General features: G+C 40.9%; 1 protein-coding gene across 2 annotated transcripts; it reads left to right on the top strand.

Annotated features, from left to right (window-relative positions):
- The first annotated feature begins 35,477 nt into the window (after positions 1-35,477).
- On the top strand, positions 35,478-57,570 carry C1H21orf91 (chromosome 1 C21orf91 homolog). Of its 2 annotated transcripts, none has more exons than XM_086764083.1 (5): positions 35,478-35,501; positions 35,985-36,114; positions 52,034-52,567; positions 55,987-56,049; positions 56,518-57,570. In XM_086764083.1, exons 2-5 carry the CDS (start codon positions 35,991-35,993, stop codon positions 56,676-56,678), a joined length of 882 nt encoding a protein of 293 aa, XP_086620209.1. In that variant the 5' UTR covers positions 35,478-35,501; positions 35,985-35,990; the 3' UTR covers positions 56,679-57,570. The 2 variants fall into 2 exon arrangements, with proteins under 2 accessions (XP_086620209.1, XP_086620200.1); XM_086764074.1 differs by having other exon boundaries at positions 35,488-35,572.
- Positions 57,571-72,089: the final 14,519 nt, after the last annotated feature.

Below are 72,089 nucleotides of genomic sequence, written 5' to 3'. Positions count from 1 at the left end.
CCAGTTTGTTCCAAGCTTATCTTGATTTTAAACTTAATTAAAATAAACCACTGTAGTACTATTGCTGAACCAAATACAAGAGCTCCACATCTTTTTGACAAACCCCCCTGGCATTTTACAGCTGGGATGCCTTCAGGAAGCGAACCAATTGATAAAAGAGGAAGGACTAGAGTCAGTTAGTGCTTTCTTTATCATGGTTTTTAAACAATATAGACGTGCATACCCAATTTTCTTCCTCTTCGTTACTTGTCAAGGAGCCATTGCTGATTTAAGATCCCAATGATGCAAACAGAGTGATTTGAACTGTCCATACTGGACTAAAAGTAAAGCTGTGGAGTGGTTAGTGGATTGGCCTGTGGTCTACTCTTAGTAGGCACACATCTGACACATCTCTCTGTGTGTGAAAGAATAGTTCACAGGGATATTGCAATATAAAGGATACTAAAGACTGTGAAATTGTCAGCATAATTAAGGTCACTTACATAGATAGTGATGGTGTGAGTTTGCAACAAATGCATTCCTTCTGTGTAAACTGTTAAAGCTGGGAGCGGGAATATGTGCTGCTTAGCACACGATGCTACTGAGTACTACCAAGGAAGAAATAATAAGTAGCATTGATTTTAACTGGTCATTAAAATATGTTAAGATTAAGGTCAAATTATTCTGTTGTCTGAGTAAATTTAATCCCTTTACATTAGCTTAAATATCTAGAAGTGTGTTGCTTTACGGTGCCAAATAACTACTTAAATAAAATCTGTTCTTTTACTGCTGTGAAATAAGTATCTAGTCTTCTTACCCGTATGATCAGCAGAGGGCAGAGCACGTCTTGCAAAGTACAGAAGAGGACTAATAGAGTCAACAAAATTGCTTGAATATTGCAGGAATCAGGAGTCATTATTATGGATTTTAAGTTCTATTTTTTTCTTTCACCTTTCAACATTGTCCTTTTATTAATAAAGCCACAGTCTTATTATGATGAAATATTGAATGAATACACCCTGTGTGTTCTTAAAAGGATCAAAATTCATAAAACGAAGGATGAAACTCTTTCTGTTGATAGTACCAATGATTTGATTGAAGAAGTATTGATCAGATTAGATGCTAAACAATGAACGAATTAAGCTCAAGTGACTGCATTTAATTACTGAGTGAATTTCGACTGGTTTTTTTCCTGATCAACTGGAACTAATTTATGGTTGTGTTGAATTATAGTATTCAGGAAATATTTAAACAGAAATCCATACAAATAAATGTGCATCAAATATTTTTTAAAGAAAAATAAATAAATATATAACTGAAAAGAAATAATCCTCCCAAAAGGTATAGGAAGACTGAAACAATTATTTCAGACTAACAGACTGCATATATTGGGTTTGTGTGGCAATGTTTTGGTAGCAGAGGGACTGCAGAGGTGGCTTCTGTGAGAAGATGCCGGAAGGTTCCCCCATCTCTGACAGAGCCAATGCTAGCCAATTCCGAGAAGACTCGCCGCTGGCCAAAGCTGAGCCAATCAGTGAAAACTGTAGCTCCTCTATGATAACATGTTTAAGAAGGGGAAAAAGTGCTGTGCAACAGCAGCTGGAGGAGTGAGAATATAAGACAACGGGTAAGGGTTTTAAAATAGAAGGAAGCAGATTCAGACTGGATACTGAAGGAAAAAAAAATTTTCAATGAGGGTGGTGAAACACTGGCACAGGTTGCCCAGAGAGGTGGTAGATGACCCATCCCTGGAAACATCCAGGGTCAGGTTGGATGGGGCTCTAAGCAACCTGATCCAGTTGAAGATGTCCCTGCTCGTTGCAGGGGAATTGGACTAGATGACCTTTAAAGCTCCCTTCCAACCCAAACTATTCTATGATAATCTGTGAGAAGAACAGCCGTGCAGACACCAAGGTGAATGAAGAAGGAGGGGAAGGATGTGCTCCAGGCACCAGAACAGAGATTCCCCTGCAGCCCGTGGTGCAGCCCATGGTGAGGGAGGCTGTCCCCCTGCAGCCCATGGAGGCCCACGGAGGAGCAGAGATCCACCTGCAGCCCATGGAGGACCTCACGCCAGGGCAGGCAGATGCCCAAAGGAAGCTGTGGCCCATGGAGGGCCTGCACTGGGGCAGCCAGTTCCAGAGGAATTGCACCCCATGGAAAGAACGACCCACGCCGGAGCAGTTTATGAAGGACTGTAGTCCGTGGGAGGGACTCCATGATGGAGCAGGGGAGGAATGTGAGGAGTTTTTATCCTGAGGAGGAAGGAGAGGCAGAAACAACGTGTGATGAATTGACCATAACCCCCATTCCCTCTTCCCCTCTGTGCTACTTGAGGGCAGAGGGAAGGAGGTAGAGATAATTTGAAATGAAGTTAAGCCCATGAAGAGGGGAGGGGTGGGTGGAAGTTGTTGGTTGTCTTTTTTTCTCTCATGATCCTGCTTTGGTTTTATTAATAATAATAAATAAATAGTTTTCCCCAAGTCGAGTCTGTTTTGCCCATAATGGTAACTTTAATGATCTCTCCCTGTCCTTATCTCAAACCTTGAGCTTTTTTGTTACATTATCTCTCCCCAATTTTCTTGGAGGGTGGGGAGAGTGAGTGAGAGACTGTGTAGCTTGGTCCCGAGGAGGGCTAAACTACAACACAGGTATAACTTCTTGTGTCATTTCTCTTAATCTTCTTGTAAAAAAAAAAAAAGCAATTTGCTAGGAGCTCTAAATCCAGCAATCCCCTGAATCTAAGGTTCAAAATCGCTTTCTAATCAACTCATCCGCTCTCTGCTATGGTGACAGAAAAGGAGAACTGAAAGTTATTGAACATCCTGTACGGTAGCCCAACCCTGTATGACAGCAGTTTTAGGGGCTGTTTACATTAAGTCTCGTGTTTTCTGTCATCTTAGAACTTATTGGTTGATCACAAGCTTGGCCTAGCATCAGTGTAATCCACAAAAATGTTTTACACTTCTGTCTGGCTTTCTTCTAAGGATTTTAATACACTTTATTAATTTTATCTTCACAGTCAGCCCTTCAGTTGCTAAACTGTTGTCTACATTGTACAGAAAAGCATGACAGAGATTAAATCTGATTTACTCGATTTCAACAGTTTTCTTGAAAAGTGGAATCAGCATTCATGTCACAAGACAATACTGACATGAATTTACCTTCTACTAAGGCTGTTATTTCCCCGTTTTGTTTTTTTTTTCCCCCCATTGTTACTGAAGTAATCATTCATTTCATCCACAGGAGGGCGGCAAGAAGTTTAAAATCCCATATGATACATATTTGTGATGTTCCAGGGAGCTATTCAAACTTCTACTTTACATTGCAAAGAAAATCCCATTTAAAATCTTTTCATCCCAAATCAGCATAAGGAGTCAAAACGTCATTCTTTTTTTCCTGAAATGAAAATTTCTGAGAAAGTTTAATTTTAAAATGTTGAAATGTTTCATTCTGTCTTGTTCTGATAGTTTGTCCTCTCGAGCACATCACAGTTGAGTGCTTGGAGTCATAGTCTGCCATCCAGAATAGATATTCTGAGTTTTTCTTCCATGTTGTTTTAACAAGAAAAGAGATGCAACCAAGGCAGTTCAGACTATACCACACCCAGACCATAAAGGCCAACAGAAGCACAGGAACCCAGGCCTGCCTTTCACAAGGCATTTCATCAGGTCGCACAAAATGGATCATTGGAAACTGTTTAAGAATCCAAAATGCCTTAGCTCAGTCTGTTCCAATCTAGCATTAAATATTTTCTGCAGAGACAATTTAAAAATGGAAGAAAAATTAAAATGTTCCTTAAATAAAGCCTCAATCGGTGAAAAGGTCTCTGCCCACTGGAAAATACAATTATATGAAATTCCTAAAGATGTCCATTATAGAAGATGATTTGCACCAATATTCAGTTAACTTTGCAAAGGCTGTAAGATCCTGTGACCACTAATGCCTAGGTTTATTTTAATAAATGTGCATTAATAATTACTATTCATGCTGTTGTACTAACATAAAGGAAGAAATTGACACATTATGGCATGCTGAGATAAAAGGTTTAATCCATTTGGGATTATAAAATATCCTCAGTTCTACATATATGCTTTTTAAGGAAAATTAGATAGGCAGGGGATTGTTCAAATGGCTTAGACTACAATTTTTATTTGCATCTAATTACTCTGGAGTTATATAGTATTTTTAATGAAAGAATATTTACTTTACTGATTCTGGTAAGTCAGAAAAGATATATCATGCTATGGCTTAGTCAAGCCATAGCTAAGTCTAGCTCAGCTGCTTACCATTCATGCCTCTCATTTTTGTCAGTAAGTTGAGGCAAAGTAACTTATGATATACTTAAAGGAACACTGATGGCTTTTCAGAACAAAAATCAACACTATAAATATGTCAGAGTGCTATCAAATATCTTATTCAATCAGCAAGTGCACAAGTGAGAAAGGGCTAAGGCTTGTATTTCCTTCCATATTATCCAAACAAATATTACGTGAATTGCAACGGAAGTAAGACTACCCCACAAAGAAGAAGTAAGGGAAAGAAGCTGCATTTGTTATACTGCTGTAAAAATCTGAGTTTCTCTTTGGTTGTTAACCTTCAGAAAAGTCACAAGCTGTATTGATTCATCTGCTTGAACAGGAGGGACTTTTTTTGTTTCTTACAGGTCTGTCTTTCATACATCATGTTTTAAAGCTCTCGCTAGATCTGTTCTGAAGTGTGGTCAGCACAGTAGAGACCTCAGCATGTATTCCAAAATACTGTGCATCCAAATGTGTTCATGTGAGTCTAATCCCTTAATATTTCAGCTACACTTTGAACCGCCTCCTCGTTGCCTGCACTTTGACATGTGGAAAACACTTCTATCTCTTCATGAGCTTCTCTGTTCACAATAGAAAACTGTGATTTGGCCTTTAGCTTGGGCTGACAGTGCAGCCTTGGTAGAAGAGTTCTGAAACAAAATCACATTTTTCAGTAGTTAGTTTCTCACTGCAAATTGCTTAACATGTGGTGCCTGGAGCCATCCTACAGGACGATACAGTGGCTGTATGCTTTGTTTTCATTTAAGTAATGTGCCAGTCCCTCGCTCTGCCTCATTGCACATCTCCTTTTGATGGTAAAACATTTCCTTATCCTTTTAGTATTTGGGATCAATTTTGTTAAATAACCCAATGATAGGATTTGGTTTTGGGAACTTATGAGGAAAAAAAAGCTGCAGTATGCAGAGTCATCATCTCAGTTTCCCTTGCTGTTTACACTAAGTGGACATAGAGCTACTGAAGTGACACAAGTTATTTCTTAGGAGCATGAACATTGCTCATAATTAATTTTGTAGATGCTGACACGTAAATTTCACTCTGGCAATCATTATTGGACATTTTACATCCAAACATCCACCTTAGTCATCTATGGGTTCAGTCACCTTGTAGTATTAGATTTATTTTTTCTAGTATGCTACACCCAAGCAAATATGTAACATGATATTTACGAAGCTTGCTTGTGCACTGGGGAAAAAAAAGGCAGCAAAAGATATGTTAAACTGTTTTGGTTTTTTTCCTGACTGGTAATGATTGAGTCTGGATCCCCAAATGACTGCCAGACAATGAGAGAGCACATATTTGCTGTGCTTGGATTGATGTTTCTCAGTTTAGACAGCAATATCTGAAGCTACATTGTCAGTGGAAAATACAAAAAGCTTAACTTGAAAGGTACTGAGCCCTTTTAATGAGCCCTCAAGGATGTCAAACATTGTTTGTCCAGTTCTCAAGTGCACACTCTGACATATCTGAAAGCTAGTACTTTTGTCAAAACAGCCAACTAAAGTCCCCATGGGCCTTTCATATCACACTGTCAGTGCTCTGCTCCAAGTACGCAGGAGCTGCCATAACACATCAAACACAGGGTCTGCCTTGTCCAACAGCCTGTCCCTGGCACTACCTGGCGCTAGAGGCCTCAGAGGAGTCTCTGTAGTGGACAGCTATCAGTAACCTCTCCAGCAAGGGCTTCTTCTCACCTTCAGGCCTTTAGGGACTTTTTGTGCATGAGTGACTATTTGTGTATGAGTCTGCAGGTCCCACACAGAGAAGGAGTTTGAGGTTTGCTTGTTCTTTTAATTTCCTTTGATGTAACTTGTGGATCTCTTCAATTGTTCTTATAACAGAAATCTTGTGTTTTGTCCTCTTGTTTTTTAATAAGTTGTGTAAGTGACTGAACATTACTGTATCTCTTGGGAAAGAGTTCCACAGAACAACTCTGTGTGTGCGTGTTTGTGTGTGTATATTAAGTTTGCTAGTTTCAAACTATTATGTTTTATTTTAGGGCAGGCGAAATATCTATTTCCTCTATATATCCTATATGTCATCCTTTATTAAACAGTATGCCTTTGTTCAGCCTTCTCATGTTTGCTTTATAGTGTAAAGCATTCTGACCTACTCTGATGTGTCTTCATCAAGCGTGCTGCATTTCTGAATATTGTTTTATTTTGAATATTTTATTTGCTTTTTTCTTTTTTTATTATTTTGACAATGTGAGTGGAAGTCAGCAGAATACTTGGGATGGCTTAAGCAGAAATTATGAAGCCCATGAGTCTATACATAGAGCTAACTTGCAGAGGGAGATAAATTGCATAATTTAGCTGATCTGAAAGAAGAAAAGAAACAGCTTAGTCTGTCTTCACTGATGCTTTTATTCTTGTTCCTCAGATTGATAGTAATTCTTTCTTACTCTTTAGTCCTCATTCTTTCTACTTCAGAGGTAAATCCTCATCCCTGTTAAAACCAAGGAAATTTTGCAATTCAGCAGAGCCACAATGTCATACTTCAGGTGAAGATGCTGAAGAAAGTAGATCATCAACTGTGGTTCAAGAGATGATGCAAATAGGTATATTGTCACCTAAGTGAAATATTACATATAGATAAAATTTACATTCTCTACTCAATAGCCTTATGAAGCACCAGGATACCTAGTTCCAAAGGTGCCTAAACCATCCCTATGCCTGCAGCTGCCTGAGATTTGACAGTACTGTGCAAATAAGCATCCCAGACTAAATGTGAGACAGTGACCTGATTTTTCACTCCTTCTCTCAGCTGCACAGCCAAATGTAAAGTGACAACTTCACAGCATACCTACCATATCAGTTTCAGGCACTGTTTCAATTACAGTTTATATAGTTTATATTAAACAGGTATCACATAGGATACTGAAGGACAGAAATCCCTTCCATGCAGGGAAGTGTTCTGATACCAAACCGTCTCCTTCTATTGGGACAAATACATTTGTTATAATTTCCTGCAAATTGAAGCCTTTTGAAGGAGAGGTAGCAAGGGTCCTCCCTTCTGAATTGATCTGTTTTTTAGACTGTTTGTGAGAGGTGAGAGACACAGATTTACAACCTCTCAGGCAGAGGAAGAAAATGATCTTAGTTTTTTGTTATCTTGGTGAGAATTTTAAATACTGAGCTACTGGGTAAAAGCAAGTAACAGTATCTGTCTCCTTACATGCACTTCATGTAATAGTCTCTTCTTCATAAAACACAGACTTGGAGAGAACTTGAAGAAGAAGAAGAATCAGACTTGTGAAAGAGAATAAATTGTTTAAGGCTAAGACAAGAGCAGACTCACTTGTTTTTCAGTGTTTCTTGTGGCTGTTTTCTGCTCTGCACACATCAGTGTCATCTTGGGTATCTAATTTTTCCCATGCATCACAGAGGAAGCCTAGGCTTTCAGGTCAGAACTGTGATTTCTCTGGGACAGACCAGGTGCCCTCAAGGCTACATGTTGCACTACTAAGTATTGTACAGTCAGATGCACTTTTATGTTTCTAGCTTTTAACTTGTTTGAAGTAGCAATAGTAATAATAATAACAATAACACTAATACAAAGAAGAAGTCAAGTTTTATTAGATGTATTCATATGGGTAGGGAAAAAAAAGGCCAAAATCCCAGACCCATGAACTCTTCCAGTGTAAGGTATTCTTTCTTACAAACCTTGCTGTCTATATTCAGAAGAGTTATCATTCTTTTTTAAGTAAATTGGGCACTGACAGGTTCTCCGTTAGCATCTAGGTTTGTCACAGCTTTCGGTCATTCATGGAGGCTGTAAGATATCCCCTCTTATAAGATCTGGTATTGGAGATAAAGCATTTTGCTTTTACTGTTAGGTATATAATATTTAATTCTTTTTACAGAGGTCTTGCATTTATCTCCAGACTAATTACCATTAGCTGCAGTATATTACTGCACGCTAACTTACAGTGCAGAAGTCATGTACCTGGATGGCTGAAATGTAATTTAGTTATGTCAACAGCAAGTCAATAATGTTCAAACCCAAGAACAGTAATGCTACAAATGTACTGTACAGTAGAACATAATTCTATGGAAAGTTTGGATCAAGTTCTGTTGGCTTTTGCATCATTTTTGTGATGGTGACATCCTTGCATCAGAACAAGTAAAAACATTCACTTATCTGCTGCTAGATGATTTAGTAATAAGCAAACTAATGAAGTCCATGTATGCGCCATTGTGTTTTCATGCGTTGAATGCTTATGAAGGAACATTTGCATTCAAGACAAGATCTTTGCTTGAATTAAAAGTTATCCCCACTGGAATCAAATGAGGATATTTGATATAAGTATAGAAATCAATTTAATATCTCTCTCTGCTGAGGGACTCTGGGCCTAGGCCTGCTGCTGTTGAACTCATTGGGTAGATAGCGCTCATTATCCTGTCCTTGTAGGAGATTATGGGCTACTTGTACGGCCACGCAGAAGACTTCTCATCGGCACTAAGACCTAAATGCTCTGATAAGTGACTTTCCTTCTGCACACGCATAATATTACAAACACATCTAATGCTATTTCCAATGCCAGAGCAAAATCTTGCCCTCAGACTTTTGGGCTGTGGGATCATGCTGTGGCTGTGTGAAGAGAGTTCATCCTTAATACAAATTTTTTCTCTTCCCACTGTTTCAGTGGGAGGAAATTGCAATTAATCTACTTCAATTTCAAGAGAAAAAAAGTAATTACAAAAATTATAGTAATTGGGGCATTCGGCTGCACTTCAAAGTCTATTCTTTTCTTTAGCATCCTTGCTGAAATGTAATTTCAGATTTCCTAATGAAATGCTTCCCTCTATCATTAGTCTTCTCAAAAAATGAATTTTAAAAAATTATTATGGCATGAGTATGAAGTCACTGAAATCAAAGGATACAAATCAATGACTCTGTTATATTCAATGGTCCTTGAGCTTTAAAAAACACCAAAACAAAACAGCAGGGGGTTACATAAAATTCAATCCATAGAGTTGCTATTGTAAATGAAAGTATCTTTGAGTTTCCTGCAAACTCAGGGCCTGACCTGAAATTTCACTGAAATTACAGGAAATTTTTCCTTAAGTTAAATGACTTAATGTAATGTAATGTCCAAAACTGTCAAGAGAATAGTGCTTCTGTGAGCAACAGAACTATTAAGCCAGGCTTCCTACTGAAATACATCCTTTTCCTTTAAATTCTCATTATTATAATAACCCAAACATCTCCCCCATTTCTCTCCACTTCCCTGTGCCAGTCCACTGGGCAGAGGATAATGTCTGCTGCAGCAGTGCACCGATTGCTGCTAAAGAAAACAGATAACAACAGTGTTCTCTTGTGTTTTCCTCAGTGGGAGAATTAAGGTCTCTCTTCTGTTTGAGCACTGGTTTTCACCAAGCTAGTAGGGGCATGGTATACTTGAGACTTTGAGACTTTTCTTCAATTTAGTTTCAGCTAGTATGTTCAGAAGTTCCTTGATTGTGATGATGATGTTATACAGTTTAAAATACTATACACACACTTTTAGTATGTACTTTTTTTTTTTTTTCTAGTGTTGTGGTACCCTGTCACTGCCCTTCAGTCTGGGCAGAGGGGTATAGTGAGACATCAGCATCCTGACTACTTCACCAGGATTTTGATGTTGATGGTGTCTTCTTCCTCCCCTTAGGTTCTGCTTAGGGTCATTCTATATGTTTTGTAACCCACTTTTAAACCTTGCTTCTTCTTCATTGGTCTGCAGTTCATATTACATCTCCATTTACTACACATGGTGCAGTTTATATAGCTTAGACACTTGTTCTTTGTGCTTTTTACTACCATAAAAACAGTTTTGTTTAGCTCTAGATCTGCATTTCTGTAATGGACCATGGATGAGCTGTGTATAGCCATGGGGCGTCCAGGGCCACCCTGCTTCCTACCTCTGACCACCCCATGCCTGTGCAACTCTAAATAGCCTCCTGTGCTCCACTTGTCAAGGCCTCTGCTGTCGTATCAGGGCTGTGTTTCCCTATACTACATCTTCATCATAGTCATATATATCTTCTTCTGTGCAGTGTAACTGCTTGTGACTACTATCTATGTAAAATTACAGTCATACCATACAAAGATAACCAAAGACAAAAAACATGCTCATAGCCACCTGGTGATTAGAAAGATTGCTGTTGCATCTAAAACATGCAAAGACAAAGCTCCAGGTAGGCCAAGACAAGTTTAAACAAAACAAACCTGACAAGCCTTTGACCCGAGGTCTTGCAAAATCAGTACAAATCCCATGGCCAGTTACTAGCAACAGTGTTTTCACCAAGCTACTAGGCTGCGGTAGTTGCTGAAACCTTTTTTCTTTAGAAAGATTTTTTCTTTAGAAAGCTTTTTTCTTTAGAAAACCAAGGTAAGGTGGAGAAAGTGAACTAGTTCATTTCCTTTGTGAATTGTCCGTTTCTTTACCATAGTTCTATATATATTTAATTTGTAATTGACTTTCAGTGGAAAAAAAAAGCATTTAAAAGGCTGGCATGAGTAGGAAGCTAGCTTGACTACAAAACAGAAGGCAATGTCCAATGGAGGTCTCAGAGGCATGGCAATGAGATGTAGAACAGCATGAAAAATCATTGCAACTCTTTTCATTGCTCTTACTTTTCCTTACATCTTTGCAGGTTCAACGACGGCCAGTCAGCTACCTTCCCTGGGTTTTATCTGCAGGTGCCCCTCCTTGGTTTCATGTAACTGCCACACAACATCAGAGATGACTTCTGGGAACTGCAGATCTCACCAGACCAACCACCTTAGCTCACCTCCTCAGGCTAACTTCCTAGGTCTGATTTTTTCACATGTTCAGGTATAGCCCAGATCACATGGGTCACGTCTGAGTCTGGCAAAGGGTCCACAGTACATCAGGATGCAGGGTGTCTAGGGAAGAGACAGAGGGAAAAGCCATGAGCTGTCCCTGGCTTGCTTTAGGAATGTGGGCAGGCTACTGCAGCCCAAAATAGGCTGCAGGGGCCCAGGTGTGCCTAGAGGTGTTTTGAAACACAGGGAAATACTCCAGTATGTAAAAGCTTGCGTAGCAGATGGTCATGATGCAAACATGTCTTGGGTGCATGGAGTCAGCTGAAACAGCAACCGACCTTCTCTTCACCTGCACTGGTATCCATAAACTCCCTTGCCATCAGACTCAGTGAGTCTGTTTTATTTTCACACCAAGACATCTAAGGCATAACTGGCTGCCAGCTAGAGCTGCCATTGCCTGAGCTGCTTTTAGCTCTTCTGCCACAGACTTGCTGCACTCACTGGATGATTGCTGCTCCACATCAGGCAACAGGATCTTTCCTTCGACACAGGTCACAGTACTGCACCTCTGGTGCTGCCAGGTGGGTACAAAAAAAAAGGAGGCACTGCCAAGCATCGATCCCCTGAGTAAGAGCCATGGCCAAAAAGCTCCCCAGTGGCTCAGCCCTTGAGGAGACCTTTCGATCGGAAGGGTATTGCAATTACATGCCATTAATTTCCCACTGATCTCATCTCCATAAATGGAAGACAGATCTGTTGGCCCTTAATAAGGATTTTTATGCTAAACCTTCACAGAGACTAAGGCAGCTGTATAAACACTTTAGGTAGATGAGGGCAAAGGAACTGGTCTGAGAGAGATCCATGGCAGAAAGAAGCTGCATATTTCCTTGGCAGGTATTTAATTTCCTACCTGGAATGTACTTAAGAACGAATAGGAAATAAACACACCTATGGGAAGGAGCAGTTGACTGTGAAACTATTTAAAATTAATAGTGACTGCTTTTCATGGCCTTTTGTGAGATGTGAGTAACATTGCTGAGGCTTCCTGTATCCTCAGAAGGTCCATTTAGCCTGAGAGCTAACTCCCTGCGGTTTTATGGGCCTTAAAACCTCATCTCCAAAACTAGTGAATTACCAATTAAAAGCAGTAATGGCAACTGCAGCAAAGAAACCATGACAGGTAGTAATAAGATCTTTTTTGTTTAAAGAAGAAAATGAAAAGTGCATTTGCTTTCAAGAAATGGTGATCCTCATAAGACATTAAGAATAGATTACCTCAAGCTCCATGTGGAGCAGATGGAAAGAAAAATAATACTTAAGCTTTGGGAATGAGTCCCCTGTGGAGCTGGTCTGCTGGCAAGATCTAGTTCATTATCTGTGGAAATGTAAATGTTATGTCACCACTATAGGGAAAAAACAGAGTGAGCCTTTGTTTTAAAAGACAGAGCCTCAAGTTTTCTCTAATTCAGCTGCAGTAAAATTACCTGCAGTCTTTATTCCCTCTTATAAAGTTGTGCTCCAAAATCTAAGCTTTTATCTAAAACAACAGATTATATTTCTAATGCCTCTGCTGTGAAGAAAGTCTTCAAAATGTCACCTGAGTCTAAACCAATAGAATATCATTCTCCTTAAGCAGCAAATAGGATTTGAAAAAACAGACTTGATTTTCAGTTTTATTAAACTTGTTTCCACACTGCTGAGGTGTTGTAAAGGTTCCTCAGAGGGCAAGGATGTACACAGAAGATTTCCTGTTTTGAGCTCAACTAACTATTTTCTGCAGGCTTTCCTTCAGCCGTCTGTGTCTGATACATAACTGAAGTACAGTGTATGATGACCACAACTGCTTCCAAAGGTCCACAAGCTTTTATTTGCAAATGGGTATCATGAGACACATCATTGTTAAAGTATCTTGTACACAAAACATGAATTAAAATAAGATTTGGGGTTTCTTGTCTCTTGCTCCAGTTCTTTCCTTCTGAACCATTTACCAAAGTCTGGGCTTCACCAGCTTCAAAAAAAAAAAAAAAGTAGGCCTACCTACTCTTGTACCTTACCCTACCAATAGCCGATAATTAACTCTAAGTTAATGACCAATTTTGAAATGCAATAATCACTTTTCCTGTGCTCTTATTTTTATTCACTATATTATGCAGAACATCTGTCTTGCTGAATTTGTACATCATTTTCATAGGCAATTTGATGTAAATTTATAACTTTAAAATAAAAATTAATAAATGAAATATATTCTTATATTAAAATTCAGCTCAGAATTTTCTCATGTTGCAAGCATTAAATTTAAACTCCCTTCATAATAAGGGTTTTTTTTGTTTAATTACATGTGATGTTGTTTAGGCAATTAATTTTATTTCTCCAAGAAGGCCATTTTCATAAAAGAATGTTTATTATGTCCCCAGCCCGCTGCCACACAGAACTGGAAGAAGACAGTGTGAATGACAATTGCAGTGTTACACTTACAGGAAAACACTCTATTTAGAGCAGCTAAACTCAGGGACACACCTGCCGCTGTGCTTTTAGAATGTAATCCTCATACAAGGTGCTGAGTACCATGAAGTAGAAAGCTCATAGAAATGAGTAGGCGTTAAGATGATCTGTGCTTATATTGCAGAGCGAGGCACGAGGGAGGGTAATGCCAATCTTGCTGCAAACCCCCTGGAATTTGTTATTTTGAAGCATACTGAAACATTGTGTGTCGAACTTCACGGCATGGCTCACAGTGCTTCCTCCTCTGTGCTAAAAATAGAAGACCAGAAGACAGTGAACCATGCCACTGTCTCCAGTGTAATGTAGGCAGTGCATGTATGTGAATTTCTCACATAGTGCTTCCAGAACCACCAGCTCTTCCCAACACTAAGCTCCCTTGGTAACTACCAGAGCGGAAATGCCCTGAAAACCAATATTTAAAGCCACTATGTAGATCTTCATAGAAAAATCCCCATCTAGGTACCTTCAGAAGTTCAACATTTTATTTTCTTACCTGCCAGTTTTTCAACCAGTACAGTATACTTATGCTCTTCGTTAGGATTTGTGTGCCTGCCCTTTAGCTTAAAGAAAAAACAATATCACACACATTCCAGGAACTGGGAATTAAATAAAAATGTTAAATGATGTGAGAAACCCTAACTATTCTATGATTCTATGAAAAGGCAGGCTGAAATGTGAAAAAGAAAAATTTGTGAAAGGGAAACATACATTGCCTGCACTACAGCTTCACCTCCTTTTGTGTGTTAGTGTATGTGTATGACATGATGATGTTAAGGACAAAGGACCTCAGAAATAAGAGAAGAATGGAAAACTTCAGTCACTGAATCCAAAACCCTGCTCTCACAGATATTTATATCATTTCTTCCATAAACTTGTGAAACTCCCATCTGAAAACTGTCTAGGTTTCTCATGACACTGCCTTAAGTAACTTATTTTTTCTAATTATTAGAAACATTCTGCTAGGTTTCAAGTCAAAATGTACTGTGCCAATTTATATATATTTGGTTTTGTATAACCGCTCATCGTGATTTAACTGCAGTTGGCAACTAAAGTACCACACAGCCACTCCCTTACCCTCCCCTGCCCCCAGAGGGATGGGGGAGAGAATCAGAAGAGCAGCAATAAGAAAATCTGTGGATTGAGATAAGGACAGTTTAATGACTGAAAATAAGTAAAACATAATAAGAACAACAACAACAACTTGTAATGAAAAGGAAAACAACAAAAAGAGAGAGAAACAAAACCCAAGAAAAACAAGTAATGCAATTGCTCACAACCCACTGACCAATGCCCAGCTAGTCCCCAAGAAGTATTCGCCACTCCCCAGCCAATTCCCCCCCAGTTTATATGCTGAGCATGACCTCATATGGTATGGAACATCGTTTTGGCCAGTTTGGGTCAGCTGTCCTGTCTGTGACCACCTTCAGCTTCTTGTGTACTTCCAGCCTTCTCGCTGGCAGGGCATGAGAAGCTGAAAAGTCCTTGACTCAGCATAAGCACTGCTTAGCAACAACAAAAACATCAGTGTCTTATCAACATTATTCTCATACTAAATCCAAAGCACAGCACTGTAGCAGCTACTAGGAAGAAAATTATCCCAGCTGAAACCAGGACACCACCGTTCTTTGGTGCATGAGCCTTTTCCATCACACACATCTGTTCACTGCACTAAAAAGGACCAGACATATCCCTTCAGGCCTTCCTATTGCAAGCTGAACAGAACAAAAGCTTACCTTCATCGTTTTGAAGAAAGGACGGTATAATTGATAGGAAGAGAAACATATAGAGCAAAATCCTAGTTCTGCCCGAAATAATGGCAAAACTATTCTTTTACTAGGATCAGAATATTATCCATCACAGCCAGACGAATGGTCTATAAAATGCTCATAGTTCACATAATCAAAGAGGGAAAATCAGAGAGACTGTTGACTGCAGAGTAATATATTAATCTCATTCTGAGGTTGTGTTTAGTAATTCCTGGACATATAAAAGGGGAAGTGTAACCAGGACTTCTCTGCTAAGTCAGAGGCTAAAACCTTTATGAACCATACGAGATGAGGGAGCTGTGAATGCTTTGTTGGTTTTTTCCTCTGGATGGATACAAGGTTGGAGCCTTTAATTCTCAAAAGAAGAGGAGGGATGGGTACAGATGGCTCTGTATGGAGACTATGGGCTGCTGTGCATATGTAGGGCACACAACCACCAGGGTCAGTCTTAGGTTCTGCTCACACTTGAACTAGAGGCAATGTAAATGCACTGCGTTCACCCGTGTGTGAGTATTTCACTCATTTCCAAAGACTTGTTGCACTTTCTGTTAGTTGCATTGGGTTATTTTTTAGAAAAATGAAAAATGTTCAATACCTTAAACTTTTTGCTTTGTAAAAAAGAGCAGCTGGAAAGCATGTCTTGCATCTCTCATAAAGACAGGGCAGCATGTTCCACATAAAGAGCTGATAAATTATAGCATGCATATTCCATAAATAATAATGGCAGCTCTCCAAATCTAGGGTTTTTTCCTTATAGTTACTCTAGCCTTTATTGCAGTAACAGAGATTGTCACTAGGAACTGTAAATTCACTTGGCAGCTAAGGAGTGTCTGAGAGTTTTATGGTATTGATTGGAGGGATGTTTTGTGGTGATCACCACAAAATCAAGCCCAACAGCTATTATGCCTTCTATTGCTCGACAGGGTCCCATGAAACCTACCTGGAAGTTTATGGAGTTCTCATTTCCCAAGATGGAAGAAATTGCATTTAGAAGAAACCCACAAGGGACTTCCAAGCTTGAGAAAACAGCACAGGTCCAGCAGTTAAGAAACAAAGCAAGAAAAGGCAGACATAAATAAAAAGCGGCTGACAGAGCTGCGCGCTATCGTGCTTCATTATCAGTTTCCCAGGGAGAAATATTTTTGTTTGGCAGGCCAGAGTTGAAGGAGGAAAAGAAGGCAGGTTGCTCTGCCTGTCATCCCACGAGTATGCATGTGTCATCTTGATTTAAAATTAACATCATTTGGGCAGATTAACTTGTAAGTTGCTCAGTGCTTTATACTAATCAAAATATGTGAAGAAAATTAACACAAAGTCTTTAGTTCTCCTCAAGGGAGACACTTTTTAGTGTTGTTTCCAGTTGATTTAGCATTTAAATGAGTAAGGTTATAATTGGTAATTAAGCCAGATGCATTTTGGGCATACAAATGAAGATGAAAAGTGAAGCTGCAGCTTCTGAGGGAAAAATGAGAATAAGCATATGGGAGGAAAAGGAGACTAATATGACACAATTCACAGCTTCATTAACATCAGCGTGCAAGTCAGGCAGGCTCCCCTTGACGTTAACATTACACTTGCTGAACTTCATCATCAGCTGACAAGTTCTGTAACAAACCTAAAGAAAATAAAGAGGTAAAGTATAGTTACTAGATGAGAAAAAGCCTAAAAATAAGAGCCTCACAAGCCTCACTCATACTCTGAAATGTAAAGATGAGCCAGAGTAACACTATCAAGATATGGAAGAAGATCGGGAGCTCTCTAAAGCTTAGGTGACAGTTATAAAACGGTCTTGGATATCACTATTCCTTCTGTTTTGTACAGTAAAACATTGTCATTTTCCATCTTGAGTCAAATTTTCTGTGTTAACACACTGATGGAGGACCCAGGTGATTTGCAGCAAGAAACAGGAAGTTCCCATACATCCAAGTGACAGAGCATATAGAAAACTCAGAAAGATAAGAACTGAATAGATTGCTATCCTTTGGGGCAAAATCCACTGAAACAAAACTCTTTCCATTGGCTTCATGAGCTTTTACGTCAGTGGGCTGTATGAGTATCTGGCAGCACCAAAATTTGGGATATTTGTGACAGGAGAAGTCACTTCCCAATAGCTGACTGTGATTTTCACTTTTCTCCAGCTAGATCTTATTAGTCCTTCCAACTACATTCTAATACTTTTGGTTCCTCCTACGTCTATACAGTCAGGTGGTTCTCTCCAGATTTTGGCATTAATGTCTCTTGAGTGCTTTTCACATGTAAGCAGTCAGGAATAGCTGCATTCTGTATCTCACTATGTGCAGAAGCTGTAGCAATTCAGAAAAAAAAACCACAGTACCTTGGCCTCTCCTATACTTAGTAATAATTTGATTCTACTTATGTTAAATATCCAGAAAATCTCCAGGTCAACAATTTTTTTTCTGCTAGGTTTTTTATAGCTTGTACAAAATTTGCCCTAGATAAATAAATCAGGAAGGATAGTGAATGAGTGAACTATTTTTTTAAAAAAAAAAAGCTGTAACCAGAAATATTAAAACCTGTCAGAGTATTTGGCAGACTTGTGAAATGTTAGGTCTGAATCCTGCATAGCTTGTGAATAGAAACAGCATCTAAGTAAACCTACACTGAAAAGTAAGAGAATTTTCATTCAGATTTTGTTCACAGTCCTCAAGATTTCATCAAGCCAGTTGTTACCTTTCCTTTAAAAAAAAAAGAGTAGCAGTGCTATTTGACACATCTGTTCACTAGTTTACTTTGCCAAGAAACATCCTAAGAAATAAATTTCAAATATTTTCTCATAGTAAGAACACTCCATATGGCCAGTATATATCCTTCCACTTTTTTTTTTTTCTCCTCCAGATAAAGCTATGCTTTAAGGTTGTTTTCAGTATAGGCAGGTGGGAGAGAGAGAGAGAGTAGCAAAGAGAGATGGCAGGTAGAGTAAGGGAGCCAGAGGAAGAAATAACAAAAATAACTCCCCCTTCCCACACAATTGTGTCTGGGTTTTTTGCAGCCAGCATTCTTGGCTGGCACAAAATTCCCTTTCAACTAGTAGACGTTGCATCACTGTGATGTAAGAGGTGGCCTTGCACATTGCTGATAAAGTTAACAAGTTAACAACTGTGCTGCCAAAAGATATATCTGGTCATTTTATATTTCAAATTCCAAGTCAGTTCGGGAGGTTGCATACTGTTTTACTGAAAAAGAACCAGAGCTGCATGCTAGTTACCGTGCAGCTTGCTCAAGTAGGTCAGCACCATTGTGCTGTGCCTGTGGTGTGTCTGTCCTTTTGGTTGCTCTAATACACAGAGAATAGCTTTTGTTTACCAAAATATAACTTTATACATTACATATATTTACAGCTAGAAATCTCCCATAGCTCCATCTACCTTTAAGTCTTCTGATAATCATGACAACCCAGAATTTGAAAACTTTTTTTGTTTTCTGAATGTTATAATGTATATAGCAATGTATAATGTATAGTGGTTTTAAAATAGAGGGAGATAGATTTAGATTAGATATTAGGAAATTTTTTTTTCACAATGAGAGTGGTAGAACACTGGCACAGGTTGCCCAGAGAGGTGGTAGATATCTCATCCCTGGAAACATTCAAGACCAGGCTGGATGGGGCTCTGAGCAACCTGATCTAGTCGAAGATGTCCCTGCTCCTTGCAGTGGGGTTGGACTAGATGACCTTTGAAGGTCCCTTCCAACCCAAACCATTCTGTGATTCTATGATTCTATGATATTATAGCAACATGGAGAATTGCTGTGCTTCTGATTCATCCATCCAAAATGGTCTGCCTTTTAAGCTGTTGCACAGAAGAAGGAAGAATCATTCAAACTATATGGAAAATTAGCAATGATTTGGGATTATGATAAATATCTTTATTGGATCAGCCACATGTGTGAGTCACTGATCACAATGTGCAAAGTCTGAAATGCATGAAAAATAAAAAAAAAAAATTGGTCTGCTGTTAATTATGTGATGAAGTGACTTGAGTACACTAGCCTTATTTAACTGATCTTTAATGGAGAAGTCACAAGTTTCCTATTCATGACATCAGGTGTTATTAGGACATCATGTATTTTGCAAATACGCTACTGCAAATATTCTGCTGTTGAGCAAATTCTTTTGGCTGCTTGTATACATGAACAGGCTGCCCTGGCTTGAAGATTAAACAAATAAAGCAACAGACAATGATGAGGATGTCTAGCCTGAAGAGGGTGTTGAACAAATTGTTACTGCAGGCATTCCCTCACATAGACAGCTGTATATTTAGGTAACAAAATTTTAATTAAGTCTCTACCCATTTCAACATGTTCTATATTATTTTGATGTATTTCTAGATGACATCTAAGATAAAGACATTTTGGAGGATGAGGTTACTTTTTTTTACCGGGAATTCTGAAACAGACAGAAAATTAATGACAATATAGTGGATACTGAGAGAATAAGCAGTATTATGATGATAGCTGATGTCTGAAAAAAATTCAAACTACTGTCTTAAAATGCAGAGACAAGGAGATTCGTGGTGTGGTAGTTTCATGAAGGAACTTGGTGCTTATTCTACTCCTTCCTTGACAATCGGTGAGATGGCCCTTGGAGAAACACGTCTCTCAGCTGGCTGCTCCCTGGCCAGGAAGAACAAAGCACAAAATTCCACCCTAGCACAGACATAGTCACGCTTGCTTTATTTGAGGAGCTTTGATGCCGATGGAATTGGAGCTGCATGGCAAACATTAAAAAGTCAGCTTGGAGAAGCCATGTCACAGCAGCAGTTTGATCAGTTTAAGAAAAGGCTTTAGATCAAAGTTTTCCTCAGCATAAAAATGCTTGCAACTTTAACAACAAATGCTCCTATTCTTCAAAATATCATTTTGCAACAGGTACATCTATAGTGACACAGTTCAGTTCTAGAAAACTGATCTTTGGTGATTGCCAATACGTAAATACAACGTTTTTACATACATATTAGTATTACATGCTTTACACATCACACGATAAACTACATTAAATAATACCATTTACAAAAATATATTTCTGTTTCCCCTAATATCAATATATAGCTATCAGACTAATACCAAGCTAATATCAATAATCAATAGAACAGGATCATGTAAACCTAATTCTTCATTATCCTGGACTCTCTGTGAGCATTGATATCAAGGGATGTATACATTCCCAAATTAAAATAGTACGTTAGGCACTCACTCATTCTGCTGCCATGGCCTTTGGCACAGGCTAATGAAAAATGCCTCTCCAGTACTGCTGATGTTCATTTTTGTAGGTTGCTTACTACTTATTCTCTTCCACTAATGTTTATAAGACAGCAAGTATGTTATGATGACTAGGCAAGCAACATTTGAACATTGTTAAAGTCACGGGGATTTTGTAGTTCAAGTCCTTTGCTGGGGTTCCATGTACAAGTGAATGAAGTTATCATCATTTTTGATACACTCAATCCACCCAACAATATTCAGAAGGTACAAATAGGAGGTTTAGACCAGAAATAATTTGCATGTTGTTAACAATGATGGTGATTAACCACTGGTCTGTTTACTAAGTGATACTTCTCTATAATAATGGGAAAATAGCCATCTTAAAAATTCATGGTCTTTCTAAACCCTACAGCTCTAGCAACTAAATAATGCATATGCTCAAGAAAAGAACTTCTGGGTTTCATTCCTCAGCCTGGGCTATGCATGATGTCAGGCTGGACTACATCCTTCTCAGCACTGAGGATGCTACAGAGAACTGATCTGTCACAAACAATGAGAATGACCTGTAGCTGATACTTCTCCAGTGACCTGAGTATTGTTCTCCATATTCTAGGTAGTTTCTAATGCATTACCTTCCAAAATCAATTAGTACACAAGAGTATTAATCTTGTTAAGTGATTAAGTAGACATACAATACTAGTTTGGGTTTGTTTTTTTTTTTCAGATTTTCTCTGGAAATCTATCAGTCTTAATGGTTTTAGTAGACCTAAGTATAGTATTTAATGTAGTATTGGAAACAGGGTATGGTAACCACCAGTGATAGTATGTGAATAGTGCTACAGTTTACAAGAGTGACTAAGACAACTGAGCATTAGTTAAGATATGTAAAAATTATAGTATCAGAAAATATGCAACGTATAAGACAGATGTGAGGCTGTCCCACAGGCACAAGATAGATTAGAAGCAACAGTCTGAAGGACAAGTAGCAAATAAACTTCCAGCCAGTTAGGCACAAGTAAATTTACCTTATTTATATTTAGATAGTATAATAATATCTGCTCATTTTATATAAATTACGGTATTTTTATATTATTAAGACAATATAAGGACAAGTCGAGTACCCCAAGTTTTTCTCTGACCTTAAACTTATAGTTCATGCTGAGGTCCCCAACTACAGATGCCAAATTCTTCCTGATGTGTGGTTACTGAACTAAGATAAATTAGATCAGATTTCTGTCTCAGTGGATCATTTTCTTATCAGCGTTTTACTGGAATTTAAAATTTTACTTTACTAAATAATACAACTTTTACTTTACACTCAATCTACTTTTCTTCTTTCACTTTTTGTTTTTATTTTCATTCTAATTTCACATAGTCATCATTTGTTTACATTTCATAGTACAGAAACAGATTAATTTTTCATGTCATATCTGTAACACACAACTGTTTATTTCCATTATATTGCACAATTGTTAAGTTAAAACAAAAATTTCACCAGAGCTCTTCAGGGAAAGTTTCCAGAACACACTTGATTTCCTGGTTAACCTCTGGGAACCACCAGATCAGAGTGCCTCACCACATGTTTGTGAATAGCTACAGTGGTCTGTTCAAATAATGCATCTGTCTATTCATCCTCCTTAACCTCTGTTAATAATTTTTAGACCTTTCTCCAATTTTATCCACATTTGGCAGAGACTAAAGTCTCAACACTTCTTTTCAAATTTCATGAAAGTGGGCACGTAGGGCAGAGAGATCTTAACAGTGCCCCCACACAGAAAGAGAGTGCAGTGTGAGAGCATAAAAGACTTATTAAGTGCTAGAGATGCGTGAGGAGAGAGATCTTTTGAATGTTGCAACCCTAAGACAATTTTCCACATTACTTTATTCCTTCCTACACACCAAAGCTTACTCACAAGGTACAAATCTGTAGGAAATTTCATTAGTACCAATGCTCACAGAACTCTGTGCTAATTCCATTTTCTGGGTATTTCTGTATGAGTGAAGTTTCGCATGCGGTTTGGCAGTAAAGATTGCAGTTAGTAATCCATCTTTGGTCCCATTATAGAAGCAAGTAACTTATCCAAATAGATCAAAAGTACAATGCAAGAAATAAGGTAAATTCATTTCAATTTATTTCAGAAATCTGTCTGTGATGTGACAAGACAAGCAGGCACAGTTAGCTGTGTGGAGGCTTTTCTTCTATCCTAAAACTGTTCCCAGAGCTGTTAAAGAAGTACAAACATTGCTACAGACTAAATGATTAAACTAGATGTTTCCAGACTTTCTAACCCAAGGTATCTTTTGCTTTCTTCAGTAGTCTGGCTTGCACTTCATTGGATATACCTGTTCTGAGTGTTGGCTCAACAAATGAAAATTTATTCAACAAAAGCCTAAGGCATGTGTTGAAGGATAAATTTAGCAGCCATCACTTCAAAAAGGTTGCATCCATAGGATACTATCAACATGCCAAGAATGTAGTAAGTGTCTGTTGCTGCTCCTGAGAAATGAATCAAACTTTAACCTGACTAAGAAGGTAAGACTGGGTAACATGGGATTTCTACTCCTGGATGACACAGCTACTTGAGGAGGCAGGTGTGTATGCAGCAACCACAGCCCCTTCTCTGCTTTGGAGAAGTCTACAGAACAAGAGCAGGGAGAGTCAAGAACTCGGCATCACTGGCACCTGTGGTTGCTCCCCTGAGGCTGTGATGGTCATGGTGATGGTCAGTAAATCTCTTCCCAAATGACTGCCAAACACTGCTCTTGGAGCTTCAAGGGAAAGGGTGACCACTAATTTTACTAATTTTTCTTTCTGCACCCCACATTCTCATTTGATCTTACTGTAGAGCCCTTCATTCTATAAACAGAAGTGATGGTCAAGCCTTGCACCATACATATCATAATGCCAAGCACCTAAATGTGACATCTCAACAGAGAGAGAAATAAGGAGATATACCCAGAAAATCATTCAGATGAATGCAGATTTCTGTAGCTGTGCTAAAAAAAAAAAAAAAAAAAAAAAAAAAAACCAGAATGCTGTTTTAAGTATTAAGGTATTTTAGGGTTAAAAAAGAAACAGACATAATGCTCATTAAAGAGAACCAGCAGGCATCTGATTTGAAATGGGATTAGTTCCCCAGTCCCGCTGTGCTGTTTTCATGTGCATGGATGGATTAACAAAACAGGTTGGGTTTGAGTGTTTTTTTTCCCCCTCATTTCAGTTCAGGATTATCAGTCACTACTTCTCCTGACTTTGCTGACTAAAACTTTTAATGAATCCATCAATAGAAACTAGGCCACTGTCAACAATGAGCCTAATACTAACTGACATTCTTTGGAGATTAAGGCTCAGCCTGTACATAAAGTGATGTGTCATTTTAATTTTAATTAAGTAAAAAGACACAACTAAACACAGCCTTTGCTTCTCATTAACTTTAATAGAGACAACAAGTATATCAAGCAGTTGTATGGGGCACCACCTGCATTTTTCAGAGGCTGATAAACTAAATCAGTAAGATAGTCAGAAATCCAGCATGTTCAGGGATGGTGTCAGGAAACCCAACAACCATCTGGAGTTGAATCTGGGGAGGGACGTGAAGGGTAACAAGATGACCTTCTACAGGTACATCAGCAGCAAAAAGAAGATGAGGGAAAATGTGGGCCCATTACTTAACAGGGTGGGCAATCTGGTGACAAAGGACATGGAAATGGCCACAGTATGCAATGTCTTTGACTACCAGTGAAGACCAGCCTCCAGGAATCCCAGGCCCACGAGACTAGTGGGAAAGTCTGGAGCAAGGAGGACTTAACCCTCAGTGGAGGAAAATCAGGTGAGGGAGCATGTAAACAATCTGGACACACCTGAGGCCTTGTAACCTCATGGGATCCACAACTATGACTGCTGAGACAGTTGGCCAATATCGCTGTGAGACCACTCTTAATCATCTTTGAATGGCTGTGGCAATCAGGAGAGGTTTCTGAGGACTGGAAGAAAGTAAATGTCACCCCTGTCTTCAAGAAGGGCCAGAAGGAGCATGAAGAAAACTACAGACTGGTCAGCTTCACCTTGATCCCTGGGAAGGCGATGGAACAAATAATCCCAGAAATCATTTCCAAACACACAAAGGACAAGAAGGTAACTAGGATCAGCAAGGATTTATGAAGGGAGAATCATGCTTCACCAACATAAGATCTGTCTTCAATAAAATAACGAGTTCAGTGGATGAGGGAAAAGCAGTGATATTCTTTATCTTGACTTTAACAAGGCTTTTAACACTGTCTCTGATAACATCCTTACAGAGAAACTGATGAAATGGAGACTAGATAAAAGTACGTGAGAGAGACTGAAAACTGGTGGAACTGAGCTCAAAACGTTGTGATCAGCAGCATAAAGTTCAGCTGGAAACCAGTCCCTAATGGTGTACCCCAGGGGTTGATACAGAGCCAGTACTGTGTAATGTCTTCATTAGCTACCTGGATGATGGGACAGAGTGCATCTTCAGCCAGTTTGCAGTTGGCACAAAACCAGGAGGTGTGTCTGAGATGCAAGAGGGTTGTGCTGCCCTTCAGATGGTCCTCAACAGCCTGGAGAAATGGGCTGATGGGAACCTCATGAAGTTCAACTGAGAAAAGTGCAAAGCCTTGCACCTCAGGTGGAATAACTGCATGCATCAGTACAAGCTGGGAACTGACTGACTGGAAAGCAGCTTTGTAGAAAAGGATCTGGGGTTTCTGGTGGGCAAGAAGTAGGACATAATCCAGCAATGTGCCCTTGTGGTAGAGAAGGCTAACAACCTCCTGAGTGGGATTAGGCAAAGCATTGCCAGAAGGTCAAGGCAGGCGATCCTTCCCCGCTGGTCAGCACCAGTGAGACACACCTGGATTGCTGGGTCTAGCACTGGGCTCTCCAGTACAAGAGACATACAGAGTCACTGGAGACAGTCCAGTGGAGCGCCACAATGATTGAAGGCATCTATGCTACGGGGAGACACTGAGAGAGCTGGAACTGTCCAGCCTGAAGCAGAGAAGGCTCAGATGGATCTTATCAACGTGTATAAATACCTGATGGGGGGAATAAAGAAGAGGAAGCCAGGCTCTTTGTAGTGGCATCCAGTGACAAGACAGGAAGCAATGGGGACTAAGTGAAATACGGGAAATTCCACAGACACATAAGGAAAACCTTTTTACTACAAGAGTGGTCAAACAGTAGCACAGGATGCCCAGAGAGGCTGTGGAGTCTCCATCCCTGGAGATATTCAAAACGCAGCTGGACACAGCCCTGAGCAACCTGCTCTGGCTGACCCTGCTTTGGGCAGGGGTTGGACCAGGCGATCTCCCATGGTGCCCTCCTGCCTTCGCCGGTCCCTGACTGTGTGTGTGATTAGAAATGTTGCAGAGTGTGTCATTCACAGATGATTCTAAAATCAACAGCCCACATCTATTGCACAAATTCTTGATGGGGTTTTCCTCCCTCACTTTCCATCTTCTATGTTTAGGCATCTAGGCTGAATTAATAGTGGTCTTTTCTAACACCGTGGTATGACACTGACTCTTCCTCCTGCTGATGTAAGCAGTTTTTGAGGGTACAGTGTTCTGGTTTTGCCGTAGTCACCACACAGTTTCTGGCTCACCCTCCCCCTCTCCAGCAGGATGGGGGAGAGAATTGGGAAGAAAGGAAAACTTGTGGGTTGAGATGAGAATAGCAAAGGAAAATTACAATAATAACAAAATATACGGATACTAAAATATACCAAATGAAGAATGCACGATTTCTCACCACTCGATGTCCCAATGACCGACACACCCTGTCCCAAGCAACGATCACAGAAACAAAACTGAGCAGCAAGCAAAGGAGCAAGACGGGGAGAGAGATCAATGCCCCCTCACCCTGGGCAACCCTCACTTATATGCAGAGCATGACCTTTATGGCATGGAATACTCTCTTTGACCAGTTTGGATCAACTGTTCTGGCTGTATCCCTCCCAGCTTCCTGCATCTGCACATTAGTGAGATCTGGAAAGCCGGACAGTGTCTTTGGTCTTAGTAGCAACAACTCATAACATCAGTGTGTTTATCAACATTCTTCACATAGCAAATAAAAACACACCCGCTACTGAAAGGAAAATTAACTCCATCCCTGCCGAAATCAAGAGCAAATTAACCAAAACATACCCATCCGAGCTGGAAGGCAGGACTAAGTGAATAACCTGGACATCGAAATCCTAACAGCCATGCTACACTGAAACTCGCTCTATATATACATAGACAAAAAGTCTTTATAACAGGGAACTTAGAGAAGTGGGTATTATGGTAGGGTTCAGCACCTGCACTAGTGCAAATTCATATTGCTGCAAAGCACTGCTTGCTTCTGCAAGTACATTTTCCCTGATGCCCTATTGACTTTTTTCATTGAAGCAATGCCTTTTAAATACGTGTGTGTGTGTATAAACACATAAATGGTGACAGCACCAAGAGGCAGGAGTAGCAGCAAACAGCGTCCCTGGATAAACGAGTTTCCAAAGAGGATGATTCTGCTGCAGCAGTAATCGGAATTAGTGTTGCAGTGAACAATTCAGGCACTTCAATCGGATGTAGGTTTCTTGAGGCAAGCACTACCATCACAGAGGCATCTTATCACTTGGAGAATCATTGTCATCAAAATACAGAGTGTAGAGAAGAAATAATTCAAACAATGGCATTCAAAAGAGAAAGTGGTTCTCATTTCCAACAAGTTTCACTAAATATTTTTAGCTTGTTGTGCAATTTTGCACAGGTAGTTGATTTTTATGGGTGTTTTTTTTCTTTATCTTATTTTTTTATCTACGGAACTTTAAGTCTAGGAAATAAAGAGGGGAAGGAACCACTTAATGGATCGGCCCCTTCTGATATCCTGTTAAAGAGTAGTTTCAGGATTAAAGAAAAATTGGGAGGACAGTAGCATGAAGATCCTGTTCTCCTTGCATTTGCTGCTACAGAAGACTGTGATACAAAGACAGCATACTCTGTATTCTGATAGCACCACTGATGCCATCAGTTCTCTAGGTAAGTACAGAGCATTTGCTAAGTTCAGCCCCGATCAAGATCAGACTACGGAGTCTCTCTCTCTTACTCCCCCCCACCCTCTGAGAGAATAGGGGGAGATAATATAAGAAAAACAGCTTGAAGTTTGAGATAAGGACAGGGAAAAATCCTTTAAATCCTTTTGCCCATCATGGGCAAAAACAGACTTGACTTGGGAAAAACTATTGATTTATTACTAAAAACAGCAGGATAACGTGACAGAGAACAAGATAACCTCTCCCCCCCCCACCTCTTCCCAAGCTTAACATTATCTCTATTACCTTCCCCCGCCCCGAGTGGTACAGGGGGGAAGAGGGAATGGGGCTTGCGGTCAGTTCATCACGCGTTGTTTTACGCCGCTGCTTCATGGTCGGGGGAAGAACTCCTCACATTCCTCCCCTGCTCCATTGTGGGGTCCCACCCATATGCCACAGTCCTTCGTGAAACTGCTCTGGCGTGGGTCATCTCTTCCACGGGGTGCAGTCCCTCCAGAAAAGCTGCCCCAATGCAGGCCCTCCATGGGCCACAGCCGCCTTCAGGGGCTGCAGGTGGATCTCTGCTCCTCCGTGGACCTCCATGGGCTGCAGGGGGACAACCTGCTCCACCATGGTTGTCACCACAGGCTGCAGGGGAATCTTGGCCAGGAGCAACATTACTCCTCCCCCTCCTTCTGAACTGACCTTGGTGTCTGCAGCTGTTTCTCTCACAAGAAAAGTTCTTCAGAACAGGCTGGCAGACACCTCTCAGAATCTCTTCACATCATCCAGCTCATCTCCTCTCCACTTCTTGCAGCCAGGCCAGGCCGAGTTGGGCCCAGTCGGGCACCTGGCGAGAAGCCAGAGGGTGAGGCCTGCAAGGCCCATGAGGCCTGTGCCTCCCCCTCTGCGCATCTGCCCCTGCTCAGCTGCTTCACATCTTCTTCTCTTTTTTTTTTCTGTTTTCCCCTTCTTAAATATGTTATCGCAGAGGTGTTATCTCTGAACGTTTTGCTACCAATCGGCTTGGCCTTGGCCAGCAGCGGGTCCACCCTAGGCCCAGCTGAGTCCACTGAACAAAGGGGAGCAACTTCCAGTAGTTTCCTACAGAAGCTACCACCTTAGGCCCCCCCTCACTAAACAAAACCACAACACTAAGATGCTGAAACATGTTCATACCTCAGGAGCCGTACCTTAATCTCTACGTTAAACAGTGACATGTATCTTTCTGCTCTCTCAGATAGATACCTATCTTGTTGTATACTTTTCAACTTGATATTTCAACATATGGAAAGCCATTAAAGACCACAAAAGTTTCATAATGCTGTAGGTATATATGTGGGCTTCATAACGCTGCATTGATGTTATATTGTTACAAAAATTCTCATTATCAAATATCAGGGGCTTCTGTGCTACTCAGTGGTCCTCACACTTGGGAAGCCAGTGGCACTCTGGCACTTGCCAAAATTTCTCAGGTAATATTATATATCAGTTAGCCAAAACTCGAATGAAACTTTCACATGGGACTGCAGCCTACTTAAGATGGTTTTCAGCAGACAACAGTTGGGCAGCTGTAGGGTTTTGATAACAACTGCATAAGTATTTGTTACAAAAGGAAGGCTAGAGTTTATAGGTTTGCAAAAATACAAGGAGTAGAACAATTGGTGGTGAAGAGAATGATGGTGCAGAGCACAGTGACTGCATTTTACATGTTCATCGCTGGGCAGCAGCCCTAGGCAACAGTGCAGAAATAAGTCTTGGGTGAGAGAACAGCGTGAACTCATTCCTTTATAGTTTGCAAGGAACTTCCAGCAAAGAAGGAGGTATTTTGTAAAAAGGCCAAAGGTGGTTGTGTGAGAAACACGCTAATGAGGCAGTGAAGACTAGTATTACTGACAGAGGGTGCGTGAGGGCTGGTGCTCAATGCGACAATAAAGCTGACTCAGTACAGAGTCAATTGATCAGAAACTTTGAAGAGGACAATGAGTTCGCCTTTGATGCTGATGAAACGGAAAGCCAGAAGAGAGACATAGACATTGTGTCAGCAAGGAAGATAATCTTCACAGTGCAATTCTGAATGGGCTTTTGGAGAACACAGTGGAAGTTGTAGAAGTCAGAGAGAGAAGTTGGCAATAGCCGAGGTGTGAAGTGACAGGGGTGCTGAGACAGCCAACAAGGTTGAATCTTCTAATTGATGTGTGGGCAGAAAGAAGATAATATAGACACAGCCTTCACATACAGATCCCGAAAGGCTGCTATGCTGCAAGCGGTATTCAAATTAAAGGCCTAAATGGCTGGAAGGGCAGCACGGCATTCATAGTAAAAAGGAGAAGAGAGGTTTGTGAGAGAAAAATCAGGACCTGAATGTACTAAGTTGAGCGTAAGATGTGGTAGCTGCCCTCAGGGAGGTGGCATAAAGGTACTGATTTGGACTGGGTGTGGAAAGACAGGCCAGCAATAGAGATGGAGAGCCATGAATAATGAGAATAAAATTTGAGTCAATGTCAGGTTCATGGGTGAGAGAACACAGCTGTGAGGACTTTGGGGGATGTGTTACAGATCCTGATTAAAAGCTGATTAACAAGAATCATCTGCTTCAAGAGAAATAGCCAGAAATTAGGCAAAACCCAAAAGCCAACATGAAGACTTGACTTTAGAAGCGACTTACACTGTCAGACAATACTAAGAGGTCATGGGAGATTAAGGTGGAAGAGAAGGGCTGAGTTTTGTGCAGGAGGGAGGCATGCTCACCTCGGGACAGCCCTTTCAGTGACTTGTAGACATACACAGCTTTGTAGATTGTTGTGATGACCAAGGAGGAAAATGAGGCTGTGCCAGAAACAAGGCTGTGGCAATAGACAACACATTCAGTTAACCTTGGAAGAAGAAGAGTAAAGAGCTTTAAAGAACATTGTTGATCATTAAAGGAGAAAGAGGTATTGTAAAGGATATTTAAATCTGTGGACAAAAAAGGAATGCATAAACATAACTTAGCAATTAAGTGCTATTTCATCATCATAATCAATCACTGAGATCTTGTTAGGATTAGGAAATCTTGTGAGTTCTTCTGAATAGAAAATCAAGATATACTGGTTACTAGGAAGTCATATACCAGAATGTGACAGCAGACAAGTCATTCCTCTCCTCTGTCTTCCATTCGTGACTTGTTTGAGTATCCACATACTGATTTTTCATGTCTTTGATCCACTGTAGTAAGTAACCTGCTATAAGCCTTTGTTCATAAGACACAAGTTATTGTCGCTTCACCCTCGATGCTGTGACTCAGAAGTAATTTTAGGTTGGCTCAGCTTCCTCCATTTTGTGGCCTATTAGATGTAAACAATTGCAGATTTGTTTTTCCAACCTCAGAAAATACAGGACATGACTTTCCAAGGAATAATTTTTCACAATGGCTGGATATTTAATTTCAGGGGCAATCATGAAGCCATAAAAAACTTAACAATGAGGAACCTCTCCTTTTCTAGCTGGCGTACTGAGATGACATCTGTGAATTAGACCAGTGCTATCATGATTAGCATTTAAAATTTTCCTTAGCAGTGTCTCCTCAAGTTTGGTGATGAGGCAGTAGACAACACATTCAGTTAACCTTGAAAGAAGAAGAGTAAAGAGCTTTAAAGAACATTGTTGATCATTAAAGGGGAAAGAGGTGTACACAACAGGCCTACATCTTCTTCTGTCACTGATTACTGAACAAAGCTAAATTTCCACAGGAGAAGACCTCAGTTTAATGAAGGCATGCAATTCAGTGGGTGCAAGAAAAGGAAGAAGATGTAAGAGATAAAGACTGGTGTTGTGCCATAGCACAGAGAGGAATGCTCTACAGAACGAGTGCTGGAGAAACTGCGTGTTTTCATATGTCAGAATAGGATGGACGTGGAAGAAAGGGCCCGGAGGAAAATGATCATAAGGGGAAGAAGAGAAAACCAGAAAAAGGCAGGAGAAGAAAGATTTAGGCTGTCTTTACCCACATATTCATGGAGTTTGTTTAAATAGTCTCTACTACTGCTCTCTACTCCTCCTGCCTTCTCGACACAATCCCTGCTGCACCACAGTGAATGTCTGGGCAATCAAACAGTCAACTTGGTTTGCAATCGAGCAGTCAACTCTCAGTCAGACAGGAATCTGACTGATACTTGTTACTTTTTAGCACATAACCCAATAAAAATTAAAATAACAGGAGAAAAAATGGATAGAAGCAGGGAATACTTCAGCTGGCACTGCTGCCAGAAAGAGGATCATAGCCTGGAGGGAAGATACAGCAAAGGAATTGGATAAATGAACAGAAAGATTAGGAGCAATTGATGTGACTGGCGATGTTACATTGAGTTTGATGCAATTTCAGACTGCTGAAAACTCAAAAAACCTTACTCCAAGTCTAGTAACAATGTAGCTGCAGACATAGTCATTTCAATGTGCCGATCAAAAAAAGTTTAGCATTTTTATTTAAGGTTTTGTTGTTGTTTTGGATCACCTCGCAGCAGCCGTAAGATCATCAGATCCAATACAGAGGAAATAGTAGGGAGAGGGAAAATGGAACTACCTCTCTCTAATTAGGTTTTATACCACACACTTAGGGGACTAAGACTAGCCAACCAAAATAATACAGTATAGAAAAAAAGTTGCACACTGAGTGATGTCAAAAGAGGACTGGAAGAATAAGAAGAGACAATAGGTCACAAAATAAAGGAGTAAAGATAGACAGTACAGCAAAGTATTCCTGTCTATATTTGTTCAGTCTTCCAGGGGTGAAAGACAAAATACACTAGGAAAGGTTAAAGAACATAGAAACAAGAAATCTATAAAAAAGACAGCAACAAGTAAAATAAACTAGGAAAAAACCCAGCAGAAAAAAAAAAAAAACAAAACAAAACAAACAAACAAACAAAAACCAAACAAAAAACCCACAAAAGAGCTGCAGAAAAAATATGTTTATTAGCTGTAGATGGAGAACTGCCTGAAGAACATGAAGATCTGCCAGAGTGCCTGGAAAAGCCTCAGTCGCCTGACCTACAGAGGGGAAAAATATCCGCAAGCCTAGGGGAGAGCAGAATGAAAAGAGCAGAGAGGGGAGAGAAAGAAGTCAGGCTGATTTTGAAATGTTACTTTTTAGGTATTTTCAGGGGGAAAGACCTATCTCACCTAGACTATGAGTTTCAAATTCAAATTCTTTATAAACTTTTCTCCTTTCTTGAGTCTCTTTTAATATACTCACGGAAAGCTACACAGATGCTTCCATTACAGCAGTGCCAATGCTATTGGTTATCTCCACCGGGGATCTGCTGCAGTATTTTTGATAATGCCCAAGTAACCTCGCTTCTCCCTGGACTCCTGTTTAACACTGTATGTTTTATTTAAAATGTCTCTTAGCTTTAGAACTTCTAAACCTTCACTCAGGAAACTGGAACTAAGTATGTCCGTAAAACACTGGCACAAGCTTTCATTTTTAGCTATTTGGAGTGAAAATCCTAATGAAGCTCAAGCCACAATACAGGGGCCAGAGGACTCATTTTCATCTGTGCATTACTTCTTCAGCTGCTTTACCAGCAGTGCTTACGGGGCTGTGCTCTGAAGGAAATGAGTGAATTGGTCTGAGGTAGAATTAATTTTCTTTCTTTTCAGTTGGTGATGCAGTCCCTTGTGTCATCTCACACACACTGAAAGACAGAGAGAAAATAATGTGGGAACACGATCAAGCAGCTGGGGGAAGGTGAAGCAGTGGGAATTATTAAAACATGATCACTGCCAAAGCCTCCCTATAAGGAAGATGCACACTCAGAAGGGAAAAAGAGACATAAAAGGTCAGAACAGATTTGTTTGCTACTAAAATAATTTTCCAGTATAAGCAAACTGTTAGCTAGAATAATGTGCACTGATGAAACAAGAAGGAAATACATGTGTATGTATACATATAAACCACATCACAGGCAGCAGTTAAGATTGCACAGACTATCTTCATCTTGGCATTTACTAGATTTTTTCATAACTTTGCACCTGAAACATTAGTTCTCTTTCACTATTTTTACTGCAATGTCCTCTATATTTTAGAGCACTTTTTTACAAGAAAAGCAGCTCATTCACTGAGAGCCACACTGTCTCCCACTTGCCATTTATTAACAAGACTCATGACTTTTTTGACATTTCACAGCTGCTGGATTTCACAGCTGCTCCTGCACTGTGGCAATGGGCTGCTGAGACTCAATAGCCTTTGGATCTACATCAGATACTGTAGGGGAAAATACTCAAATATTTATAGATTTTATAATCCTTTACCATCATCTGTCCAGTCTCCCTTTTTTGTTTCTAAATCCTCTACCCCACGCTCATGTCCTTCTTTCTCTCTTAATATTGCTTTTGCGATGAAGTCAGGCTGCTGCTTCTTCGCCACTCTTCATGTACACCAAAAAAGCAGACAAGGATGGGGCAAAGGAAATGCAACCCCCCTCCCAAGTCCAGCATCAGCCAGTGGGAGAAACAATTTGAGGAAGCTCTGGGATAAAATATGCTCTGTCATACTCCAACAGAAGCAAATCTGAGGCGGAATCGCTATTTAAGATGAATGGATTCTAGCACAGCGTGGGATTTCTTTTTTCTTCCTTTTTGATAAAATTGAAAAAAAAAAAGCCCCAAGAAAAGAAAAAGAAACAGTAAGAACTGTAGAGACATGTTTTGACAGAGGAGATTGTGGAAGATTACATTGATCTTTCGTAAATAATCCTCCCTGGACACATAGGAATGTTTGTGTGTACTTTCAGTCCGTCGTGGAAGTTCCCAAGACGCTACGATCTACCAGTTGTGGCTCCACCTGCCAAGCGCAAGCACAGACCTGGCTTGGTTTTACTTTCCCTCCAGATCGTACTCGCGGCCCGTACTTGGTATTCTCCATCACGTCGAGGACGTTTACTTGGGACTTAAGACTGTTTCCCTCTCAGGCACATTCTGCTTTCTCCTCCTTCTCCTCTCCTTCCTTTCATGCACACCAACTTTTAATCCCGTTCAGCAGTAGATTTTCTCTTTCTTTCCTCTGTTGGGCACACAAAATAAAAAATAACAACAGTCCCCGAGCAGCAATTTTTTTTTTTTTTCCTAGACAGCTCAGGTTAGAGTAATCCCCTGCTGAGCCACGAAGGGACACAGTGAAAATCCCGCACAGGTCCGCCAGCTCCGCGCGCACACACGCACAGGGTGTTCTTCCCCTCCGCGGCCATTCCGCGAACCCGCCCAGCTCCCAGTTGTTCCCGCACACCCGTGGATTTTGCGTTCCTAACAAAACCTAACCAGCATGAGGCCCAACGGTGCTTTGTGTCACACATCACCGACTAGTTAAACCTAACGTGTACGCTGAGCCTAGGACACAACCAGCTCCCAAACGCGACACCCCCGCTCCCGCCCCCCGGCTGCACAAGGGCGGGGCGGGGCGGGGGGCGGGAAGACACGCCTCTCCGTGCCGCGGGGGCGGGGCTACCGGGAAGCCCGGCGGACTTCCCCTCACCCCCCCCACCCCCGCCCCGTCTCCGTTCACCCGTGCGGGGGAGGCGCCGCAGCCGCAGCCGCGCTCGGGTGAGCCCAAGTGCTGCCGGGGAGCAGGGGAGCTCCCGGCCGCTGTAGCCGCACGGAGGGGGGAAGAGGCGGCAGCCGCTCGCTCGTCTCTCCCCATCGCCCTTCGCTGCACCGCTCTGGGGCGACGCCAGCCGCCGAGGCGCTACGGACCGCGCCTTCAGGATCCCCCCGCGCCCCCCGTCCCGCAGGAGCCGTGGACTCGGCCGGAAGCAGCGGGCGGTGCTTGGCGCCGAGGTCCGGGGGCAGAGGCGCTGGCGGCCGAACAATAGTGGAGCGCGGCGCTGGGGCGGCACGGCACGGCACGGCACGGCACGGCACGGCACGGCACGGCGGTGAGTGGGGCCGGGGCCGGGGCGGTTCTGGCAGTGGCGGAGCGTCCGCGCCATCGGTGCGCGGAGAAGGGGTGGGGGGTGAGGAGCTTGAGGGTGAGGCTGAGAGGGGAGCTGGACGGGACGGGACGGGACGGGATGGGATGGGATGGGATGGGGCAGCCCCCGGGGGAGGAAAGGGAAGGGGTGCGCGGGCGGGGAGGCGGCGGGAGGGCTCAGCCCCAGCCGGCCCCCGTTCCGACGTGCGGCCTGGGCTGCCCGCGCCGCCTCCCGGCGTTCTGAGGAAGAAACTTTCCCGGGACGCTCCCTCCCTCCCTCGTTCCCCAGCCCCGGCGGTTTCGGCGAGGGGCCGGGGCTGTGGCTGAGGGCGGCGTGTGGTGCTGCCTGCCGCCTCCCCGGGCGCGAGGCGGCCGTTGCCTCCCCTGGGTGGCGGTTGGAATAACGGTCCCATCCCGTGTGCCCCTGCACCGCCCCTCCTCCCCCCAGGGCACGATGAACGAGGAGCAGTTTGTGAGCATCGACCTGGACGACGACAACGTGTGCAGCGTCTGCAAGCTGGGGACCGAGAAGGAGACACTCTCGTTCTGCCACGTTTGTTTTGAGCTGAACATCGAAGGTAACGCTTTAATACCAGTCATCTTGCGCAAGCTTTCTTCGTAGACTGCTTGGCTTGGAGCTGAACGTAAATCAAGCTTATCTGAAAGCTTTCGTAAAGGGTTAGGTTTGAAAATATTTGTCTTTACAAAGTTTTCTTCCTGGCCAGACTAGTTTGTTAGGTTCCTAAATAGCTTGTGTCTGGTATAGGTGGGTGCCCTCGCTGCTCTAGTGCCTGCTTCTCTAGATGTAAAGGTGTAGTTTAAAGATGACCCCCTTTCGAGAGCTTCTGAAATGCCCTGGTGTTAGTTCTACCTTCTAGTATTAGACCTCTGGTGTTAATTCAGATTGGGAGGAGTATATGTTCTGCCTTTATTCAGGATTTTTTGTTCAGTAGTTACCGAGGTCTGTGTATAAAATTTAGGTAAGTAGCAAATTCTAAAGCATAAAAGGTTTTTTGGGAAGCAGATCAGTGTTTTACTTTCACCAGAACCAATCAGAGGATTATTTATTTTTGCTTTCATAAGGTGGTAATAGATGTAATATGATAAAACTGGGTTTATTATCAAAGCTTCTTAAAGTTTTTGAGTTATAAAGTAGGAATTTTGTTTATCTTCTTTTAAAAGACTAGTCTTGTTAAGCATTGTTGATGACCTCCAAGGTGGTATTTTTAGAATTTCAAACCTTGTTTTGCTGAAGAATTTACCCATATTGTTCCTCTTCGTCGTGTATGAATCAAGTGTTGAGCATGAATGAGTAGTAGATTAGTTATTTCCCTTTTTTAAGTCAAATAAGTTTTTTGTTTTGTTTTGTTTTTTAAAGTAGAAGTATTGTTGCTTGATTTTTGGGCAACAAAGTAATTTGTTCTAGTTATATAAAGTTGTATTTGCCACTTGTACATGCGTGTGACTACCTGGAGTAATCTAAACTGGTACAGGGCAGTTGAATATGAAGTTCTTAATGCTGTTATGTGAATAGTCCAATTTCTTAATGACAGACAGTAAGATTTACTGTGACTCTGATATATATGAGAGTACACTGAAGGTCTTAAGATCAGGTCTTCAGACCAGGCTGCCCAGGGCGGTGGTCACAGCGCCAGGCCTGTCAGAGTTCAAGTGGTATCTGGACAATGCAGATCAGATTTAAGCAGTCTGTGATTAGACTCAGTGATCCTTATGAGTCCGTCCCAACTCCAGATACTCTGTGATTCTTTCTGAGGGTAAAGTGCTATGAGAGATGAGCACTGTACCCAGTGATCTAGTTGCATATTCTGAAACGTAGAAGCATAAAACTGACTGGAATGTAGGGGGCTGTAAGAATATCTATTCTATAAACTTTCTGTTGTGCATCTGACTTTTATTACCTGTTAAAGATAATATTACTGTTAAATTTTCTTCTTCCCTGACAAAAATGTATTAGCAAATCTGAAAAATGTATTAGCAAATTGGAATCACTTTTAAACACTGACTCAGTACACTATTTTGATTTAAAAAAAAAAAAAAAGAAATTTTACGCCTTTAAGATCTTTATTACTGCTAGAGGTAGTATGTTCTAATCTGAACAATATTTTCATACTTCAGTAGTAATTAGTATGTTTTATGCTTTTGTTTAGAAGAGGCATGCTTGTGTATTTGCACTTTTTGATAAAACTCAGCAACTGTCTAACCTAAGACAGCCTGTCAGTCTGCTTCAGTTTTCTTCCTGCTTTAAAATGATAGGTTTATGGTTTTCAGTATGGAGTGGAGTGAAGATGTTTCTCTCTCTAGGCTTTAAAATTAGAGAAAAAAAACATATTGCCTTAATGAGAATTAAGTACTTTGATTACATTCAAAGTCTAGTTTTGTTCTGGAAGTGTTGAAACAGATAAACTAGGATGCATTAAAAAATTGCTGGATGGTTTCTATGCTCTGGTTTCGGAAGCTGTGGATTTGTCAAGATCACTTGTTATGGATATTACTTTATAAAATTATCATGTATTTTAGCTGGAGCAGCTGGGTTGGGTTTTTTTCTGCAACTCTTAAGTAGACTTGATAATAGTAAAGACTTAATCTGTGCAGCAGACTACTTTGCATAATCTTCTAAATTTTCAGTTAATTTTAAAAGAAATCTGAACAGAATACTGATGAAAGCTCACCTGAAATTACATGGACCGGTATATTTTAATATTTTATTTTGCATAATAAAAGTATTAATATCTTTTATTATTATAGCATCAAAATACCTCAATTCCTGATATTCTGTCTTCCATGTACCACTTTGAAAAGATATACTGTTACTGCTTTTATAGAGAGAGGAGGCTTAAGGATGGCAGAGATGGTATAAGTCAGATTGTGTAACTAACCTTATAAAGAACAATAACAAGACTTTTTAGCTGAACTCTTTACTACATGCATGGTCACCCTCTTCCTACTTTTGACACATCTGTTGCATTCCTGTATTTTCCTGTGACAAAGACTATGATTTATATACATCTGAAGTAGCAATCTTTTGGCAGCCTGAGTACGGAATTAAATGGATAATTCCCTAACTCAGAATGTTATACTGGATATCTTTGTGTTAAACTCCTGCTTATGTTTTAATGAAGTTAATGTGCATTGTAACACAGCAACGTGTTGAACAGCATTGACTGTAAGTCATGTCAATTCTGTAGATCATAGAATGGTTAGGGTTGGAAGGGACCTTCAAAGGTCATCTAGTCCAATCCCCCCTGCATGGAGCAGGGACATCCCCGACTAGATCAGATTGCTCAGAGCCACATCCAGCCTGGCCTTGAATGTTTCCAGGGGTGGGGCATCCACCACTTCTCTGGGTAACCTGTTCCAGTGCTTCACCACCCTCATAATGAATTTTTTTTTCCTTATGTCTAGTCTAAATCTACCCTCTTCTAGTCTAAAACCATTACCCCTTGTCCTCTTGCTGCAGACCCTGCAAAAAAAGTTTCTCTCATTCTTTCTTATAATCCTCCCTTAAGTACTGAAAGGCCGCAATAAGGCCCGTCCAGAGCCTCCTCTTCTCCAGGCTGAACGGGCCCAGCTCTCTCAGCATTTCTTCATCGGAGAGGTGCTCCAGCCCACTGATCATTTTTGTGGCCCTACTCTGGACTGGTTCCAACTGGTCCATGTCCTTCTTATGTTGGGGACTCCAGAGCTGGATGCAGTACTGCAGGTGGGGTCTCACCAGAGCGGAGTAGAGGGGCAGAATTGCCTCCCTTGGCCTGCTGATCACGCTTGTTTGGATGCAGCCCAGGATGGATGTGCTACTCCACACATACAAATAAGTGTCTTGCTAATAGTTTGCCTTTCTATTTAAAATTACATTTCAAAATCCAAGCAATTAAAACAAGTGTGTAAGTTTCATTTTGTTCATTGTTGTATTTTTTAAGTAATTCATGAAGTGAAATAGGCTGCACTGAAAAGATATTCATGCAGCAGCTAGGGCAGTGCTTAAGGCTAGCTCATTTTTAGTGTTGGTGTGTATGTATAACTTCTCCCTCACTGAAGTAGGAAATAGCTGCTGTTTAAGAACAGGCAGGCTATTAGTCACAGCTCTGCATCTTGAAGGATGCTTAAGTACTCCCACGGTTTGCAGCACCCTGTTAACTTCCATGTGTGAAATTCTGGCAAGAGGTTTCCCAATTTCCTTTTTTGAGTGGCATATTGTGCTATAACAAAACTGATGAGAAGAATTGTTTCCCTTCCTGACAGTATCTGATCACTTAAAACTGCCTGTCCTGAGTCCAGGCACTTGAGACTGATCTAGCCCAAGGCTTAACCATCTGAACTCCCTCTGAAACAGACTTTCTCAAAGGTATATAAATAAAACACTGCAGAAACATCATTTACTTAGCCACACTTAATTGCATTGTAGTTTAGTATTGGTGGATCTTTTTGTCTTCCAACATCTGTGAGTTCAGCAAGTTTGCTTGCGTGTAGATGGTAACATTGTTGATAGTCTTGATTTATTAAGATGAGTAATTAGAAGTGAGCAAATCAGAAAACATCCCCTTCTGTAATGACTCAACAGATTTCTTCCTGGATCAGTGTTGTGATATGTCTCAGCCTTTACGTTCCTGATGTTAGAGTGGGTTTTTGTAACCTTTGTTATGTTTGGACAATAGCTTGATAAAAATACATAATTGAAAACAAAATCAAGTTGTTCTTACTGTGCTTTATACAGAGGATTGCTCTACAGAAAGCTTAATCTGTTGTCTGTCTTAGTTAACCAACTCTGAGTTTCCGAATGAGGAAATTGTGTCATAAAATCTTTGGTTTTTATTAGAAATCTTGTCTCTGTCATATTTTTTTGTAATACTAGATTTTTAGTCTTCTAATGAGAAAATTATAGCTTAACCTAAAATATAATTGTTCTTTTTACTAAATTTAGTTAATTCACAGAAACCACTGGTTTGAGTGCAGCTTGGAGTTCAGCTGTGGTGTCTGTCTCAGAATTTATTCAGGAGTGATGTAAATGGATTATAGGGTCTGTTTCTCTGAAACTGACTGAAGAAGTGTTGACAAAGTAAGGACAACAGGGAAAATGGGCATACAGAAACAAAGTCAAGGTGTAGGTTTAAACTTCCTCCTATTATGTGTAATCAGCTTTCTTGAGGAACAGGGAAAGAGTAACTTTCTTAGGAGAGTCTAGTAGTATCCTCAGTTTAAACAGAGGGGAGGGTGTCTTGAAAGAGCAATACTTTTGTCCCTGTTGCACTTGCTCTTTCAGCTCACTTTGAGGATTCATGCTCAGGGAAGCTGAATGGACTAAGCTACACAAATACTTTATTGCAAAACTGGATTTTGTGTTTGAAGGATCATTATCAGGTGATTTAGCATATCAGAATGCTAATGTGATTCTTAAACTTTAAAATATGCAAGATACTTAATGTTAGTTTAGTATTTCATATGTCAGAAACAAAGCTATGCAGTGGTTTTGAAGTTCTAGATGGGGTTTAGAATATCCTGGTGGTGAGAGTCTGCTGGAGTTTGATGTTTTTTGTTTGCCTTGTGCAGACAAAGTGAACATCAGAGATTGTTGTGTACTGTTTTGTTTTTCTGAGTAGATGTCACTGTAATCTGTGGATTGAAACAGGAAACATTTAAAATTTATATGTAACTAGGTGGCATAAGCCAGGAAATCATATGTTGTGTGTTAGTTTGAGACAAACTTATTTTCCTTCTTAATTTCATTATAATATGGGAAAATTATTAACTGAACTCTGGTAGCAAATATATAAAGCTAACAGATCTGCAGTTAAAACTGGAGGGTGGGGGTACATATATGAACACAAAAAAACGTGTGTGTCTGTATATTGACAAAACCCTTTGCCTGAGTCTGATGTTCCTACAAGCTGCTTGGAAACTCCTGTTGGAGGGTTTCCTCATAAAAATGCGGTGCCATGTGGAGATGCCCAACTATGCACTAATTCTCCTACTGGGAGGCAGTAACTGTCTCGCCTGTATTTCACAGAGCAGGCAGAGGCGACTGGAGCGCTAAGCAGTTGTGCTGCCTGTGGTGTTGCTTAGACTTGTTTAGATATCTTTATGTGGGAATGCATTGTGCAATGCAGATGTATCCTTCATTAATGCGTGCTTTGTGACCCTCTGGATAGTGCTTGTGGAAATCTCAGCTTCAGGAGCTTAATACCTGAATATATTTGTTCAAATGTCAGGCTTGTCTCTGAGAGTTTCAAAGTTTAAAGTCTGTAATAATTATGATTTAGTTTTACATTGTTTGTCATCGTTAATTTATCTATCTTAACCTGTTTTTTTACTAGGATGTCTTAATGCAGGATTATTTAAAAATCTGTGAGTTTCCTGAAATTCAAGGATTTGTAACAGACAAAAAAGTAATAGAAGGGGAAAATCTGATTGTTTAAGCTGATTTTTATTTAGTCTTTTGCTTATCTGGTGCTGCTACCTATGATAACATCTTGGGGAATGCTAGCTGACAAGCAAACTGTCTTGCTTCCATTTCAGTTTAGTTGAACAATAGCTCAATAGCAAATGACAGTCTGTATCCCAGGTCTTGTAGTATGAAAGAAGAGACGGTGTAAGTACTGGGCATCTATTCCTCTGATTTATGTTAAAATAGTCACATTTCCATGGTCCTTTAAAGTGCTGACAGACTCATAGCATTGGAGGCAACTTCAGCGTTAGATTGGTGCATCCCTTTCTCCAGGTTGAAAGCAAATCTGTTTTATTGCATAGCTTTTTTTTTTTCCTGTTAAGGTCTATAAAATCTTGTGTAATATCCTCAATCTGTGATCTTTGTGTTCATCTCAAAAAAAAAAAAAAATGTTAAAAGCTGTAAGCACTTAAATTTCACTTTTTTCCTTGTAACGCCCTACAGAAGAATATCTTGCTGAAGTAAAATGAGTTCTAAAGTATAGTTGAAAGGATTGGAAACTGCTGCTTTAATTTCATTCTCTTCCAGAATATTACACATCCTTATTTTTTCAGTGTTAATGAAATAATAACCAATAAAATATATTATTCTGGCAACAAAAGCTAAAAAATTTCATTGTTGCCCTTTAGGCTAAACAGATGAGAACTTGTTTCAAGGTAGCATTTGCAGTCCAAGGATATGACTCATTTCTGCAGACCTGAATGGACTTGTGGAACTAGCTGCAGTTTCCAGTAAACCACTTAACTACAAATTCAAGACAGCTATTCTTAATTGTCTAAGTGCTGTGTAAGTGCCACTAAGTAATAATAGAGCTGTGTGGCTAGTTCTAAAAGTACACTTATAAATTCTCTATGTATAAATTTGAGAGGTGTGTACATGCAAATAAGTGAATTGAGCAGTTATGGTACTTACCTGGCATCATCCAGAGTACAGAAATACAGTCTCATGGCTTCTGATCTCTTCTAGGTCAGTTTAATTGATTTTTCTTTCGAAGTCTGAGACATCTTTAACATAGCAGTTCTTGTAGTAAGGCTTTCATCAGAATGTATTGGCTTGTCTAATACAGTAGTAAACTCTCTTCTTAGATAGTAAAGTGGTTTATAGGGAACATGAATTTTGAAAATGTGTTTAAAGGGTCAGTTGGATCTCTGTTCTGCCTTATATAGGATGTCTTTGCTATGTGCTAAAATACAAATGAGCTAATAGAAATGCAGTGGGAGATGATTTGTATGCACACCTGATGTGTGGAATGCACTGGCTTTATCATGTGAAATTGAGGAGAGAACTTTAATTTATGAGAGAGATAATATCTAGTCTTTACCATGTGTCTGGTTTTGGAAGTTAATGATTGGCACTGGCATTTTCCTTCTAGCCAATCTAATAAATCTTAAGATTTAACTCTCAAATGAAATTGCATGCATACACTTAAAAATAGCAGCTGGCTTTAAGTCTTGTCAGGCAGTTGTATTGGAGAAGTACGTCTCTAATGATCCCATTTCTCAGTGTTGACAACTGAAGAATATCAGTTTTCCCCACCCCTTGTCATTTAGATGTGTGGATGACTCGCTGTCTTAGGTCATCATGGGCTGGTTTTATCTAACATATTTTGAACAGGTCTTGGAATCTGCTTTCTTCTTAATAAGATCTGTCCCCCTGCTTCTTCCAGCACTCTTAATGAGCAGACTAATTTGCAGCAGTGGCTTAGAATAGATGAACATTTAATGTTTCGGTAAGCATTTCCCTTTCTACTGCATGTCTTAGCTCTGTACACTAGATAAACCAAACTTTAGCTCCTCTGATCTTTATTGTTCTGAGTGGACACTAGCAGTTGTTCATGAGCTGGCCAAACATCCCGGTTTCAAGAGTATGTATGTGAGGTGGAGAGTTGAGGGGCGCAGCAGCTGGAATATATAGAGAGAGCCGGGGCTCTTAAAGCAGGCAGCCACGGACTGGTGCTTTTCACAAGGGTTCTTGCTTACTTACAGGATTAAAGGAAAAAGCATAGGTGCCTAACACAAATCTTTATAGAGTTAAGTATTAGGATGAGGTGAATAGTGCCCGAGAAGCGTTTCTTCACTGGCTATGAAGGCAGTCTCCATAACTAGCTAAAACTAGAAGTGGACCTTTTCAGAGTGTTCTAACTTAAACAGATAATTTCTCCCACGTTGCCAGTACTATGCAAACTTGTATTATGAAGTGCTTTTACTCTCCTTTGACTATCCTTAATAAACACATATACTTTATACATAGGTGGAAGCTAGCTATATGGTGGAAACTAGCATTATACCAAGGGGGCAGCTTTTCTTTTCTGTTCTCTATGGTCAGGTGTAAATCTTGCCCATAAGTATTTGTAAATTCTTTAAAGATACTTTAATATGGCTTTAATTAACAAATGTTGTAGTACAAACTTATAGTTGACTATTCATATGTCTAAAAGTATTCCTGTTAATTTTAGTTTTTAATTTTAGGTTTTTTTTTCTCTTCAGCTGCATAAGCTAAAGTTATTCACCATTGCAAAAACAATTTGTTTCCAGCATTGCATTATAAATTGCTAAGAAGGGAATGCAGGATTTCTTTAACAGTATTTTCAACTGATGGAGCTGAAAGACTAAATAAGGTTTTCTTAAAAAAAGAATAACAAATGAAAAGAAAAACACTATGGAAGATAAACAAGCAGGATAATGATCACTGATTTTTTTTTTTTAATGAAAACATTTGTTTGTGAAGGGATGAGAAGTAGTCTTGTCATTCAAGAGCATTTCTTTTGAATTGAACTTGTTCATTTTTATAAACTCCAAATAAGAAAACTATTCTAGGCAGCTTTATATATAAATGTGAGCAAGCATTCCAACTTAGTTCTATAACTTTATAATGAAGAAGAGTTATACATAGTTCATGAAGAATCAGTTGCAAAGACAGAAATGAGCTTTTGTAGACTTTGTAGTGTTTCCTATATGATGGTAACTGTTTTACTTTGAAGTAGAAATGCTTTAAAATGGGATAGAACTGATTGAGATGTGATTGCACACCTGGTTATATGGTAAATATACTCTCTGTCTGCGACTTTGCACTTATGAATAACTAGAAGTTACAAAAATGTGTACTACTTTCTAAATTGCCTGACTGCTAGTCATTCATTTACAAAATTATTTTGCAGAAATGGATTAGGACTCTCTGTCTTGAGAACTGTACCAGTATAGGGAAGAGTTTCTACCTTGAGTAACTTACAAATTGAAATATTAAAAAAAATATTTTGTCTAAATACTAGACTCTTAAATAAGCAGCCCTGTTCTTCAAAGTGCTCAACATTCAAAGAAATTACTGAGTAAAGTTATACCATTCATATTTCATCAGGGACACATAAGTTACCAGAATCAGAAGCAAATAATGGATGGTGAACACAGACTTACATTCTTTTATGATTTGTCTTGAGGTTTGGCCTCATACTGTGACTCTTTCACTTCAGGAATGACCTGTGGTGTGAGCTTTTTGCTGCTTTTTGAGGTTCTTTTTCCCCCTTTGAAAAAATAAGTAGGAAGGGTAGGGCATACTTGAAGAGTCTGCAATCCTGTTATTGGAAAGTAATACAAGGGACAAATGTACATATACTTTCAAAAGTGGGAAAAAAATGTTGATAGTTATGGCTGCAGTGACCACGACATGGAGTTCAAGATCCGTGGGGCAGCAAGGAAACTACATGGTAAGCTCTCTGCCCTAGACTTCAAGAAAGCGGACTTTGGCCTCTTCAGGGACCTGATGGGCAAAGTGCCATGGGAGGCAGCCCTGGAGGGAAGAGGGGCCCAGGAAAGTTGGTCCACATTCAAGGAGCACCTCCTCCAAGCTCAGCAGAAGTGCATCCCCATGAAGAACAAGTTGAGCAAAAAGGCCAGGAGGCCCGCGTGGATGAGCAAGGAGCTCCTGGGCCAACTGAAAGTGAAGAGGAAAGCCTATAGAGGGTGGAAGCGGAGACAGGTAGCCTGGGAGGACTACAAAGAGGTTGTGCGCGTGGCCGGGGATCAGGTGAGGAAGGCTAAAGCTCTGGAGGAACTAAATCTGGCCAGGGATATAAAAAGCAACAAGAAGAGCTTCTATAGGTATGTAGGGGACAAAAGAAAGTCCAGGGAGAATGCAGGACCCCTCCGGAAGGAAACTGGTGTCCTGGTTACCCAGAACATAGAGAAGGCTGAGGTTCTCAATGACTTTTTTGCCTCAGTCTTCACCGATAAGGGCTCTTGTCTCACCACCCAAGCTGTGGAAGGCACAAGCAGGGACTGCGAGGATGAAGAACTGCCCATTGTACTGGAAGAGCAGGTTCAGGAACATTTGAGGAACTTGAAGGTGCACAAGTCCATGGGACCTGATGAGATCCATCCACAGGTCCTGAGGGAACTGGTGGATGAAGTTGCCAAGCCACTGGCCATTGTATTTGAGAAGTCACGGCGGTCTGGTGACGTCACCAATGACTGGAAGAGAGGGAACATAACCCTTATTTTTGAAAATGGGAACAAGGAGGATGTGGGCAATTACAGGCCGGTCAGCCTCACCTCTGTGCCTGGCAAGGTCATGGAGCAGATTCTCCTGGAAACCATACTAAGGCACCTGGAGAGCAAGGAGGTGGTTGGTGACAGCCAACATGGCTTCACCAAGGGCAGATAGTGCTTGACCAATTTGGTGGCCTTCTATGATGGGGTGACGGCATCGGTGGACAAGGGACGAGCAATGGATATCAACTACCTGGACTTGTGCAAAGCTTTTGACACTGTCCCGCACGACATCCTTCTCTCTAAACTAGAGAGACATGGGTTTGATGGACAGACCACTCGGTGGGTAAGGAGTTGGCTGGATGGCCAAACTCAGAGAGTGGTGGTCAACAGCTTGATGTCCATGTGAAGATCGGTGACGAGTGGCATCCCTCAGGGGTCCGTGTTGGGCCCGGCCCTGTTCAACATCTTTGTCGGCGACATGGACAGTGGGATAGAGTGCACCCTCAGCAAGTTTGCTGGTCACACCAAGTTGTGTGGTGCCGTTGACACACTGGAAGGGAGGGATGCCATCCAGAGGGACCTTGACAGGCTGGAGAGGTGGGCCCGTGCCAACCTCATGAAGTTCAACCAGGCCAAGTGTAAGGTCCTGCACCTGGGTTGTGGCAATCCCAGGCACAAATACAGGCTGGGTAGGGAATGGATTGAGAGCAGCCCTGAGGAGAAGGACTTGGGGATGCTGGTGGACAAGATGCTCACCATGACCTGGCAATGTGCTCTTATAGCTCAGAAGGCCGACTGCATCCTGGGCTGCATCAAGAGGAGCATGGCCAGCAGGCTGAGGGAGGTGATTCTCCCCCTCTGCTGTGCCTTGATGAGACCCCACCTGGAGTACTGTGTCCAGTTCTGGAGCCCCCAACATAAGAAGGACATGGACCAGCTGGAGAAGGTCCAGAGGAAGGCCATGAAGATAGGTGCTCCAGCCCTCTTTTCCTGTGAGGACAGGCTGAGAGAGTTGGGGCTGTTTAGCCTGGAGAAGAGGAGGCTCCAGGGAGACCTTATAGCAGTCTTCCAGTACCTCAAGGGGGTCTACAAGAAAGATGGGGAGAGGCTGTTCAGTAGGGCCTGTTGTGATAGGACGAGGGGTAATGGTTTTAAAATAGAGGGAGATAGATTTAGATTGGATATTAGGAAAAAATTTTTTACAATGAGGGTGGTAGAACACTGGCACAGGTTTCCCAGAGAGGTGGTGGAAGCCCCATCCCTGGAAACATTCAAGGCCAGGCTGGATGAGGCTCTGAGCAACCTGATCTAGTCGGGGAAGTCCCTGCTTCTTGCAGGGGGGTTGGACTAAATGACCTTTGAAAGGTCCCTTCCAACCCTAACCATTCTATGATTACTGACTTGAAGAACCAGCCAAAGAATAAAAAAGTTCAGGTGAATGTTAGGAAACAGGAACATTTAGGCAGAACTGAAACCCTGGGAAAATCCCCAGAACTGGTAATAGCTTTTGATCAAAATCACAGTATTACTTCTTGTAATGTACAAAAGTCTTACCTTGTACTTGTCTCTTTATATGGTGTTGAATAAAATAATGTGTTTTCTAAAACTGAATCATATTTACATATCGTTTCTTTGATCCTTGCCAGTTTACCAGCTGGTAGATTTTTCTGCAGGTATGATGAAGGGAAAAATATGGAGTAATCTGAGTGGAATATTAGGTGTTACCAAAAAGAAATGGATATCTTTTCTACCTCATAAAGCTGGTGATATTGTCCACAACAGAAGGATTTGTGTCAAAGGAACGTGCTCTTACTTGCTGCAATACTGGTACATCATTACTAGTTTGTGCTGGCACTGCAGCTGCTGTGAATGCCCAGCTCTTGGGATGCAATTCCAGAAGGTTAGTTGCTGATGTTACTCACGTCCCGTGTGTAGGAAAGGACTAATTGTTACCTCAGTACAAAAGAAAGATTTAGGGTTGTTTTGCGTTTTTTGTTTTGGTTTGGTTTTGCATGTGTTTGTTACAGTAGAAATCCAAACCATTTATGTGAAAGCTGAAACAAGTCTGTTAGCAATTGTGTACAAAACCAGTCTGGCTTTGTATGTTTTCTGTTCCTTAGTGTATGGAAGAGTATTTAGACAGGCCCTTTTAGGGTTTTTTTCAGTGGAGCAAGAGTTAGAGAAGGCTGTAAGTTCTGGTTTAGGGGAAGGATACTGGAAGTGTTGCTCTATGTTTAGAAGTAGTGATGTTGTGGCTAATACGTGGCATATAAATAACAAAACTTAGGCTTTTGAAGTAACCTTTTTTTTTTTTTGTCCTTCTGTAATAGCTGCTTATTTCAGGCATACCCAATATTGCTGTGTTCTGATGAAATAAATTTCTTTGAGCAGCCTGTCTCTGGAATGGGGAAGTTAACGATGTTCATAATTCCTTTAAAAGATATATTTATCAGAAGGCAAGACTTAAGTAACCTTGAGCTTATGGCTTAGACATAAAAATGAGATGGGGCTTCATAAAGTCATGCTGCACTTGTTCTCTTTTTTTGTGTGTGTTTTGTGTGATCTCACATCCTCATCCAGTTCTTATTGGACAAGTAACATTTTGTTCTTGTGGAAATACTAAAGCAGAAAGCGTCAAAGGATTTTTTTTTTTTTTTTAAATGAGACTGATGTATTCGATCATTTGTGCAGGAGTTTCCTTTCTGATTGCCCCAGAAGTGTTAGTGTGTATATGTGAGGGAACATAGTCTGACCTGCCTCATCAGGTGTTCCAGGCAGAGGGCCTAACAGCAAGAGGCCATGCATCTAGAACCAGCTCCAAAAATATTTCTTAAACTTGGAAGATTCAGGTGTTTTTTTTAATTGAAACAGTGTAGGAATTTTTTCCTTAGTTGTAGAGAAGGAGGGAATGCAAGGAGAAGGAAAAACTTGCTAGATATGTTTGGTTTTTAAGTTGGTAGAAGGGTGGTATCCTGAGAGCGAAATGGAGTTAGTGCCTATTAGCAGCTGTGAACTAGAATCAATCTGTGTAAAACTGCATTTGTCCCAGACTTACTAACTGTGCTTTCTGCAGTTCTCTTCCCTCGTCTTCACCAAATCTTCAGGTATTTGCTTTAGACAGGATTACTCTGTAGTGTGATCAGAAGACATTGTCTTCATTCATTCAACTTGCAGTCAGATTGTTAGGTGTGTTCCTGAGCGTTATTGTATTAAAATAATTTTGTGAAACTTGGTTTTTAGGTGATGTTTTCTGTAAGTAAAAGGAAGTGCTGTAAGAATTGGCAGCATAGCATGTTGAAGAATCACTTGGGTGAAGTAAACAACATTGAACAAAGTCTGGTTTTGTAGGGTTTGCAATGTTGTGAATATATGCCTTGTAACTTCAGTTGACAGTGTTTGCTCTTCCTTGATGGCTTAAAGGGTTTCCATCATCCTACTTGAGTTAATCAGAGCTGCTATATTTAAACTGTACTGATGAGTCATCAAAACAAATGACTTGTCTTCCCTTGTTTTCACTAGAAATGTTAATTTTGGTGGTGGGTTTTGTTTTTTTTTTTTTTAAGTCTCTGTAGAGATAGAGGGGGGAATATAGCCTTACAAGCAGGCAGTAGATCATATAAAGCTGAAGAAAAGTTAATGAATGTCTACTTGCTGAAAGAGGCTGAAAGATACTTTCAGGTGTAGAGTGAGAATCTTGACTCTGTGCCCATAAAGACAAGATTTGCCTTTCTACTTGGCTTGGGAACTTCCTTTTTAAAAGATGCCTCTGGTTAGAATGTGTCTCTTTTCCAATACTTAGTTCATGGACAGAAGGAGAGTCTATTTTCATGACTTCACCTTTCTGCCCTACTGCTAAGAAAAAAATAAATTCCACTACTGTCGTCTTTCATTTTCCACTCTTTTTGTCACTTTGTCCTATAAATTTTGTATATGCTCTTAGAAAGTTGACCAGAACAGTAGTACTCTTGAGTTTCAATGCTGCCCAAAGAGCAGAAAATCAAAGATTTCTAATGACTACTCTCAATGTTTGAACTTCCCGACTTGAAACACCAGTTACCAGCAAGTGAGATAATAAAAATGAAGCACTTGGATTTGTTTCACTGGTTTCATGTTAAGAATTTTACCTTTGTAACTTAGTTTTGAGAGTAGTTTTGGATTTTGCAGAACTTAATCACTTAAAAACAGCTTATCATTTACTCATCACTTAGGGTGGGGGGATTAAAGTTTATCACAAGAATTTAAGAGGGTAAGTCAGATATAACCGAGAACAGTTGTAATACTTAGCTTTCTGCTAATTCTTTGTTAATTCTCTATTATGCAGTATTGTTACCTGTTGCATTTCCTAGTTTTTCTTTTATTTTAATCACTTTTATATACTTCCTTCTGTGCTGAAAGGTAAAATGGCTGCAGCTTGGTTCATGTCACCTAGTTTCAAATATCAAATTACATTATCGTATGTTGATTTAAATATTCTGGCTTTAGTAACCTTTGAGCACTTTCAACCAGTGGTTCACAGGTATATTATTTATTATTTGCAATGAGGAACTTGTTTGACAGAAGTGTTTTTCATTATACCTGGAACCTCCCAAGTACTAAACTGGGAGTTGAGATAAATGTCGAGCTGTTCAATATTCTAGATTTGGATACTGAATCTACTGTGTAGGTGAATCTGAAGAAAAATAAATATCCACTGAAATTGCAGAAAGTAATTTTGTTCTGGAGTACTATTAACTTTTTGAAATAGTCATTTCTCATACCATCTGTGTTCACTCATCAACTGTAGATCTTCGCAGATTGTGTTCTTTTTAACATGTCAGTCACTATCAGTTACTTTGAGGTTTGAGTAGGTTACCTGCTGTAGCTATTTGACAGTCTTTGAACGAAGATGAGCAAAGAGGAGAATAAACATCTATCTTAACATGAAATTAATTTCAGGACTGTTTCATGTTGGCAAGTGTCGACAGTATTAGAACTGGCTTCTCTACTTGCTACTCTCTAGGCTGCAGGCTTGTACCAGTGCAAAATAATAAACTAAGACTGAAGTCTGAATTATTGTTGATCGTTTGGATGACACAAGCCCATACAGTACAGTGTTTGTTGAGCAGATGGCTCATAATATTGTGCAGGGAAGATCAGAGCATGAATGGCTGCTCTCAAAATACTCTTCAGTATTTTTACATAGAACTTCCTGATTTATAGTTGGGATTATTTTACCTCTACAGTTTATGCACTTATGTATAGGTGTGATGCGATACGTACAGAGTTAGCGGTTTGCTTCATCTATGTTATCATTCAAGAAGCACATGCAGGTAGTCTGTAAATCCTATGTTAGAGATTATTGTGTGTGAAACACTTTGTATGCTAAAGACTCAAGACTGAGTGGAATTTTTTTAAAAATTTAGAGTATCACATATCCTGGTTTAAATCAGTGATAAGATTGTTAATAGGAAAGCATCGGTTAAGTTTTTGTTTTCTTGGTTGCTTGTGAGTAAAGATTTTGAAAAATTAGTTGAGTATACACTAAATGAACTTTTTCCTATTGTGTCTTTACAGGAGTACCAAAGACAGATCTTCTACATACAAGATCTTTAAGGGGGCACAGAGACTGCTTTGAAAAATTCCACTTAATAGCAAATCAGAACTGCCCACGATCAAAGCTCTCTAGAAGTACATATGCAGAAGTAAAAAATATCTTGAGCAAAAAAATTAACTGGATCATACAGTACGCACAAAACAAGGATTTAGACTCTGATCCTGAAAGCTCAAAAACATCTCAACACCAGCTTTTTAACTTCAGACATCAGACTGATAGAAAATTACTCCCACAATTTGACTCCCCAGTACCTAGATATTCTGCAAAATGGATAGGTGGGAATTCTGGAAGCATCTCGAGCTGCTCACAAACTCTTTTGGAACAAAGAGAACCCACTGATTTCAGACTTGGTGTGTTACAAGAAACAGGTGCTAACTTCTGTTGCAGCAGTGTTTTGTGGTCTAATCACAACCAAGCCCAGAAAACTGAAAAAGCTGAAGGTGATTTACCTGCCAGTGTTCATAGAAGGCATCCTCAATACAGCAGGGAAGACTGTAAGTATATATCTGTTTATACACAACCTAGCAAGCAAGGGCATTCTTTGAAATATCTGACCACTTAATGTCCCCACAGGGCCTTAATTCACAGCTTGCAATACAGCTTGTTTTTAACAGCTTGGAGTTACTCTAAACTTGTGAAGAAAAAGGCTACATGGCTAAGTAAATGGTGTGAAGGTTTAGTTGGTGTGCAGGGTTTTTTTGGTGGTTGTTTTTAGTTTTCTTGTTAGTTACACTCCAGTGTGATACAGGATGTACCTAATTTACACAAAGTTACTGTTATGGTTGATTACAGTCACTTTAATATGTTAGTCCTGGCAGTTGCACAGTCCTGTCTGTGGAGATTACTAAACTCCTAAAAATAACTCTTACTGAACTTTTGCGGTGCCTTGAGTTACATTTTATAGAGTTGCCCTAAGCAATAGGGGAAATTAGAGGTAAGGTAGCAGAGCAAACTTGTGAAACAACATAAAAAATTACAAGTTCTTAATAGAAGTAGACTTACCTTGTGCATTTTACTGGATTTTTTTTCCTTCTTTTATTGAACGTAAAAAAGGGGAAGGTTCATATGCCATTATGTCTCCTTAAAGGCTGTAGCAGTAGACCTGAGTAATTCTCTTGATGACTGCAGTGGCACTGAAAGCAGTGGCAAATAAGTTTTTCCGTTATTTAAGAAGAAAGTCACTAGAAGAAGTCTTTAGAAAAATCTAGGATAATGTAGTGTCTCTGGAATCAGCCAACATGATATGTCTTATGAGTAAGTTTCTAGAGATCTCTGGAGTTACCCTCCTGCTTTTAGAACAGTGCCTGGTCCTAAACTGGAATACATCCACTCTTACTTTTGTAGATTAGGAAAGTAATTGGAGAGGATTTCAGAATTTCAAAAGGCCTGAGAAAGAAGACAAAAAAGCTGGGAAAATGTTCAGTGGAAAACTAGGTAATGAAAAAGAAGGTAATAATGGACTTTGGAATCTTGGAAGAGTGAGAGGAAGAGGTACTATAAAAAGGTGCAATCTGTTTCTTTAGACTCTGCTTTTTGGTTTGTTTTTTTTTTAACAAACTTGTCGTTGCAAAGTTCAGTCATTTCACATTCCTTATTAAAAGGATTTTATTTAACTGCTCTATGATACTTCATGTTGCATTTGGAGTGAATTAGTAGTCTTAAAGCCATAAATCAAAGCAGATATGCTGTGGTGTTTGACCACCTGTCCTCTGGAGTCATACTTTGGGATTACATAAATCAGGACAGCAGTTAACAGAGGAATTATGAAAGCTTGACCTGGTTTATGGGGTTATCTAACTGAAGTTAGTGACTTGGAATTTATCTCTCTGATTTTGGGACAGGGGAACATAAAGCTGTTTTGAGCATGATAACAGATTTTTTTCTTTCTTTTTTTTTCCTCTTATGACTGCATAAAGCACTTCTGAAGCATTTTTGCTTTATGTTGTGTTTTTTATAATCTTTTTGCTGTATCTAGCTTTAAAAGACATTCATTTGGAGACTCTATTATTATATAATAATATAGTGATCGTATAGTGGTTAGTACTCTGCGTAGTCTGGTCCGATCGGGGCTGAACTACGACAAAGTCTAAGTTTCTCTTTAAAATACAGACTTTCTCTGCCAGAATTAGGTACCTTCTTATTGCAGTACCTCCCCTGTAACAACGTAGCAGTCTAGTAAAAAAAAAATTGTTAATATAGCTGTAAACAGCTTGGTCAATATTTCTTTATAATTTACCTCACCCATGAACTGAATAATCTTTTATCATTTAAATTTGGTGTTCTGTTCCTTCTCACTTTCCGTTCTGTATCAGAATTATGTAACATGAAACAGCCCTGTCCTTATACACACTCACGCACATGAAATGTATGAACCTGCCTATCTGTTGCAGTTGATGAAACGTTGATGAAAATAGTGAAGAAACGAGGAGCAATATCCTACCACTGGATATTAAACGGGAAAAAATTCTTGACCTTTTTGTAAAGGTGTCAATTACTATATTAAATCCAACCAGGGTTATCATGGAGCTTAAAAAGTGTTAACTTAAAGGATGGTAAGATGTGAGAAGGGAATTGCCAGTTGTATTTATTGATAGCCAAAGATAGGAAGAAGCACTGCTGTACCTGGCTCTTGGAGGAGAAAATAAATCTGTTTCACTCTTGAGTGGTTTTATGTCTTGAGTAACAAGTAGGTGGTCTTAGCTATTGCCAGCTTCTTTTATTTGGCAATACTGACAGAAGGGTAATATCCCACAGCTGCAAGATGTGACAAAGATTGAAAGAGAAGGCTTAGGACAATCAAATAATCCTGTACAAACCATCCTTTTCAGAACTTACACTTTAAATTTACAATATAGAAACCTCTTGCACTGAGAAGTCTATGAACAAAAGCTGCATGATTGCAGCATAGATTTTTCTCAAGTATGCAGTGAGAGCTTTGAGCTGCAGCGTTTTAAAATTACAAGGTCTTAAAGCTCATTTCAGTGCCCTGTATCTTCCTGTGGTGACCAGGATTGTCACTTTTCACCATGCTGCCTAGGGCATCTCGGCAGCAACCATGGCACCAACCTGTGCTGGCCACTGCCGGGTTGCGAGATTTCTAGGAAGCAGGCCAGTGTTCCCCTACTTGTTACTGTTGATCGAGGGCTGCATAGAATGCTTTTGCAACTCCTTCCTCTGAGGTTTAATATGTATTTTCTGTAGGGTTGATCAGTGTACACATAACCTGAGATACAGAAGGGCTTTTGAATGGTGCACAGCATCTTTTAGTTCTCCCTAGGAACATAGCACATGAAAGTGAGAAGTAAACCTATTTTTATACACTGGTCTTTGTATCAAATGAAGACATTTCTTCGTCATTTGTCACTGAGGTACTCAGTGGAAACTGTATACATTATTCTTACATGCAGAAGGTGTATTTTATATGCATAAAGCATACAAAAACTTCATAGCCGAAACAGGTAGCTGCATGCTGAAAACTGTCTGGAAGCTATTTCCTGTAGGCTTGCAAACAAAGCAGGACTTGCATCAGAATTGTTTGCTTGCTCAGAATTACAGAGGTACTTGCAGGGGTTGTACTGTGGAAACTGTGTTTTGCAGTCAGAGGAGGGTAAAGTATTTAAAGGTGTAAGCAATTTACAAGCAGTTCTGATCCTGGATGCTTCTGTTTTGAGGGCTTGAGTTCCCAGCGTTTTGACATTGAAGAGGAGGCTTTCCTATGGGGTAAATCCTCATCTGTGAACATGAGAGAGAACTTTGTAACTTTCCACAAATGACTGATAAATAGTGTTGCCCCGACTTACTGCCACACATCTGTTGATTATTACAATACAAATGACAATTTGAGAAAATAGGAGTCTGCTAAGGGATGCTTATGTGACTTCAGTAGTAGTAATAACAGATTTTATTGTTACAGTGACTATGATGACTCCTGCAGAGTTAGAGCAACTTAATGAAAAACTGCTCAAGCAAATCCAGGGTGAGAATTTTTCAATACTCTTTTGGGTTTGTGTTGCTTTGAAATAAAGAAAATCTTGTTTAAAAAAAAAAAATAAATTGCGATGGCTTTACTATCAGCTAAGTTTTCGACTGAAATCTGTGTATCACGTTTCCGCATAGACCAATAAACTTGTATGTGCTTTTATTATGTAACTGCCTGGGGCATTGCAAACTGGCACCTGAATTACAGTATTTTCTTTTAGTTTTTTAACTGTAATCAACTCCACAAACTGATTTACCTTGGCTCAGGCCACCTAAAACTATAAACTGGTGATCTTGTTCAGTTTACAATGCATACACCAAGCTGTGCTGGAACCAGAAAAAGTGGTGTTCTTGTGCCTGAGCCCACTTAAGTGTCTGTGCCTCTTTCACAGTAATGTTCAGCACTGCTTCTTAACTCCATGAAAGTACAGAGACCAAGTGCATTCACCTAATAATGTTCTTGCAGATGTGTTTGAAGAGCTGACGCAGCAGGTCCAAGAAAAGGACTCCTTGGCCTCAGAGCTCAACGTCCGTCATATTGCTATTGAGCAGCTGCTGAAGAACTACTCCAAACTGCCATGTCTACAGATGGGACGAGCAGGGGCGAAATCAAATGTCCCCATATAAAGGGGATACAGCTTCTATCCCCCTATAGAGCTAAGTTTCCTTAACAGCTTTGATAACCATTCAGTACAGCTGCACAAATATTTAGAAGCTTTTAAGGAATCTTGGGCAGCTTTCTCTTTGCATTTGTAATCCATAAGAAGTCTTATTCCACTTTGGTTTTAACAAAAAAAGGCAAACATTGTAGGTATTAAAATCTGCTGTAACAAGGTTTATCCATACTTAGGGATTGTTTTTGTTTTGCCCATAACTACGCATGAGCCTTGAAATGAATTCTGGATTTTCTTGATAATAAAATTATTTCTAACAAAGAGTGACCTGAAGCCTGTAACCTGCCTCCTTCATACAGAGGAAAAATACAAATTTCAGTTTTGATCAGGTCTGATCATGTTACATCCAAGAGAGCTTTAAGGGGAGAACAGTATTAATGAAACTCATGTTTTCTTATTTATTACGAGCAATATTTTATTATTGAAATTTTATACTAAGCAAATATCACTATTTTAGGTACTTTTCCAGATCTCTTTATAAAATGTCTGAATTACTCTGTGTAATGTTTATGCCTTGTGTATGATTGTTCATCCTTTTTCAGGTCTGTATCTTTCATGATACAATTTTTAAGAAAAAACCCAACCTTTTTTCCCAAAGAGATGAATCTCACATGTTAAAGAAAAAAATGTGGTGGTGCATCACTTATTTTTATTAGCTTTATAACTGAAGAATTTGGTTCATGAGATGTTTTAAAACACAAAGCACAGCACTTCCTTTAAATTAAAAAAAAAAAAAATCCTTACTTTGGTTTTAATGCATAGAAGTTGAAGTTGTTTTATATGTGTGAAATTTTCAATGCTGAAAAAATTACTTGGAAGAAGCTAAATAAATTTGTAATACTACATTACCTTGTTATGATTTTTTTTATAAAGTTGGATCAGACTATGATAAGGTGTTTTCATTTTGAAATGCAGGTAGTAATGATACATTTAAAAAAGCAGAGGCTCTTGTTTTCTAAACTTCTATCAGTCTACCATACTGAGACATCTTAGTTAATCCGCCAAAAAGACTGTTTGTAGAGCTGCGAATGACTAGCATGAAGAAAGGTTTGGATTTGATTTTAAAACCAAACTGAAAATTAAGCCAAAGTTCAGACTAGGTTTATTCATTACCCTCCCTATAGTGGTATCTGGACTACATAGGACAGGTTGATTAATTTCTTTTTTTTTTTTTTTTCTCCATATGTTCCTGTAAGAGCCCTGAAAGGGGTTTTAAACAGCTTGAGAGTATGCATGAGTGGGGACTTGAACTTGTTTGTCTGAGTGTTTTGTGGTTTAGGAGGGGAAAAAAACGGTGATGTCATGGCTTGCATACGCAAGTGGGGCTATAAGTAAATGTGCACTAGCTAATCCCTAATTGCAGTTGTCAGAAGATGGGTTAATCTCCATATGGCAGTTTATACACCTTGTTAATACAGCACTAGGACAACTGCAAGAGTAAGGTGAGAGGAGAAATACCATTGTTACTCATATCCGTGAAAATGACAATCGTGCAGTCTGAGCGAGGCTGGATCTAGAATTCCCCAGGTGTCTGATCAGACCGAGGAGGGTCTCGACTTCACTAGATAGCAGGGAGAAATCAGTTGTATTTCCACTTTTGTTGTTTACTCTTATGATAACTAAAAGCATAGCATCTACAATTTAAGTTCTTCCTACTACATTTCTGTATTTTATTTTTGTTACATTAGGTTTTTGATCCAAGCAAGTTACTGGTTTTAAGATGGATTATAATTAGGAAGGATAACTTTTGGGGTGCATAAGCCATGGAAGCACCAATTCTTTTTTTATCATTTGCCTTCCATACAGTTGTGAGTGAGGGGAAAAGGAAAGCATACACCTAGCATATGTCCTTAAAAGAAAATAACTATATAGCCATTTCTTCTTCTTAAGCTCAAGATGCAGAGAGGGTCAGCATGTACCCCAGCTGTCCTGCAGCTCTGAACTGCAGTTTCTGCTGCACATTTCTGTAGCCCAGAGGACTTCAAGAAGGTAGACATGGCTGTGTTCTTGGGTACTTTGGTTTAAAATAACGTGCTGCAAGAAAATGCTTATAACAAAGCCCCATCCCCGGAAACATTCAAGGCCAGGTTGGACAGGGCTCTTAGCAACCTGATCTGGTTGGAGATGTCCCTGCTTCTTGCAGGGGGCTTGGACTAGATGACCTTGAAAGGCCCCTTCCAACCCAAACCATTCTATGATTCTATAATCGCATATCTAGTATTTCATTCCTCATTGCTTTCCTGACTTTCACTGGGAAATGTCTGGTGTAAATCTTGCATTGAATCAGAATTGTTTCTGTATATGAAATATACATGATATCCTTCAGGCACCAGATGTGTGTATGTTCAGTGAATAGTGAACAAGCTTTATATGAGGTGGGGCTTGCGTTTGCAATTCAGGCTACAAACACTTATCAAATAAAATCCAATTTGAGACTCTTTACAGCTTAAAACTTAGCAGTTTTCATTTGCTTTGTAAGCTATTGCTTATTTTAAATGGTAACAAGAACTGTCCAGAAAGTGGCATACTTAAACAGAAGGACCTTAATGAAATGCTCTCTGAAAACATACACTAAATTCCTACGGATTTTTTTTTTTTTTTGCAATTGCTAGTGGTAAAGGGCAGAAATTTGGTTCCGTTTTTTAAGAAAGGAACATACTACCAATAAAAATATCCACCTAAACTGAATTCTGAAACCTTTTGTTACTTTATTTGTATTGCAGTGCCTGGAGACTCCCAACAGTGAGAACACAGCTGGATCGAAGGCTCAATTAGACAATAATACAATTCACAAAGAGGAGTCTTGCTTGATCAAAACTAGATCCATATGAGTATAAAAGAGCATATCACACAGATCCATTTAAGAGCTTAATCTATTATTTCCATGCAGATTCTTCCTTTTTTTAGGAGCAGCTCAGTAACTGCATTATAAAAATATTGCTCTCCCTTTTTCCTAAGTTTTTCCTAACTTCAGATCTCACGCTAGTGCTAGTATTCTGTTAGCACTCCTGAATGACAATGCATCTGCTGGTTTCCATGCCGACAGACCATTTCCAGAAAATGGGTAGGGGGCTTGGGACTTCTTGCTGCTTTTTAATTGATCAAACCCTAGGAACAGAATTGACTTTTTTTTTGGTTTTGTTAGAAATAGTTTTGCCATATAACACTTTCTAGATAATGTAACTACGTAAAAATTGGAAATGCTAATTACATGTAGCAAATATGTAATAGATTGCACAGACAGTTAAATTTGTTACGCAATTATAAGGTTTATATTGACTTATACATATTTGAATACTGAGATTTAATTATGAGCAAAAAGTACTAAAAATTTAGATTAACAGATTGCTTACGTTATTAATTTTTTCCCAGAATTTTTGGTGTTAAGAATGAATAAAACATTTCTTCTTTTTTACTGAATATAAAATTAGTGGTGTATATCTGAAACAACATTAAGGAAACAGTCTGTAGGAATAGCATTGAAGCTATTAAAGTCAGTTGGGTTGCTGTGGCCCTAAAACATCACAAAATCCTGATGCTTCTGGCTAAAGAAGAAAGATTTAAATTCATAAAGACTGCAAGTAAATCTATTTGGTTTTTTAAAAGTCTTTTTTTTATTGTGTTATGTGAAGCAGCCTTCTATACACTCTCATTTTGCAATGATTAAATGCATTAGCATTTCTTGGCTTCAAGTTTTAAAAAAAATGATTTTGTAAGGATGTTATGACGATTTCTTGGAATAAAAGGAAGTGGGAATGCCAGTGGCCACAGCTCTCAAGGTAGATTAAATTCTGCAGTAGGGTGGAAAAAGCAAAGATGCTACTAAATTGCTATAGTTGTTTTGTAGTGTAATAATAACAGAAGTCAATGGTAGATCCCACTGTGAAATGAAAGGCAGAATTTTATTGGGTTTTTCACCTCCATTTAATTTCTATCCCATGCAGTCTCCATCACCACAGAGTCCTGAAACCTGCAGGAAATACCTTGCAATCACTTGTTTATCTACCATCTGCTTAAATGTTTATTTAAAGGACTGTTTTCCTCAATTACTGAGAAGACATTAATTTGCCAGTTGAAGGCGTAGTTATGTAGGTGTTATATTCTTGTCCATAGACCCTTCCTCAGGTAGCCACATCGGACACCTCCCGGTCCTTGCCTGCACTGCTCGCTGCAGTCTCCACTACTGAGACACCATGAAATGCCTGAGAAATGCCATTGATTTTCTGTTAGCATAAACAACAACAACAAAAAATCATAGTTACTTTCTCAGTGCTTGCAATAACCAAAGATTGCCTCTGCCCCTCTAATACGCAGCTTGCACTCTTGATAACCTACTGGTACCTTCCCCGCTCCCCCCCTTGCCATTTGGCTGCCAGCTTTCCCCGGGTCCTGGGCACAGCTGCCTAAGCCGGACATGAGTTTCCAAATCAGTGCTGCTGTGTGAGACAGTACGGTGAGAAAGATGAGAGGTACGATTCCAGGCTGAAGTAGGATTGTTGGCAGAGCAATTTACTGGTACCTCAAGGATTCTAGAGTAAAGCATGAACATGAAAAGGTAGAAAACCGGGAAGAAATGGAGGGCATCGAGCCCACAGCTGACAGTCAGTCAGGTCACTGGTGACAACGGCATTGGTGGAGTTGGTGCGTGAGCACAGTTCAGCATTCCCCTAGGTCTGCAGCTCTGTCCTCACGCCTGCTCCCCCATCCCCACCACCTATCCCCAGCCAATGCCTGACGGCTCAGCAGCGGCTCTTCAGGCATCTGCCCAGGTGTCAGCACACTGGTGCTTAGCCCAGGAGCTCAGTAAGCCCTGCTGATCTTGTGTGTGTGTGTGAGAAACAATAAATACAATAAGTACTTTTAATTTGTATATATCTCGCTGGCAGAGCCTCTGTGCATGGCTGCGGATGGCCAGGAATAGTGACGCCATCAGTAGAAGATGTCAGCGTTTGTATGGCAAATACAGTGTCTAGGTAGATGCAGGTACGTTGTTGTATGCTGGCTGAGCCTGAGATAAGCAGACGTCCTTGACGCCACATGTGGGTGTCAATGCTACGGGTCAAGTATTTCAGAGAGGAAAAAAAACCTGACTGCTATGTACAGCTCATAAATTTGCAGTGAAGGCGATCACTTATAAAGTTAAGGAAATTTTGTTGGTGTGCAAATGGAGACAAAAACATTCTTGCTGTGAAATTTGAAGTAATTAAACGTACACCAGATGTGCTACTACTGATGCACCTAAAAGAAAAGGAAAAAATTCTTGGTATTTCATTTGCAATAGCATACCTATGTGCCCCATGCTAGCAGAAAGAATGAATAGGCACATTGGTGTTGCAATTCTCATCTTTTGGAGTTATGTAAGTAAGTTTCAACTCTTTTTGTATTAAAAAGTGCCTGAGGGAAAATCAGGTCAGGCAACATGCTACCTTTCAATTAAGTGCAGCTAATCATAAGGTGAAAAAAGGGTCTACCTACATACTAAAGAAAATGTTCAAAATATGTTATTTTTCAGAAGATATTACTTAGCATTGATGAAAAATGTGAGTGATTCTTAATAATCACCTAATACCAAACAAGGGGATGCTTCTACAGTTTTGTGTACCTCAGTCCTGTTCTCTCACTCTGCCCCAGTAACTCAGGAATCTGTTAATTGTAACTAAACTTGATAAAAAGCTAAAAATGTGATAGAAAGCTAAAAATCTCAAAATCTTCATATGACGATGTAATTCAAGAAGATTTTACTAAGCCATCTACAAGTGTTCCACTTAAGAGGAAAGAAAGAAGTTTGCAGGATAGGGTCACACCAAAGCATAAGCAGAGGGAGAGTGGTGTGTGTGTGTTTGGGAATGCCGCAACCACAAGGAAAGCTTTGCTGGACACTTAGGAATGTGGAGCAGCCAGAAGGCTGTGGGCAAAAGGACTTTGCTCCTCCACTGCTGCAGCTCTGTTGACTTCTTGAGATGCTCCAATGCTCGTAATGCAATCCTGTGGTGTCCCCTCAAACTGAGATCAACACAGTGGGTTTCAGATGGATTTCTTGCTGTGGGTTGACGTGGTAGCAGAGCATCTCCTGTTGGGTTACTGAGACAACCCCGTGATGTCATCTTTTCAGAATGCATCGGATCTATAGATCATTGCGCCATCAGAGAGAAGCATTGAATAAACTAGTGACATTTCACTTGAGAGCAGCAGCAGTTATCACTGTTAAACTTGTGCTCTTGACCAACTGTGTGGAATGGCAGAGAAACACCAGCTTACCAGGAGATACATTTAGCTGCAAGCCTTTGTTTTCAAAATTACTGACATTGCACACAAGAAATGAGGTTAATGAGAAGAGTGGTTAAATCTGATGCAAAACCACCAGGACTCTTTGGAATGCTTCTTTTGTATGATCATAACTTCTCAGCAGGTCTAAAAGCTGTCATGACCCAATGGTGCCTTTTGCAATTCTTTAAAATGTAGTCTGTGTATTAGGCTAGCATTTGAAACACACTCTTAATGTAGCGTTTAGTTCTACTCACAACAAGAAAATAATTAATGCAAGTTCAGTTCATAGCTTGAATATTCCTAAGGTACTGTACTGACTTTAGATCAAGATGCTTCCAAGTAAAATCCTCAGCAGTAATAAAAGGCCTACCAAGACTGGTCCTGGAGCAACTTGTGTGTGAACCTCTGTTACAACAACTTCAGGATCTTCAGACTGCGTTCACGCTCTCCCCTGGATTAAAAAATTTTTTTGGTCCCCGATGACTGGAACAGAGGGAACATAACCCCAATTTTTAAAAAGGGTAGCAAGGAAGACCCGGGCAACTACAGGCCGGTCAGCCTCACCTCTGTGCCTGGCAAGGTCATGGAGCAGATTCTCCTGGAAACCGTCCTAAGGCACACGGAGAGCAAGGAGGCGGTTGGTGACAGCCAACATGGCTTCACCAAGGGCAGATCGTGCCTGACCAATTTGGTGGCCTTCTATGATGGGGTGACAGCATCGGTGGACAAGGGACGAGCAACGGATATCAACTACCTGGACTTGTGCAAAGTTTTTGACACTGTCCCGCATGACATCCTTCTCTCTAGAGAGGCATGGGTTTGATGGATGAACCACTCGGTGGGTAAGGAGTTGGCTGGATGGCCAAACTCAGAGAGTGGTGGTCAACAGCTCAATGTCCATGTGGAGACCGGTCACAAGTGGTATCCCTGAGGGGTCCATGTTGGGCCTGGCCCTGTTCAACATCTTTGTCGGTAACATGGACAGTGGGATAGAGTGCACCCTCAGCAAGTTTGCCAATGACACCAAGCTGTGTGGTGCTGTTGACACACTGGAAGGGAGGGATGCCATCCAGAGGAACCTTGACAGGCTGGAGAGGTGGGCCTGTGCCAACCTCATGAAGTTCACCCAGGCCAAGTGCAAGGTCCTGCACGTGGGTTGTGGCAATCCCAGGCACAAATACAGGCTGGGCGGAGAATGGGTTGAGAGCAGCTCTGAGGAGAAGGACTTGGGAGTGCTACTGGACAAGAAGCTCAACATGAGCCGGCAATGCGCCCTTGCAGCTGAAAAGGCCAACCGCATCCTGGGCTGCACCAAGAGAAGCGTGGCCAGCAGGCTGAGGGAGGTGATTCTCCCCCTCTACTCTGCCTTGATGAGACCCCACCTGGAGTACTGTGTCCAGTTCTGGAGCCCCCAACATAAGAAGGACATGGACCAGTTGGAGAAGGTCCAGAGGAGGGCCACGAAGATGATCAGAGGGCTGGAGCACCTTTCCTATGAGGACAGGCTGAGAGAGTTGGGGCTGTTTAGCCTGGAGAAGAGGAGGCTCCAGAGAGACCTTATAGCAGTCTTCCAGTACCTCAAGGGGGCCTACAAGAAAGATGGGGAGAGGCTGTTCAGTAGGGCCTGTTGTGATAGGACGAGGGGTAATGGTTTTAAAATAGAGGGAGATAGATTTAGATTGGATATTAGGAAAAAATTTTTTACAATGAGGGTGGTAGAACACTGGCACAGGTTGCCCAAAGAGGTGGTGGATGCCCCATCCCTGGAAACGTTCAAGGCCAGGCTGGATGGGGCTCTGAGCAACCTGATCTAGTCAGGGATGTCCCTGCTCCTTGCAGGGGAGTTGGACTAGATGATCTTTGAAGGTCCCTTCCAACCCTAACCATTCTATGATTCTGTGATTCTATGATTCATCATCATCTTCATCCTTCTTTCAAAAGTAGATTGCAATGCTGAAAGACTAAGCAGAACTAGGTTATTGGATAGAGGTAGCCCTTGCAGTCTGAATTGTGTGGTGCATCTGTGTGGCTGTATTAATAAAATTAATGAGATATAAGCATACATATCTAAAATGAGAACTTGGCTAAGAATTTTTTCCGTCTCTTCATTATTTCAAAGTGTCTATGCCTTTATTGTGCTTTTCTATGTATTTTGAGTAAATTCAACTGTCCTGTGGTCACTCGAGCACACAGCAGACTTAATTGACTTCTTGTAAGGATACACAATATGTCTGTATATAGCATGTACGTGTAAATTATATGTAACAGTGTACGAGCGTGAATCATTGTATCCCCTAAGTGAAGAAACATGGCTATAGATTGGGTTTATTAACCAAGGGTAGCCTGACTTCTGTTTCTTTAATAACACCAGTTTGGTACAGGTTCCTGAGCAGAACAGTTCCAGTAATTCCTCTTTAAAATATATTTTCTTCCTGATATAGCAGAAAAAATAAGTACTCTGTGAAGCCAAGTGCCGGCTTTAGATGATAAGACTTCTTTAATCTGCCTAAAGAAAGATGAAATTATCCAAAAATACTTTCACGGTTTTCACCGTTTCAGCATTTTTTGCTAATCTACTGAAGCTAAAAAATATTCTGGGAAGCCCGTTTTAAGAGGCTTGGTAGAAATTTGTGGCTTCCAGTAGATACATTAATAAGAATTCAAAATCCAAGGCAGCCAGACTTCAAAATGAAAAGATCATAGACTGCAAATTATTCTGTTTAGAGCTGTGCATTGAAATAAACAATAAGGGGCTTCTTTCTGAAGATGGTTTTAAGAAGTGATCCTGAATAGTTGGTTATGTCGGCTGCACTTTTGAAAAATAGTCATGCTCTTGTCTAACTAGGGGTTTGTTTGAAGTGCCATCGCTTTAAGTTCTTTATGTGGTTAATCTTGAACAAGGCTTTTGTACAAGTGACGTTATTTAAGGAGAGATGGTCTTTCAAAGTGGAGACAGGCGAAGGAACAATACAGTGTGAATGTGCAATTACCTTTGGAACATGCGGCATTTCTCATCTCTCAGCACTCTATAGGCTTCAAAGAGTTTGATAAGCAACAGCATACTCCATAACGCTGATGCAGCTGCCGTTTAGAATAAGCTGGACCATATTCTTGGACCAAAAGCTCCATCACCCAAACATGAGATCATTTGTAACAATCTTTTGATAATTAACTGCTGCCAGCAATGTGCAGCAAAAGGCAGTGTGTGGGGCTGCGCCCGCTGGCACCTTCGACTGCCGCAGCTGCAGATGCTGGGTGCGTGGGAGGGGAGCAGATGACTGTGGGAAGCCAAGCTCCCACAAAGTTGCTAAACAGCCTCTCCTCTTGCTGCTGCTGGAGTCACACTACTGGGCTAAACAGGCCATTGCTCCAACACAGGAGGTATTTCTTTCCAGGTAGATTAGTTGGAGCACACCAACAGCCCTGTTTGCTGTGGCTGCTGCTACAGCTCCTTCCTTGCCCCCTCCCCCTCAATTGTAGAAATTCCCTTCAAAAACATGCTTTAAAAAAAATCATCCCTTTGTAGAATCATAGCTATTTGGGGAAAGCAGGGGGAGAAAAAAAAAGATCTTTAAAATATGCTGAATCCGATTGTGGGAATGATGCACTCACCTCACACACTAACCAACAGGCAGGTCAAGCTGGTCTCCTTTAGCCTGAAATCATTCTGTATACTTTTTCCCCAGCAGCAAATGCACACTTTTTTTTTTATTACTCTATGTACTTATAAAGCATTCCCTTGTAACTGTTCCAACCAAACTGCTCAGTTCTCAAAAATCATATTTTCTTTGCATAATTAACTCTTGAGAAGGAAAGAAGATTAATTTTGAAGGTACTGTGGTGCTATGTATTGATAGGCAAATGACAGGGAAGGAAAAGGTAAGGCCTTTTTTTTTCCTTTGCTTAGCTTTTTTTTTTTTTAAAAAAAAAAAAAAAGATATTAAGGAGATTTCTCACTACAGTGAACAGGTGATGACAGCCTCAGAGGAGGCAGGCAGCATACACTCCCAGGAGGGACAGGCTGGCCCTTCACCTGCCTTTGTAGTTGGGTCCACTAACACTTTACCCTGAGATAAGTGAGACGAGGAGAAGTGGAAGGAAATTCAGTCTTTTCCAGCCCCTCCCAAATTAAGCTGTACCTCTGCTTTCCTTGAGATAGCTCCGTTTGCAGCCATAGAGTTGGGTTTGTGAGCGGCAGGCATAGGACAGGCTTCCTCAAGCCTCCCCTCCAGGGAGAGAGAGGGTAAAGAAGAAGGGCAGCCCAAACCAAGGGCATGTTTTGTTGTTGGGTGAGAGTGACCACGTAACGCTGAGAGCCTGAGCGCAGCAATGCACCACAGCAGCTTTGGCTCAGCCACAGAAACAATGCACAAAACTGCCCTGTTGCTCCTGAGCAATTGCACTTGTTTTCTCTCAATGTGACAGCCAGCCAAGGTCATTGGCTTGCACTTATTTTAGTACTTGTTAAAATAACATGGCACTTAAAGAAGAACTTGAGTTTTGCCGTAGAGTCAAAGACATTGATCCAATGTGAAAAGCAGACCAGCTATTGCTGCTAGTAATGGGATGGTGTCCTTCAGTGTCAGAAAAATAAACCTAGTAGCCAAATGCTTTCATCCATTTCCTTGTTTCTACTCTGTCCTATTCAATCACAACAAACCTTTTAATTAACTGCATTGATCAAAATTAAGTGCCTAATATTTAGATTCAACGTTTTAGTGTTCAGTGCTGCATCATGGTTAATGTAATCTCTTTGCTAGCTCTGGTTTTGCACTCATTTTCTCACAGTGCATGTCATTTAGCTGACAAGGTTTTCCACACAGAAAAAATCAGATGACAAAAATATTCTTAAAAAAAATTTATATTCAGTAATAGTTAGTGTTTATGTGTAAATAAACCACCTATAAGTCTGCAAATCTCTGTCATAGGTATATTTGTTGTTTTATCTGGCCAAGGTGCTTTAAAACAGTTCCAGCAGTGACAGCGAGGCGACCGGTTCTGTGTCATCTTCCACAAACATGAGCAGGCCCTGCTAAGGAACTCACCGCAGGCCGTGTTACTTCCCGCTGAAGGTCAGCTCAAGGCCTGGCTGACTTAGCTTTGATACTTTTCATGTTGTTGTCAGTGAGGCAGATCCTAGGCACTAGGTAGCTAAATGTGAAATGCAGCTTTTCACCCTGCTAAAAGCACACAGCTTAATCCTCATTTATATTATTTATGCTAACCTTTGACTGTGGCACATGAATTCTTCAGCACACGGTGCCGTTTTCTATAGGGCTTTGTGAACATTTCAGTTTTGTTTGCTGATCACAGATCTTTTGTAAGGTGTGGCTGGGGCAAGACTGATATTCTTTAAAAACTTGTTTGTAGCTCCATATAATCCGTAGGAAAAAAAAATTACACATTTTACATAGCTGATATAAGCAAGGATAATTAGTCCTGCCTAAACCCGAGCAAAATGGGCCTTGGGGTTTGAGCAGGTCAGCTCCAGCTCCTGCTGACTCAGTGCCCGGTCTGGTGAGGCGAAGGGGCCTTGGCCACTCATGGGACGGGCCAGGGACATCTGTTCCCATCCTGTTCATAGCCGTCCCACAACAGAAACAACAACAATCATAGTTCATGGCATTTAAACAAAGTTAAAATTAACCTGGCTCGTGTTGAAAGAAAGCGAGTCAGAGACCAGCTGAGGTGAGCAGCTGCCTGGCAAAGCAGAGGAGGCTGCAAGGACCTGGTGGTGCTGGACATGGGCTGGGACCAACAACAGCTTCTTGTCTAGTAAAGCCCCCCAGAACTGTCATCAGCTCATTGTTCTTCCATCCCTGGAAGCACTGGCAGACCACCAGCCAACAATGCTCAGTAGGAGCAGGAGCCCTCAGCACCAGCTCTCCTGGTGACCCAGCAGACAGGTCCAGCTTCCCCAGGCCACAGGCTGGTGCTGTGGGGGCAATGAGCACCGACGGGCAAAATCCTTCCCCTGAGCAGCCTGGTGTGACAGGCATTGGACCCAGGCTGAGAGGGGCCCTGCAGACAGGAGTTACCCAAAAAGGAGTTAGAAGCTGGTCAGGGTGAACAGAGCCTGCTGGCACACTCCAGGCCCCCCGAGTAGTCTGTGTTGTTTCTCAGTACATGACCACATAGACAGGTCAGACGCTGAATAAGGTGAACCAGTGTCTCTGGTTGCTCGTTCAGTGAGTCCCACCTGTTGTGGGAATGAGGGAAAGGAGGAGGAAAGCATAGAAAAAAAATCCGTTTGTGATCATCTGAGCTAAGACTGTTTCATGATGACTGACCACAAAGGGACAAAAAGCGTTGCACTCCTAGCTTCGTCGTGGCAAACCAGAATACTTCATTTTGTAAACTTAGCTGCACGTGTTGTGTTTTCTACAGTGCCTTATTGCTGCTTTTAAGACAGAAAAAAAACCCAACCGTATTTACTTCTTGCATCACATTCAGACACAAGATCAGACCTGTCCAGAACCACCTATCACATTGACATCTTTGCTTGCACTTATGGGAAAACCAAATTCATGGCGCTCCAACAGAGCCCGAATTCCCAAGGCAGGTTTGAGGCTTGCCCAGCAAACAGGGACTAAATTATAACCTGGAAATGAGTAGCATGCACTGACTGTAGGCTGCTGCGCAGCTCTCACACTTGCTGTCACTCTCTCTCACATACACACACAGACACACCAACCCCCTCCTCCACACACACACCCCATCATGGACCAGCTGAAGCAGGGAGATCACCTGGTCCAGCCCCTGCCCAGAGCAAGGTCAGCCAGAACAAGCTGCTCAGGGCTGTGTCCAGCTGGGTTTTGAATATATCCGGGGATGGAGACTCCACAGCGCCTCTGGGCATCCTCTTCCAGAAGTCAAACACCCTCACAGAAGAAAAATGTTTGCTTACATTAAATGAAATTTCCTGTATTTCAGTTTGTGCCCATCGCCTCCCATCATCCTGTCACTGGGCACGACAGGAGCCTGGCTGCCTCTTCTTACTCCTTCATCAGGTATTGTGGGGGACTCGGCAGTGCTAGGTTAGTGGTTGGACTCCATGATCTTAAGGGTCTTTTCCAGTCCAAATGATTGTATGATTTATACACATGGAGCCTTTTCTGTTCCAGGCTGGACAGTCCCAGCTGTCTTGGCCTCTCCTCGAAGGAGGACAGATGCTCCAGTCTCGTAATCACCTTTGTGGCACTTCACTTGAGACTCTCCACTACATCTCTGGTACTGGGGAGCCCTGTACTGGACTCTCAGGCTAAAGTTCCTTCAAAGTAACAAAGCTACTCACTTCATGACTACTGACCTTCATCAGTCTACCAGGAGGCTGGAGGGACACTCGGGGTTTTCACTGTCACCTCCTATCATGGTTGCACTGCCTTGCATCATTCTTTTTGCTCATCAAGTCAAAACTGGTCAGAACAAGGCTGTGAAACTGTCTTCAACTAAAATCTCTCTTTCTAGCTATGTTACTGGATTTTTGGGGATGACTCCATACAAATGCATTACCAGTAACCTATCTGTGCTTGTTTCTTCAACTACAAAATGTGACAATACTGAATTGAACTGCAAAGCTTAGCCTGTTTGTGTCTGAAAGCCTCTACAGCTGTATGCTCTGCATTAGTGCCATTATTCACTACTTCTCAGTCTTTTGGGAGGATTCATCCTTCCAGAAAGTCTCTGAAATGGACTGTAGCATTCTTCAGGCTTCTTTACAAAACACAAACAAGGTGTTTTATGCAGTACAGTCTTTGTTCTGGCAAATTCCAAATTGCCTGAGACCCAGTGGCAACTGATTTCATTGTCCATAGCTGAAATCAGTCTTGGTGGACAAAATAGCAGTAAGCAAGCGTGGTGCCTGGTCAACCATAACAGGATGGCTTTTCACTGAGGTAAATCTGCCCATGTTGCTCTGCAGTTTAAGTCTAATGATAACCTCCTTCTCCTTCCACCACAACTGCTGCATGACATTAGCTGTAAAAATTCCTATTATTTTCCCTCTGACATGAGTCAGCTCTTTTATATCACAAGACTATGCCACTTTAATTCCAAACTGCTGCTCTTTGGAGCCAGTTTTTACCTCGTGATATGTCTTGAGGCAATTGGAAGCCCTGGGCTAAAACACTGATAGAAGAGGAAATTTTTCAGTCCTCTGCTTCAAAAACCCAGTGTAAACTCTCAGCCTGGCACTGGTATTTGTGAAAGCAGGGTAGAGCAGCTAGTCTGGCGTGTTGCTTTCCCTTTATAAACTCTGCAAAGGTGCACTTGGAAAGGATGGAGGAGTCATTTGCAGGGAAAAGGAGTGTTGAAATCTATCAAGACAGATCAAGCACACTGGGAGATGACAGTGTAATTGAAAAGACGTCCTGATCGCTGGAATCCCTGTTGTTTTCAGGGCTTTTCTTCCTCACTATTAAACGGAGGATGCTTTCTCACCCAGGACTAGAAGCCCTCAGCCAGCGCGGATGTGACTCCATCAAAACCTCTCTCACTTTGAAAACTGAGAGCCTTCAGGCCTGACAGCTTTTGAAGCAGGCTACCTCACGCTGGCACAATGCTTTCCTGGACAGCTAAGCCAAGCAAAGGGTCCCCACGGTCCCACTTCCCCTCTGTAAGCACTGGAGCACCCTGACTCCCTGCTGCCACTGCCGAGCCAGCCCTGGCCTTTGCCCGCTCCTTCTGGGAGCCACTTATTAAAGAGGCAGAAAACCAGCTGCAGCCTTTGCTGTGGTCCCGCTGGCTCACGGAGTAGTGCCCAAACCCGGGAAGGGTGGAGGAGGGTTGGGCAGGCAATGGGGATGAGCTGGTGCATGCGTGCAGCTGGTCGGCCGACGTTCCTTGCCAGCCCAGGGCGTGAGGCAGGCTTGAGGAAATGTATGCTGCCAGCTCACATCCTGCTTACTGTGCTACCTTCCCAACATGAAGAAAGGCCAAGAAGTATAATGCTGTTCGCACGTTTTAACCAGCAGGTCGGTGTGCATTCGCTGGTTTTATGTCTTCCCAGGTTTCTCCACATCTCCTTTCTTGTGCAGCCTCCTCTGCTTTTGCAGGTGGGCAGGCAGAACGCCCTCTGCACTGTGTTTTGCTGGCTTAT

This window comes from Chlamydotis macqueenii, chromosome 1 (genome assembly GCF_036417535.1).
Source record: "Chlamydotis macqueenii isolate bChlMac1 chromosome 1, bChlMac1.mat, whole genome shotgun sequence".
NCBI lineage: Eukaryota > Metazoa > Chordata > Aves > Otidiformes > Otididae > Chlamydotis > Chlamydotis macqueenii.
The sequence above is the reverse complement of the archived record's forward strand: the minus strand, read 5'-3'. Positions and strand labels throughout refer to the sequence as shown.

Bases quoted from the DNA above. Each gene is read 5' to 3' on its own strand.
- C1H21orf91 (XM_086764083.1), top strand. From the start codon at position 35,991: ATGAACGAGGAGCAGTTTGTGAGCATCGACCTGGACGACGACAACGTG. The intron at 36,115-52,033 runs GTAACGCTTTAA...GTGTCTTTACAG, and splicing joins TTTTGAGCTGAACATCGAAG to GAGTACCAAAGACAGATCTT. The intron at 52,568-55,986 runs GTAAGTATATAT...TTATTGTTACAG, and splicing joins TCAATACAGCAGGGAAGACT to TGACTATGATGACTCCTGCA.